This window comes from Chanos chanos, chromosome 15, assembly GCF_902362185.1.
Source record: "Chanos chanos chromosome 15, fChaCha1.1, whole genome shotgun sequence".
Taxonomy (NCBI): Eukaryota; Metazoa; Chordata; class Actinopteri; order Gonorynchiformes; family Chanidae; genus Chanos; species Chanos chanos.
The window spans coordinates 10,815,261-10,887,349 of NC_044509.1; the positions used below are offsets into that span (position 1 = coordinate 10,815,261).

A 72,089-nucleotide genomic window follows, 5' to 3' on the forward strand; every position below is an offset into this window, starting at 1 on the left:
TCCTCTAGAGCACGTTTCTGGTTGCGCGTATTTATTGTAAAAAGCGTGCCCAGATCAGCAGTTCATACAAGTCATGAACATACAGATGTCTGTCTTTACCTTAATCATAGGATGTCTGTCTATGTCTTAATGCTCACGAGGCGGAAGTCAAAAGACCACAGTTCAAGAACATAGAAACTAACAGTATACATAGAGTAACATATGTCTGTTCCACGGTGTAAAATAATAGTATAATTTATCAAAATCCCTGGCCTCTTCAAATAAGTCTCTCTCTCTCATACACACGCGCACACACACATGCGCTCACTCAATCGGTCTCTCATTCTCTGTGTTTTCTCTCTCTCTCTCTCTCTCTCTCTCTCTCTCTTTCAAATTGTGTCGCTTCAGATGGGTGCACAACTTTTACTTGTGCTGAGTGTGGCTCTACACTGATGAGTCACAGGACTCCTGCTGCGCTCTGAAGATGACTGAAGTCCTGTTTTTCTAAACGCATCACTCATTCTGTAAGAGCCCATTTGTGGAAATGATGTCTGTGAGCAATCTGCACCAAGATAGTCATTAACTAAACTGATGTATAGTTCACACACTGTAGACATGGAAAATAAAAAGATATTCTGATGCAGATTTGATACGGTTCCACAACTAGTATTCAGCAGCAGAAGTTTTTTTCAGGTTCCTGCAAGAGCTCTTTTTTTGAATAATTATTTCTTCTTTTTCTTTCTAAATGAATGGAAATATATATCAGAAGTTTGGATGTGTTTTACAATTTTCCTTGAAACCGATATCCTGAGGCAAACAGATCCTTCTGTTCTCCGGGTTCAAAGTCAGAAAGTTTGCAGTGACTAATCTTCAGCATGCAGACTTGTCTCTGTCAGACTTCAGATAAGTTTGAAGAAAGCTCGAGATTTCAGAGCAGTGGGAGTCAAACTTCTTGAGAAATACAACTTAGATAAATGAAGAGAATGTTAACCAAATCACATAGATATTTTTCTCATTTCTGTGTTATTTGCTGTCTCTCATCTCAGGGCCCGTCCACACGACAGCAGTGAAAACAGAGTTTTTGTGAAAATGGAAAAGTTTTGTTGCATTTTGGCCTTTCGCCCATACAACAGCAGTGTTTTCGGGGCCTGAAAACACAAACATTTGAAATCGGGTTCCAGAGTGGAATCTTTTAAAAACACAACCCTTACGTGAGTCCCACAAGGGTCGCCATGTAGACAGACGGACACGGAACCTTTTGAAAACCATGACAACACGGTCCCACCTCTTCTCACAAAATGTTGTTTCAAATGTTGTCAATTGGATGGGGCCTCAGTATGGATATGGGACACAGAGAGAGAGAGGCAACTCCTTTAGGTCATTACTGGGGTCAGTTTTTCCCAGTTCAACTCACTAAACCAATTCACGCATTTTATTTGCATATCTGGTGGAGTTCGGGGAGCTATTTCTTTTACTCTGTTATTGTAATGAAGGCCAATTACCTGCTTTAGTCCCAGCGAAGAACTGATAGTTAAACTGATAAGATATTCGAAGTCCTCCTCCATCCAAGGCTGAAGTCTGAGGAGACGCTCACACAGTCATATTTCCATAAGTTAATACTTCACGTGATATGTTCATTCACCTGTGATTTCAACATTCAGCTCCGAAACACAAACCTTAAACTATGTTATCATTAAAGTCCACTGAACTTTAAATGGCTTGTTCTCCTGGTGGGTTTGATTATTCCAAAAATACATTTCGTGTTCTTCCCTCCATTCGGATTTATAGGAAATAAACTTGTCTGGATCCCGGCAAAACAAGGGGGGGAGTAGAACTGAAAGTACTGGCTTAGTGTTTGCCTGTAACCATAAAAACAGAGTCACACAGACTATAATAATAAACAATAACACAAGTAAATAAATAAGAAACATTTGATTGGCTCCACCTTTCTTTTGGCACAAAACAAATGGAGAATTAGCCTGTCACGTTTCCTATGTGAGTCAGTGGTCTACTGAAATGATGCCTGCTGGATTGTGTTAACCTGTTTAAAAAAGGATGTTGACGCTTCATATGGAAAAAAGAAGCGTTGACATTTATACAGCCATTCAGAAATCACTTGGTTTCCATAACAGATTTTGAACTAAGAGGAACGAAGCCCCCCGCGTTTAATTGGGTGTGTTATGAGAGAAAGCCATACTAGGACACTGTGAAGTCATTCAAACAATAAACGTTAAGTCACTGCGGGTCAAGATTGCCGTTTCGAAGAAAACAAATGAAACAAAACAAAAAAACATAGATACACGCACACATACAAACACTCATATATAAACACACACACACACACACACACACATGCAGAAAGAGAGAGGTGGGAACACTAATAAAAGATAACAGACATATAAATGTATGCGTCACAGCCAGGGAACGAAAGATCATTTGTACAAGTTCCCTGACCTCCTTTCTCATTCTATCACACACTGCATTAATCTATTCCTTATTTTTCTTTTCTCTTTCTATCATCTCGTCATTAAAAGCTTAATGTTAATAGAGAAGACTGCCAGAGGACTATGGGTTTGAGCAATCCATTTGTTTTTTTGGTTTTTTTTTTTTTTTTTTGGGCTGTCCGGGACAGTGAAGTGTGAACAAAATCTTGCCCTGTCATCCATCACACCTGTCTGATATCTTACCTGTCATCCATCACACCTGTCTGATATCTTACCTGTTATCCATCACACCTATCTGATATCTTACCTGTTATCTAACACACCTATCTGATATCTTACCTGTTATCCATCACACCTATCTGATATCTTACCTGTTATCCATCACACCTATCTGATATCTGTTATCTATCACACCTATCTGACATCTTACCTGTTATCTATCACACCTATCTGATATCTTACCTGTTATCTATCACACCTATCTGATATCTTACCTGTTATCCATCACACCTATCTGACATCTTACCTGTTATCCATCACACCTGTCTGATATCTGTTATCCATCGTACCCATCCATCTTACCTGTTACCCATCGCAACTATCTAATGTTTTATCTGTTATCAATTATGCCCAGAGGACATCTGATGTCCCCTGATGGTTTTATATAGTATGCAGAAGGTACCCAAATGCAGGGTCAGCCATCAAGTCACTGGCTGTGAAACGCTTTCTGTTTTCATAGTGACTCATAGATTGTGTGCGTTTACCTGTCCAAACTCGCGTGCGCACACACACACACACGTGAAAGGAAGGGGAGGGGTAGTACGTTGCCTTTTGATGGTTTTCAAAGACACATTTGCTCAGATCTCAGTCCAGAATGACAGGGAGCCGCGTGGTCATACAGTCGCGTGGAGGCTTTTGTTCCAACCAAACACAAACAAACTCAGTTCCAGCTAATCCAACTACTATAGAGTCTCTCTCTATTAGACCCAGTGGTGGTTTACCATGGAAAATTTCTGCTTCTGTTCCCTGTACCAAGTTCAAGTGGCCAGGGGCTCAGGAATCAGTAGATAAGATGAATCAGTGTTGGGCAAGTGTAGGAGTGTTGGACTAGGGTAAAAAAAAAAAAAAGTCTGTGCTGTGTTGTGCGTCCTTAGGACATGATGTAAAGCATGTATAGGGTACATAGTTAATTAGTAAGACATAACTGATGTCCTTTAACTTCCATGAGAGAACTGAGATCTGGCCCACTGCCATTCCCTCAATAGCTTGTATGACTTAGAAGTATCAAGTTTCACATTTTCCTTTTGAACAGAACTCTTTCTCGTAATCTGCTTCGGTGTGCTCGTGTACGCTGCAGAAATGTCCAGCACTGTCATGGAACAGCCTCTGAGTGCTTCTGAGCCAACGTATTAGAGCAGGCAAAATGCTATAAATCAACTGAAAGATGTTTTGCTCCAACCTTCACAACAGAGAGTGAGGTCATCGTGGCAGTAAATATTGCCCAACCAGCCGTAGGATTTTAAGTCAACAAACTCGACTGACAGACCCCAGGTTCTTCAGTCTCGAAGGGAACTCCCTCTTTTATCCTGCCACATTGATTGACATCTCAGAAGGAAAACATGTTCTTGCTATTGGCTGGTATCATCGTAGTAGTAATACAACAGAGGCAATGATTTAAAGCAGACATTTTCAGCACTGGAGCGAGTGGGCATCCTTTCAGAGAAGTTGAGATAGTTGAAATGGCCACACCCAACCTAGCATAACATGCATGTTCATACAGAACACATTATACATGCTAGTTCCTGCCTTTACTAGCCACTGGCTAGCCAGGTTATGTGAGGTTACTTGAAGCTAGCTATGGCTAAGTTCTCATGCAGCTCAATGTTTCTTTCACCAGTCAAACATTATTAAATATTATTAAATATTAAAGATGTGCAAATTAAGAACGATGATCTAACACCATGTTGCAAGTTAGTTTATTTACACACAAAACATCTATAGTATCACTAGATATGCAAGAGGCCTCCTTCAGAAATAACACAAACCAGAAGTGCACCCCCACTTTGAAAATAAAAGGTAACAAACACTTTCATGTTTCTTTTTTTGTTGTTGTTGTTGTTTGTTTGTTTGTTTAATTTTTTTCCTCTCTCTCAAAATGTGCTTAAAAGTAGCCTGAAATAACAGTGGCCTCAGCTGAGTAAATTCTACAGGAAATATTACTCCTCCTTACCTCTCTTAAAATACTGGCACCTGACTGTCTGGCTGGAGTGAATCTACTCTCTGCTTGGCTGCTCAGTGCGCATGTGTCTGAATGATAGGTTTACACAGAAAATTAATTAAGTTGTACAAAATAACATTTTATTACAGAAGATTTATAGCAGTACATGAGTAAACATATTTTTGATGATTAATAGGTTTTCATTATTTTCCTCTGGACTGAACCACCAGTACGACAAAAATAACTTTTACTTAAGAAGTATGTGTGAGAAGTCATGCAGTCAGGTTCTCTGACATTGCCATGACTCTTTTTTTGAGTCCTTTTTTTAGTGTTCTGATACTATTGAATGTGGCAAAGTTATTTTGCAGAGGTATACAGTATGCATTAAAAGTGTGCAACACTGTGTGTTTCATTCTCCACGTTCTGCCTTATATTTTGAAGTCAGCTGAAATATAGAGTATAAAATTTGCTTGGCTGTGTCAGTTCTCAAATGTGTTTTTAGCATTATTTACCTTCGAAGTCACAGCGCAAAATGTTTTGAAATATTTTATTTTACATATTATATTTATATTATATTTTATTTTACTAGCAGTCAGATAAAAGAAAACTGCACTGACAGAGATAATAGAGGTTATATAATATGCAATAAAAACATAAGGTGGGGAATAAAAACATATTTTGTACAGTCTGTATGCTGTAATAGTTGTGTCACATCCCAAATGTCTCGCTGTGAGGAAGAGGACTGTAAAAACTGCCAAATGAAACACATACAGCAGGTGGTGGAAACTTCCATAATGCCAACATTTTATTTTGTGTTATTCTGTAGTATATTCCATACTTGTCCACTGACACTAATCCAAAATATAATGAAACAGCAATAACAGTAATCGTCGACATTATTGACGTTGTCATTGTCTACCTGCTCCACCTCTTCCTCTTCATCATCATCATCATGATGATCATCATCATCATCATCATGATCATCATCATGTGGACTTAATGGTTTGTGAGAACTGTTCAGACAGTTCTTGATCCAGATTTCTCTCTCTCTCTCTCTCTCTCTCTCTCTCCATTCATGTTTCAGAAAATGTATTACCTTGGTGTTAATGTGTGGGAACAAAGTCTTTACTCCCACCAGTCACTCTGGGTGTTGTTTGTTGGTTGTGGCCTAAATAGGTTACTTAATGACATCATAATACATATAATAATGTATATTATATAATAATTTTATAATAATGTATGTCTTTTAACAATTAAACTAACTGAATAGATTATTCGTAACTCATGTCCATGAATGTTATTCTGTTAATAAACCTTTCAGCAAATGCAAACCATAACAGACAACCATAGAACTGCACTGAGATTGTGGATACGTAGGGAGAATAAAATTAAAGAGATTTCACCATTGGAGTAATGTTCTCTAATCTTTTATTCTCCTGACTGACTAAAGCCAAAACAAAGAAAAAAAATAAAAAGCCCAATATCCCAACAATGGGCTGATTTAATTTCTTCCCTGCAGCAATATATTCCCTTAAATGAGGGGAAACTTGTTGATGCGGGTTACCAGAGAGAACATTGTGGTCAAAATGTATGAATTGCACCATCATTTGTTTTTACAACTGCGCTCAATTAGTTGAATACAACTCTTGGATGAATTTGGACTGTTAGTTACAGACTATATTTTATTTAGCACCATTATGAACATAATGATAGATCCAGGTGTTCCATACAGTGGAATGAAGGAGATTAATGGGGTACAGTTCCACACAGCTGGCAGTCCTCTCACATCCAAGGGCAGTTTAAAAGGAATCCTTTCACATTTGACTGGATTAAGAAAGAATCCGGATTTAAGAAAGAGAAAACGCGCCTCCCTGATTGTAAACCGTGCAAGTGCTGCAATGACCGCTCACGTGGTGCCACACCCTGCTCCTCTCGTTTCCCTGTTCCTCTTGTTTTTCCCCTCTGTTGGTCACTTTTGGTTTAACTGTTTACTTCCCGATTCCTTCGTTCAGCTTTGTTTAATCTTGTTAGTTTAATTATCTGTTTCACCTGTTGTCAGCTTGTTATCCTGTGTATGGGTACTCCTTGGTTTTCACTTTGTTAAATCTTGTTAGTTTATTATCTGTTTCACCTGTTGTCAGCTTGTTATCCTATGCATAGGTACTCCTTGGTTTTCACTCTTTCTTTGTCTGTTATTGTTCGGTGTCTACCCCACATTACGATGGTTTTCTTGCCAGTCTGACCCTTCTTTCTGTGAGTTTTGTAAATCTTTTGTTATATTTGCTTCAAATAAAGAAAACGCTGACCTGCACATGTGCCTCTTATACACAACATTACACATGGCCAGTTGGCTAATAATGCTTTTAATAGCCTATATGTTTATTTAAAATAACGCTGTTTGTCTCATCAGACATTAAAAAAAGCCCTTGATTTTATGACATTATATACAACAAATAAACAATTATTAGTGATCATTCCTTTGAAACTTAAGAAAATGTGCCAGACCTTGAACAGAAATTTTTGCAGATGCATTTGAATTTGCTGAAGACAAATAGATTAACATAGAACAGATGACAGTGAATGTCAGACTGCATTCATCATCAGCTTGATTGCGTTTAATTTGGTAAGAAACCACCCCCTCTATACAGATTCCATGTAATCCATATTCAGATCTCGCATTTGGAACATTACGTCTGTGTCTAACTGTTCTCACAAATGTAATAGACCCACTGGTTTTCTTCTTTGCCATTGTAAATGTAAGAAAAACTCTTTGTGAAAACTCATTGACATTCAACAATTTAAAAAAGCCAGTTCATGAGAACAGCTGTTCATTCTATTGAATAGCTGAATTTGGTCCTACAAAAGAAGGCATAATAGATGCATGGGATGTAAATCGGAAGACACTGGACAAACTATTCACACATTCAAATTGGAAGAAAATTACATAAAGAAAAACTCTCCCATCATGTTTTAACCACTCTGAATTGCACTGCCATGTATTTTGTAGACAGTATATCAGTGACACACCTGTTTGTCAAAGAGCACTATTTCCTCAGACCTCCACTATTACAGTACAATCTTTTCCCTTCCAAATAAAAAGAAAAATGATGTAAAATGATGTAAACTAGCTAGATCAAGAATAGCATACTATGTTGGAGAATCTGAGCTTTTGTACTTGGTGTAGGCTGGATTTGTTAGCCTCAGTGTCATATGCATCAAACAGTAAAGATGATACCACAGGGTGTTTCTATATACTGCCATAGGCTTTCATAGGCCTTTCAGCCTGGAGCGCTGGCTGTAAAAATTACCGTTATATTCCATGAAGGTGGGTATCAATTTTCTCTTCTTGTTTGTAAGTGAAGAGTACAGATTGTTCTGTGACTCTAAATACAACCATGAGGTTTTCCTGATCGAATTAAACAACATTTAAAACTCATTACACACTAAAATATTCACTTGATCAGCAAATATCCAAAATTGTCCTTTTGAATCAGTGATAGTTTTTCAGCATGTGCTCATGAGTTGTTCCTTCACCCCACCAGACTAAGTGTCTCCATGTGTTGCTGTGTCTTGACATCTATAAAACCCACGAATTTTGATCTGTCCTCACTGACCAGCTAAAGAGTCATCTGTATCGACTCAATACTGGGATGACATTCCCCAGTGTGCCCTGTGATGGTTTCATTTAATTTCTCATAGTACCACAAAATACATGTTTTTCTTTTTCTTTTTTTGTTCTTTCCCTTGCAATTAAATATATGCGGTGTTGATTCCTAAGCAGGTTTATCTTGGGTTGTTTTTTTGATGAATGGGTGTCATGCAGTCTGTCTGCTTTAAGCTACTTGCTTAACCTTGTTATTACTGCACATGAGCAAAACGCAAAGAGATCTGTGTTTCTCGTTTTGTACTTCAGTGTAAAACCACTGAATCAACCTGATGTTAATTTCTCACATTAATCAAACTAAATTCTTTGCAATGGGTCATAGTCTCCACAAATAATCCTGGATTTCATTCATTTGCACAAAGCGGAAATACTGTCATTATTTTAAGAACCATGTATAAACTAATCAATCTGTGTGTTTTGACTGCATGTACACGCCACATTTCATTAGAAAGCAAATTTAATTTTGGATGGCAGGATTTAAATGGAATTAGTGAGAATGAGGTATACACCTAAATTCTCTCTCTCTCTCTCTCTCTCTCTCTCTCTCTCTCTCTCTCTCTCTCTCACACACACACACACCTGACTCTCTTCTTTTTGAAAATGCCCTCTGTGAAAGCAGAACAAGAGCAGACTGCTTCCATGCAATCCTGCTAAATGTTCCAGTCTGAAGGAATAGAATTCATGCCCTATAGCAAACCATTCATCACTTCCCTCTCACATACATAATAAAAGGATGTCATGGTAACAGACATGACTTACCTCTTCACATAACACAGTCACACCCACATGGTCGTATCAGTCCCCCGCATCTTGTACCAGTTTGAGGTTTTCTCACAGATATAATCTTTAAACCGTTATGGCTCGAGAGATATATTTTGTAATTGTCTTAATTTGAAGCAGGTTGCCAAAAGAAGGTTTCTGAGCTAAATATGTTCCATGACAATGTTTCAAAGGTTAAACATTTACTGTCGTTATATGCTATTGGTCTTTTTGAGGTACACTCACCACGTGAACAAAGACAAGGCTGTAGAACTGAAAGCTTGCCATAGACTTTGATAGAAATGGATTATCAATGCTTGTCGGGAGAGAGCTGACTAAGTGAGGGGTGAGGCTTTGATATCGCTGTATCTAACGTTACGTGCAGCTGTGGGTGAAGCCGATAACCGAAAAATGAAAAGCAGGACAGCGTAGATTATGGCGAAGTCCATTCACACCACATAAATGTTATTTATTTATTTGTCACGAAATCTATATCGTACTGAGTTCGGATGTCTTTTCAGAGAAGAACTCAACATGAAAGTACAATTGACTAGAAAGAACCCTTCGAATTACTTTTCTTTTTATTGTGAGTTGATTTTTTGGGATTTTTTTAGGTAACCTTACTTGCACACGGCATGGCCATAAGCACTCCGATTTCACAAAAGTTACTTACAATCTACTTCATGTGTTTATTTTGCCCCACTACTCAGCACTCAATTAAATTTCCCCCCAGAAGCCAAAAAGTTTCGAGGAGCCCTGGCAGAGTGCCAGGGTATATGTAACATATATTTCAGTAAAAAAAAAATGTCTTCTACAGCGGCTTGCCACCTTATAACAACAGGTGAGTACAATAATTATCACATAGTTATTACATAGGCCATTAACTAGACACATCCGACATCTGAGTTCTGCTTTTTTCTGAGAGACTCAAAGATATTACACAAAGATTAAACTCAAACTAAAGTTTTTCATTTTGATGGATAAATTTGATTACTGTTAGTGCTGTAACCATAAATGCAGCCCAAAACGCCACTGTGGATCAACTGTGCATGATAAGAGACGGCAGGAATTGCTCACTCCGATGGGACAAAATTTTGGACAGAAGCATGTTCGTTTTTTGACGTATGCGTTTCAATGTTTTTCGTGGCTGAACATTCCAGCAGCCTTTTCTAATAAACGACCCTCAAGCAGAACTAATATCAAGACAATAGGTTTTCAGTTATTTCTCCCCACACGCGGGCCATACGATCTCGGCAGTATTTTCCCAGAGTAACGGCATTCATATTTCATGATTAATGACTTACACATGCTCTGTGAGAAAAGGAGTTAGTTCTGAACACAGGCAAAAGTAGCTTCACTTATTACACTAGCCCTAAATCACCGGCTTGCTGTAGTCTTGTTATCCTTACAGTGGCCCCTTTGAACAAAGGGCTCCCCTACTCATCATTGACTCCAGCTTGATAATGGTTCAAGACAAGTCAACACTTCCAAGTAAACACTTCCAAGTGCATGACTAACCCCAATTTCTAATGGAAATCTGGGTCTAAATTTGAATGACGTGATGGATTGGCTTGTCTTGTAGTCTCTGCTTAAGATAAAACTGCAGCCCCTGGATCCAATTATGGAACAACATTCTAATGCTGTCCAGAGGGATTGTACTACATAACACAATGCAATCACGTTTTCTTTTTTCTTTTTCTTTTACTTTTTCTTTTTTTTTGTCTGTCTTTGCTTTCTTGGATAAGCTTCTGGAGAGAAAAAAATATCCTCCAAGTACTCTCTTTGCATAATTTGAGACTTTTTTTTTTAAACATAATGTACAAGGAGAAGCTATTGTAGCTGAATAAATGAATGATGAATTTGAAGTAGAGTAATTGCACAGACATTGGTATCTGGTCTAAACGATTCACCAGGCCTTCGTGAATACAACTCATACCCACTAAACCAACAGCTATCTGAGGCATTAATATCAAATAATCTTTCTCCTTTGCTCATGTTTTAAAGGTCTGATGAAAAATAGAAATGAGCAGGAAGCAATGAGTGTTGTTGAGAAACGGAATCCAAAACAGAGGTTTCTAAGCAGAGGGTAATGTATGTGTTGCCCTGAATCTGATCCATGTAATTTCCTCAGCTGATCTTTGCTCTCTGTCCTGTCATTTTTCATTCCTCTGTTGTTAAAAGCAGTCAGGAGACTCTTTCTGAGAAAAACAAATTCTGGAGCCATTCAGGGGAGTTTAAAAAGCGATGAATAATTAGCCATCAACCATCAACTCAAGGGAGGAAAATTCTCTTTTTTTATCCTCTAATGGACAGAATCAGCTGTTGAAAAAAAGGTGCTATTCATATCTCCACACTCTTCCACATTGATCCTAAATGCACCTGCATGAAAATGCCCCGAAGGGGTGTCTTTAACACAAGGCAAAGACTCTCTCTCTCTCTCTCTCTCTCTCTCTCTCTCTCTCTCTCACAAATCTCACGCCCTTGGTCCACAGATCCTGCCTGTGCATGCCTCCCTGTGTTTTTTTTATTAGACAGTGAGGTCATTTATCTGCCTTGACAGTTGTGAGTTTATGCATTACTTAGGTCTCTTGTGCACAGAAAATGGAACTGTGGTCAAAAAAACCAAAAATACAAAAAACGACAAAAAAGAAAGACAAAGAGTGTAACTGATTAGCAACTTTTCAGCCACTGAGACACCCTGCATAGAAACTGCTTGCAAAACAAACAGGGAAAAGAAAATCCAAATGCATTTTGTAAACTGGAGAAAACCTGACCTGAAACAAATAGTTTAAATGTACTAGAGCTGGGATGTTTTTATTGGCCAGTGACTAGGGGCTAATATAACTTGACACTATACGAATGAGGATGGTCTGTTGACAGAAAGATCTCCTCCAACTACATAAATATTGCTACAATATTCTGTAATAACACTTGATTGCTTTTTTTTTACGTTCAAATGATGAATTTTATTGAACATTTCCAAAAAGAGGTAATAGGTGCACAAAACTTGCTTTCTCTCAGTCACATATTAAGAGAAGGGCTTTGAGTTTGAACTTACCACGGAGAACATAAAGCACTCTTGGTCATGTGCAAACCGTTAAAGAACCAGAAAATGGAGGGGGAAAAAAAGCTAAACTCTGAAAGAGGAACGAACCAGTTAACATACAAACAAACCGACAAAGTCGAATCAAGTAATTTACAGTGAAGCGGAAATACAGAAATAGGGGAATATTCTCGTTTGTAAAAGACATTCATAGGCATGAATGCAAGCACCAATAAAATGACAGCCATGCATAGAGGGGAGATCTCAGATCAACCCAACCAAGCTGTCTCTTTATACACTGATAAGAAATACAAACAGCATTTAAAATAATAAAAACAACTCTCTCTCTCTTTTTCTCTCGACCTCCTAAAACATCTACCACCATATTTAGACCCCCCTCCCAACAAACGATCTTGACTTATATAAGAGATTTTTTAATGCATTCACACTGCAGTGGTTCTTTTGGAATTGTAAACAACCCATGCAGAGTTCTAACATAAACTTGTTAAGGGATCATTATGTTGATCACACTCTCTCTCCTTTAACATTTTAATTCTTTTAAGCGTGAGACGCGGCATGAGTCCATTAGAAGTTTTGGTTACACTCAGTCTTGAATCCTTTGAGCTTCTAGATTGTGCTGGGTCACTGTGCGTTCTTCGGGCGTCTAACCAGTCTTGTTCTTCTCCTTTTGACTAATGAAGTGACCAGAGATGGACAAAGAGAAAGAGAGATGAGTGTAGGCGATCAACAATCAATTACAGGTTGACAAAGTTCACATTTATACATACATTTATACCTAGGCATTTCCTGGTGTTCTGAAACAGAACACCTTTTCACCTGTACTGATGTGAAACGCGGTGCACGATTCAAATACTTCAAATAAGTATTTCAAATGAGATTGAGTGACTGGATTACATCCCAGTAATCTTACATGTCTACTTTACCTTGCGTCCTTTTAAGTTACTGCAGTTTTCATTTAGTGGTTTGTAGGAAAACTAAACAAACATCTCTTAAATGCCCTCCTGGGTAGTGATTATAAACTACTTTCATCTATCCTTTTATCCTGTTTCCAAGGTGACAAGGTAACAGGAGCCATGTAACAGTATTGGGACAGGGCCTGTTAATTCAGTTACTTCATATGTTTTTTTTGATCCAGGGCAGTTGTAGGGGATGCTTTTGTGAAACTCAAAAGTTGTTTACCTGGGGTCCTCTTCACAGGGGCTTTTCTTACAGACCCTCCTTCTGTAAAGACAAGGTAAAAAAATCAACAAATAAATGAAATTCTTAGCAAAGTGATCATTGCTGCAGAATTTTCGGTTTGGAACAGATTGCGAAATCCTTTCTCTTCACCTTGGATTAATTTGGTGATTCTCTCAGACTCTGCATCAATAAGGTCCGGGTTTCCCTGGAAAGACGTGATCCTCGAGAAATCCGGCCCTGAAGGGCAAAAAAAAAAAACCCAAAACAAAAAAAAAAGACAATGAGTGAGTTGTTCTCGATGTTCTCTGTGCATTTTCAGTTCACATTTGGTTCAGATTTATGGAATATACTTTTGATATACTGTTATGCTTCGGATTCTTTTCGTACCTTCAATAATGTGAGGCTCGGACTTGATCACCTTGGTAACAGTGGTGTATCCACCTTAGAAACGTGTGAACAGAATACAAATGTTATTCCTTTGATTAAAATGACAGAAAGCCACTTCCTGGACAGACAGCTAGTACATCAAGTCACAGAAACAGCTTTCTTTCCATCTCAGTGCTGTTACACAAACTCAGTCATGATAATCAAACACCCACCACTTCTGAAAGATTGTTTAATAGTTAGGCAAGTCTTACTCTGTTTTTTTTCTTCTTTTTTTCTTTTAAAGAAAGAAAAATCAGCTTTCTGTTTAATTTGTCTTGTGTGAAGTCCAGCAAGTGAAAGGTGTTTGTTGCTTATAAGAGAACAGAGAGCAAGGGCCTGATGCCATCAGTCACTAACTCAATACAATTGTACATTTGTTGAAAAATTGAGATCCATATTAAAAAGCCAAACAGTTCCCAACAGTGTCTGACAGTCTGAGGTACTTCATTGTCCAGCTGTTGCTGTTCTTGCATATGAACTGGCATATAAACAATACTGGACAGGATGCAATGCTATAAAAAAATGTTATGGATATGAGAGAGTTATATGTGTCATAAGTTGGCAAGATACATTTTGGCAGATGCATTCCTCTCTTACTTAAACACAGCCAAGCGCTTCACAAATTCCAGCCAAAAAAAGAAAAAAAAAACATCTTGCAAGGAATGTTTAGATTTAAACAGGCATCTTTTCAACTGCCTCTATGTCATCAGGAGTGAATCTGCCTTATTATATTGATTATCTCATGCTTATGACATTTCCTCTGAAGTGCAGTTAATATCATCTAATTTTACTCTGATTTAATCATTTCTGGTCTTAAAAACAAGTCAGTGAAATAAAGTGACTTGAAAACAATGCTGTTTTATACAGATGATATTAAATGCACTGGAATCCATTTTGAAGCCTGAGTATTAGCCTAAAATTTAATCCCAAATTGGTGAATATTTGTACATACTGAAAATTTGAAAAGTAATCCCAGAGGCTAGATATTCAGTCTTCAAAGTGTTAAAATTCCTAATAGTGAATTCCAGTAAGTATTTGGTTGGGAGCTAGGTGTGAGGAGAAAGTTGAGTTTTGTTGCTCTAAGGAGCAGTTTCTCTGTACATGCCGCATTTCCGATTGATTTAGGATTGACTCCTCCTGGACTAACCTCCCTCTATGATTTGTTTGATCTCCTCCTCCTGGAGAATGTGAACCTCACTTTCCAGAAACTTCTTACCATTGGTTACCTCTATAACATAATATGGCTTAACATGGCATAAAAGTCAAAGTCACTGGAACCCCCAAAACATTGAAATTTACACAGATTACTAAAACAGATCTATTGCATACAGAACTCTGATTAACAGAATAATTTTGGGGGGAAAAAACAGCCTTTGGAAAAATTGCGTAATCCACTCTCCTTATCTCTTGACTATTCTCAATTTTGTTTCTTAGAGAGGTTTCTCAAAATTGTCCATTAAACTAACTATGTCTTTCTATCCTTGAACTAAATAACATGTTGTTTCACATTCAAGATCTTCATTCCAAAGAACTTAACCTTGCTGGTGTGGAGATGCTATAATTACACCAGTAAAAATGTAATAATACCAAACAACTTGTGTAGAAGCATAACTCTTCACAGACTGTTGCAACAATGTGTTTGCTGCTCTTTGAGGATCACTAACCTTCTCCCAAAATCTTCTTTATTTCTCCATCAGTGTCCAGTTCTCCATCAGATGAACCACTGTGGGCTGAGGGTGGTTCAAATAAACAGATTCATTTTCACATTTGATCTCACCGTTTTAAATGAAAAATGCCATTGAATAGATTTTGGCTATGGTTTTAGTTACAAGTCTAAAAGACTTACTTTCAATAACTCTGGTCACCTTTGTGACAGACGGCTTGCCTTCGATAACCCTGGTAACTTTGGTGACGGAGGGTTTCCCTTCAACCACCACCTTAGTGACACTGGGCTCAGATTCAGTAACTCTGGTGAGCTTAGTAATAGATGTTTGAGGGTCTACAACAGTCTGCTCTCCTTCAATTACCCTGGTGACTTTTGTAATCTTAGGCTCGCCTTCGATGACCATCTTTGTGACCGTGGGTTCACTTTCGGTGACTCTGGTGACCTTTGTAACCGATGGTTCACCCTCAACGACCCCTGTGGTGAAAACAGGCTCACCTTCAATGACCCTGGTGAATTTGGTGATTCTGGGTTCTCCCTCAATAACAGTCCTTGTGATGGTAGGTTCGCCTTCAATGATCCTGGTGATTTTTGTAATTTCTGGGACTTGAGAAAATAAAGATGATTAAAAAACTAAAGGTTAGACACAGGATTTCTGTCAGTGCGAAAAAATTGCTACAAAATCCTATGCCAAAGGTACAAATTATGTTTTTTTGGTGTTGTAGGTGTTGTTTTTGAAACACTCAACATCTTAATAGGGTCCTTCACTAATGTACTGTTCCAAAGAACTGTGGCTTAAGAGTTTCCTTTATCTCATTAGGATTATTATGAATTGCAGATGTGCTTTATTTCTTTTTCTTTAAAATTAATGCTAACATCATTTTTATTCAAAGTAGATGTGACACTGGCTTGAATATTGTGAAATGTGTTCTGAGGCGATCCTTCCCAACTCTACCATATGTAATTAAAAAAAAAAAAAAAAGAAGTGAAAAACCAACTTGAAAGATGAGAATTGGCAGTGAAAGAACTATTGGTTGCTCAAGTCACTGGCTAAGTGAAATGAACTGGTAATGAATTCCAGGCAGTTGTTTCTTGGCCAGCATACCAGCTGAGATCATGCATAATGTCTTTTCCTAAAACAGTAAAGAGCTGATTTCAGGGCAAACTGCCAAGCCAATGAGGATCTCACAGGCCATTGCAAAGGTGCTGTGGCACGAGGAGGGGGGGGGGGGGGGGTGTAGGGGATGTGGGGGGTGGGGGTAACTTTTGGAATACCAATCCACCGAGCTCTGCTTCAGTGGACTGCTACCCTGTCATGGGTTGGATTTGTATCAGAGCTGAAAAGTTGGCGTGGTTTATAGGACAGCGGTGCAGCTTCAGGCCAAAAATAATTGTAATGCTATGTGTAAATTTAAAACAGAATACCAACTATTCCAAATAGTTCAAAGGGCTGCATATTTCTTGAAACATTTGAATTTCCAAAGCTATGTGACTTAAAAGATTTTTCTAAGTCATCTCAAGGAACAAATGGCATTTGAATGTCCGTCATGACGAGATTTTTTTTTTCTTGGAAAAATCAGCTTAACATTTGTAAAATTGTTTGTCCAAGCTTACAATGTTACACGCGACTTTGTTTTTGTTCTTGACAGGGGTTTCAAGATCTGAAACACTGCTTAATGGCCAGTACATCCAATTAGAAGATTTAAATATTAGAGATACACCAGGCATACACCTTCAACTTAACAGATTCAACTCAAACTTTTTTAAAATGTTTTTGAAAGGATATTAAAGAGTCACATCAGGCCTACTTGAATCTGAATATGTTGAATCTCTTCCGCTGCTACTTTAATTAAGTGCTCTTCTACCATAGATAGAACCACAAATATACTCTTGATTTATGGGTATATTTACAAATCACTGGCGTTCTATTTAAACATGTGAAAGTAGACTACTCATCCGCTTATCACTGTATATATTTACACTGAACTGGTACAAAATCAATCCACTTAAGCATATTTTAAATTAATCTCAAACTACTTAAAGTTTACTTTTGAGGACCTCAAAATATCTGTGTATGAAAAAACTATCTGCGACACTAGAAAGTATGTCAAAAGATTACCATATGCAAGCTTAAGCATGTGGTTAACAGCATCCCTGCAGTCTTAGCATTCCTGCAGTTTCCTCAAGAACACATCAGCAAAGAGAGGTTAAGCTCAGATATGAAAATGACTGCCCTCCAGTCAGTGGGCTGCTTCCTTTACCGCAGTGCGAACCAGTAACCACGATTACATGACGCACGGAAACCAACGGCAAATGACCGGAGTTTTACGTAAACTGTTCTCGAAGTTTAATTAATGAAGGAAATCAAAGGTCAAACAACTGTTTAAGTAAACCTTTGTCCAAATTTACTTCATGCAAGGAAATCAAAGGAAAACAGTTCTTTTTTTTAAAGTAAACTATTCCTTGTCTTTACAACTACAACTACAAAGCTTGTTCCTAAGTGTATTTCTCACAGGCATATGAGAAGTAAATATAAAGTATACAAATAATTGTTAATAATCTGAGGCACATTTCCTAACTAAATCTAAGCTAATATAATTTTTCAATAAGTATAATCACATGAAGGTGGATAAGATGCCAAAGGAGCTGTTTAGTCATTAACTGAACAAAGAAAGGTGAGTAAGCTCAGTGGCATTCAGATTAGGTCTTGGAATTCGGATCAAAAGGGTGGATTTGCACAAATATTTAGTGATCAGTGAATAAAACGTCTGTAAAACATGTCTGGATATTTTCTACAGACCAGACGAATTTCTCTTGAGTAATATAAAGGATGTCTTACTAATTTACCTTTCCACCGTACTTCTGCCAAGTTTTATATATTGCTGAAAAAATAAGCATTGGCATTGGTACTATATCTGGAACCTGAAACATTTATCACACATAGCTTTGTAGTGGTATAAATTCTGCTATAAATTCTCACCAGGTGGGCCTAATGCCTTAATCAGGGGCATGGTTTCTCTTTTTCCCCATTATTTTTCTACTTACATATTGTGGCAGTGCAGAGATTTATCTGCCCAGTGCAAACTGTGCCAAACGCATGGGCCGACACTGTCCAAAGAAATCGGGAATTTCGCCAGCTAATGGAGGAACCTCTGTTAAGTCGGGGGGGTTTTTTGTTTGTTTGTTTGTTTGTTTTTTACCTCGGAGTTTTATGTCATGGTAATGATCCATCATCAGAAATACAGAGCCAAATTCTAAGTGTTCTCAGGATTGAAAGTGTTAAGGAGTGGAAGAAGAAATCACTGTACAAATAAACCCATAAGCATAAGATTAAGATCTCCGTGATCGCACGCACACACACACACACACTGTGAGCAGTGAATTTGACCTCTGCGTTTAACCCATCTTTACACACCAGTGGTGAGCACACACAACAACTAGGCGCAGGAGCAGTGGCCAGCAAACTTGCACCCGGGGAGCATGTTGGTGGTTAAGTGCCTTGACCAAGCCTGCTTGTCTTAAGGCAAACCTCTTGTTCCAACCTGGCACACTGGACCTAATTTAAAAGGTGTTTAAATGCATACATTTGCATTTGAACCTAAGCAAAGGTTTTAAGAAAAATTCATGCCGGATTTGCAACAATTTCTGTAGAGCTCGAATCTCATTCTACCAACTGTATTATGTTGATGAATCACAGTTACTCCTAAATGGGGCGTATGCTTGCAATTTCCAGATAATTTTTGTCAGATTTCATCAGATCTCATATTCCCAGAGTTCCAGGATTTAACATCTCTAAATGTCAGAGGATGATGGTGTTTTTGTCAAATGCCAAAGAGCAAAAAAGGCGATGAAAAAAAAAGGATCAACAGAAAATTATTTTCCTAAACCAAGTGAAGATCACATGAACAGAGGTACAGCTTAAAAGAAAAAATTCAGTGGCTTGAGCACCAGCGGTCACCTGTGTACTGTCTTATGGGCTCTTTGCAAAATGCCATTCATTAAGTTTCATGATTAAAATCATTTTCTGATGGATAACTATATTTACACAATTAATCAAGATTTCACATGCATGACTTAGCCTAAGATTTGTAGTTGACAGACAGATAATTTGCTCCTTAGGTTACTTCTGCAATAGGTGCTATTACCATAGTACAAGTTGGATGTCATAAGTCAAGTTAAGTTTACGTGACCAAAGGTTGACCTCTACTGACTCGATGGCTAGCAGCACTTTCTAGATGTCTGACAAACTGATGAGATGTAGATTCATCTCCCTGTACTACAGGCTAATACTGTTCAAATTTACCAGATAAACTCCGTTTGAAAAACGATATAGAATTGGCTAGGTTTCTCAAAAAAAAAAAATGCATGTTATACCAAGCCTTGAACAAATAACATTGAAAACTGAACTGAAATAAACTTAGGACTTGAGTTAATCCTCACAATCATGTATTTACTGTGTATTGAACATGTAACCTATTTTATTTATACTTGAATTGCCTTCAATAAATGATAAAAATGTAATCTGACCTGTCAATATTTACAAACAGGTGAATGCCTCTGAATACCCTTATTTAAGACATAAATTGAATATGCTTTGCGGAAATGATAAACATGGCCAAATATCTTTTGTCTTTGAGCAATTAGCTTGTGTCTTGGGCTGAGAGGACTCCAGAAACTGAGCTTAATGAGGCAGTGTAAAACTTGTTTTGAGTAAATACTTGTTGGACAAAAAGCTCAGTATTTCTTTCTTTGCATCGTGTAGACTATTTGGAAACACAGTTAATGGGACAAACCTGAAGCCTCAGAATAAGAGCCAAGGTAAATTATTTATAACTGAGGACTTGCTCGATCCACCTCAACATTATACACAATTATACCCCCTGAGAATATAACAAAATTAATAATGAAACTGTGCACTGTATTCTTACCCGTTTCAACAATATGAGTGGTTGTAGTAATAGTCCTCTCTGGAAATGCAAAACATAAGCAATTAATACAGATATTGTACGAAATGGCAAAATGCCTTTATGATAAATTGAACATTTTGGGTTTTCCCTTAACACATTTGACATGTTTATTAATATCTTGGTGGTATTAAACTTATCAGTAACTTACTGATAAAGGTAAGGGGTATCTCATGGTAGGTGAATCCAGACACAAACTAGAGAGTGAAAAAAAAAGACAAAATAAAAGTGGGAAGTACATTTGGTATTAGTGGATGATGTTGCCTGGACTGTCATGCGTCACTAGGATGCAGCCGTACCTTAATCTGAATGTACCTGATGAGTTTCCTCAACAGAATCAGCAGGTCCTCCTGTCCTACGGGCAGGTCTGTGAATCAGAGGAACAAAAAAAAAAATTAACAACAACCCTGAGCCAGGCCCTCAGACTTTCAGGCTTAAAGGCTTGTTTTCTTTCTCTTTATAAAATGCTATGGATTAATACAATACCTGTAGACAGATAAATGAAGATGCTGCAGTTATTATAGAAGAGGCTGATCATTCAGAATGAAATTTTTCGTTATTACATAATTATTCAAATATTATTCACCTGCAGGGTATAGCAGCGTCTTAACTACGTGGACCACACCATTGGAAGCCATAAGGTCACTGTCTGGAACGTCAACTGAATTGACGAGGATAGAGTTGTTTGCCTGGGGAGAGAAATAGGTGAAGATCACTGTGATTATATTTACAGTTGACATGACTGTCATCATGAGGTAACTGTAACCACAATAATGGTGATGTTACCCTAAAGAACCATCAAGAAAATAAGGCAGAGCCTTAAAAGAGAACCGGTGCCCCAAGTTCTTTGAAGTTCTCTGAAGTTTTTTATTTGAAGTTTAAACCAATAAAAACAGAGGAAGCAGTAAACACTTAATTGACAGTTAGTACACTTTTCTTAACTGCAGTCCCTCAAGACCATACATACATTTAATTATGAGAGGGATTATTGTCTTTAAAAAAATGAACTTTTGGTCATTATGACAATTCATTTTTTTCTACATTTTTTTAAATTTAATGGTGGAATAAAAGGGGGGAAGAAGTATAATGCTGATTAAAAAAATGCAAAAGATTAAAATTTAGGAAAAAACTGAGAGGAAAAATTAGAAAAAAATTACCATTTCTTAAATAAGGAATGTCAAGGAAGCCTAATAAAGATGCAGTTTTCAGACAAGATTAGGCTGGCTAATTCTTAGCAAACAAGACCCAAAAATTTCCATATTCTGAACAGTACTATAATGTGTTGTCTTTTTATTCATGGTGTGGATAAACATATTCAGTGAGTTCCAAATTCTGAAATTTTAGACTTCTTTATCTCTCTGTACAATCAGCCTTGCTTTCCAGGAACAACCAAGAAAGTTCCAGAAAGTTGCCAAAAAAAACAAAGGCCATTGTTCAGTGACCTTGTCGAGAAACAAAGAAGGGAGGTGGAGCAGATCTGAACAGCTGAAATGTGGGAGGTTGGAGTGATGACAGTTAATTGAGAAAACAGATTTCTATCATTCTGGCCTCACTCAGCAGACGCTGCCTTGTGGATAATAACATTAAGCAAGAGAAATTATGCAGTGATCTAAATAGGAAAGTGGCGAATGATAAGGCACTTAACCCAGAAAGGAAGAACCCAAAATCTCATCAGGCAGTAGGTCATGGAAAGGAACAGCAACAAAGTTGAGATATCTGCTCTTCAGCACAACAGGTTGATAATGGCCATACTGTCAGCACTATCTAATCTACCCTAATTCCCTCTTGTTATTGGGAAGGAAGACGAATTTCATCCAACAATTCTCAAGACGGACCCCTGTAGGAAACTTGAACATACTCTGAATGCATTGTCAGAGCCTCCTTAGCCCTTACAAATTCAACAGGATATTGTTTTTGGCTCAGGTTATAAAGTCAGTCTTTCTTTAACGCAAACTTAACCAAATAGACAAGTGAATTATTCCTCATCCTTTACGATGCGAATCGTTCTGAACATTAACGTTGTAGTTGGAGGGGATAATTACTCAAAGCGCTTTTTAAATGTAATTGCTCTTACAAAGTGGTGCCACATCAAAGGCCGTAGCCATGTTTACAGATAGGCCCTCCAATTTAATGTCTCTGTGGCCCTTGGAAACCAGAGTACTTCAAACGCAGCGGACAATTACCTATACCCATGTTTAGGCTTATCTTTTCCGGTCTCCCAATGCATACCCAGCCACGCTTAGGCTTACAGATCGGTGTGTACTCATACTCACAGACAGCACTTGGAGATTGTTGCCTTGAATGGACTTGAGAAGGTTGGTGACTCCGCCCTCCAGACCACCATTGATGAAGACACCGCTGCTGAAGTGGTACAGCAGGATGGTTCTGAGAACATTTATGTTGCCTAGACAACAAAAAAGCGATTAAGCACTTACACACTTACAACCTGTTGCACATGTTGTACTTATTATTTACCTATTTATCTATCTATGTGTCTATATACACACACACACACACACACACACACACACAAACACAGACTAGGAAAACCCTCCTGTGGTCCTTAGACATGTTATTGGTTTAGTTTACGCTGGGTCTTATTCTAGATGTTGGTGAAGTTGACTGTGAATAACAATACTTTATATTTGTGAACGTTTGAAAAAAGAAAAACAGAGGAATGTTTATTGGTGGGGAAAAAAGGTAAGACAGAGTCTCACTAGTAAGAAGGGAAATGTCCTGCTCTGTTAAGCCTTCAAACGCATCATCAGTCGGTGCAAACAGGGTATAAGATCCCTCCTGTTTGAGCAGCTCTGTCAAACCAGCCGTCTCCATTAGGGACAGGAAGATTCTGGAACAATTCAGCTAGTCAATACATAACCTGGAAGCCTACAGTAAATCATTTGTAACTTCAAAGTTAAACATTTTCGAAGCATAGATTAAAAAATGATAGAATAGTGCACTATTAAATATGTATTTGGTTTTCTGAGGAGAAACAAAGGCTTACCAAAAGGGCATTATAAAGTACACATACACATCCACACACCCACACACACACACACACACACACACACACACACACATAGGAAAGAAGGCCCATGACAGGAGGACCCATGAAAATTAGAGGCATGATTAATGATTTACATAGTCAATGCATGTGGCCAGTTATTGGATATGTGTCATTTACTCCATCACTTTAATTAATCATTTAAAACGGGCTAATTATTCACTACATACTTGAAGCGTCCGTCTTCGACCAGAAGCTGGTAAATGGAAGCTTCCGTTGGTTTTATCAGAGATCTCATCAGATGAAGGGCACCATTACTTCCCTCTTTGCTTCCTCTGACCATACAGGCGTTTTCAATACACACAGCCTACAATACACAGACCCATCGGTGAGATTCAGTTCATCAAGACTGTATCTCTGCACTGTAACTGAAGCCAAGAGACGTGGGTGTAATGCTATGCCAAGGGGGGAAAAAAGAAATCAATATTTTGAGCCAATACGGAGAGGACCCAAGGGGGGTTATGGAGCAATCAAGAAAGGCAAAGATTTTTTTTGAAATAATGAATTTTGTTTATGCAAGTGAGCAGAGGAGAACGATTAAAGCAATAAAGTAATTATCCATAACTGCCAAGCACTGAGCCATTTAAATGCAGCTGTTTGCACATACGAAATCAGCAATTATTATCGTTCACACTTCATAAGCTCGTTTTCAGAGCTCGACTGCAAAGCGCTCTGTCTCTCTCTCTGTCTCTCTCTCTCTCTCTCCTCAATTCCGTTCAGCACACTTTATTTGCATGACTATAATATTGCCAAAACAGATCATTTTTATGATAATACATGTTAATAGCAAACTAACAGCGACCCCCCCCCCGCCCCCCCCGTTCCATCTGTCTGCCTCTCTCTCTTTCTCTCTGCCACCCTTTGCCTCTGTATCTCCTTTAACCTTCTTTTTGCAGACACATACAAAAGCACATGAGGCTCACCACTCACAGTGCGATAGATGAATACTCTAAGAAGTTTCCCCCCGAGGGTTTCCAAGAGCTGTCCATTATAGAGCTCACTGAGGGTGACTTTCAGTTTCAGAATGTGGTTTTCCAGAATGATCTTCAGGAGACGCTGGTCCATCGACATAACTTCAGCTGTAGAGATAACGAAAAATTGAGTCGACACAGACTCAAGAAATTTAGCCAAGCTTATATTTTTTTTAACAGCTGGACTCCCACAGGTACCCACGGTATTACCCTTCTGAAGGTCATTTTGTGGTTTAGATTTCCACAATTCTCAGAAGGATTAGCAAAAAACCCAACATAAGAAGCTCATAAAGTGAGTGATGTTCTATAGTTGGTTCTGTTTTGGCACTCTAACAAGCAACCCCGTAAAAAAATGGGGGATAAATGGTTAGAAAAAAAAATGGTAACACTGATCAAAGTCACTTTTTTTGTTCATTCTTTTTGTTATGTAAAAGGTCATTAAGCTTAACGGGGAATTTGGGAACTGTGCACACTGTTTGGTGTATACCTACCGAAATCCAGCTCGGGTTGTAATGGAAACACATTATTTTAATCAAGGCTGGTTGTTAAACTCACAAGTGAAAGCTCCGTTGAGAGGAGCCAGGATTGTGTACTCCGTCTCTGGCTTCATGGCAGCAGACAAGCCTAACTCAGAAACCATGTCGCTGAAGGTGCTCTGAGATTCTCCAACAAGCTCTGTCACCAGCTTAGCTTCACGAGAATTAACCAAACACAGGGGAAAAGCCTCAAAATTCATGAAACATTCAGTGTAAGTGGAATTCAGATGACATATTTCCCATTGCAGAGAAAGCTTGAAAGTCATGTTGCTGGAACTATGGGCGGAGCAGCCAATCAGAACTCACCGGAATCCGGCATGAGCACCTGGTCAATGAGGTGAATGACACCATTGGTCGTCACAATGTCTTTCTTCAGCACCATCTTGATTCCGTTCACCGTCAGGCTCTCGCCGTCACAACCAATCTCGATGTTGCTTCCCTCCAGCGTCTCATACACTGAGCCAGCCATGATGGCCTCAGAGCACTGAGTTGAGCTGAGGAGGTGGTACTTTAGCAGAGCTGGTTTACAGAGAGCAGAGAAAGACAAACAGTGAGGAATCAGCAAATATAGGACAAGAAGGTTGAAAGAAATAGTAGATGACTCATTCCGCAAAAAAAAACACACACACACACACACACACAATATATATACTTTTACTTTAGACAAACAAATCCAGTCCAGGCCGGGGTGAGTCCACACACTGACACTGGGAATATTGACCGTGAGAGAGGCTAAAGTAATTGGGCACTGATGCAATTCTGCGGAGGAGCTGCCCTGTCTTTCCTGTGCTGACTGGATCTGGAGGGGATGTGAACTGTCTCTGATTGCTAAAGCACTTGTTATCTTTTTCCCAGAAACACTGTGGGAAACACCTGCAAACTGTCAGCTGCTGTGGTTTTGGTGTGTCTGTATGTGTGTGCGTGTGTGCGTGCGTGTGTGTGTGTGTGTGTGTGTTTGTGTGTGTTTGTGTGTGTGGGAGGGAGGGGGGGCAGTAATTCCATATATTTCTCCTTACTCAGAAACCTCTGTGAATCCTTAGGATGCTTGTATACAGCAGAAGTGATGATAAATCAATGGGTGGTCATATGAGGCAGGACCACACTAGAGTTACACTAATCAGACAACCTGTCTGGTCTTGAATCCGTGAGGAAGACTTAGCCACTGACCCAGGGTACTGCTGCCTTAAGGGCTGTAGAACATGCTGGTTTTGGAAAGGTTCTTAGTGTCTGAGCCATTTGATCTCTTTCTTTTTCAACAATTAAATCAGCCGCATTGCCTCTTTACTGCGGTTCTTAGTTGGCTAAGGGTCCATAGCTTGTAAATTGGATAGGAGTGTTTTCTGTTAAAGCTTAATCCCACTCTAAGTACACGGTTCCATTTTGATTGGGTCTCCAAAGTGATCAAAACCAAAACAATGATCAAGATATCAAACTTTGTAACATGTTTTATTATTGGTGACACGTTCTAATGACTTAACAATTCAAGGTCACATTAGCCATCTTGATTCTATAAAACCGGTGGATAGATGTTTCAGGTTTTAAACATGTGATCGCAGGGTTTACATATGATCACAGTCATTAGAAGAGCTGGAAGTCAAGATTGATTTTGTAGACGAGATGAATTGTGTTGCATTACTTATAATGTTCAGACTCACAGAATTAATCAAGTGATCTGCCAAGATCTGATGTAGCATTATTCAACATCTAAGCATTTCCTTCCAGAAACAGTGAGTGGGTTGAGCCAGTCTTGACTTTGGAACTATATGTGAGTGTGGTTAGAGTTTGATATTTGCCTACTGTCTGAGAATCCAACGCAGGCAGTTCACCTCACACCAGCAATGCCACAGATCTAAGCTGACTGGACTGACGGAGAATTAGCCGTCTGGTTTCAAACCACTCTCCCTTTTGTGCCTTTTTTTTTCTTGAGTTTCAGTGTTTGTTTTTCACATACTTCAGTGATGATCTTGAAACTTGTAGTCTAGTTTTGTACCGTGGATTGACTTCACTGATTACCTTATTTAGATCTCAGAGTTCGCTAAGTATGCAGACCCATCTGTGTGATGGAGTGTAGGGAGGGTTTCGTGTTGTACTGATTTAAAGGATGTTAGATTACCTTGGAGGACGGTCTTATCGCTCATGATTCGCTCTAGGACAACCCTGTCCAGTTTCTCGAAGGCCTCGTTGGTCGGAGCAAAAAGCGTGTAGTGCCCTGGCTCGCCTAGTTTATCCAGTAACCCTGATGCCACTGCGGCTGCCTGTGTGAATCCATGAAACCAAGCTGTGTCATTTGTATAAATGACCAATCAATGTTCAAACACATCTTCACTTTAACATTTTACTAGTTTTCATTACTTTATATTTCACTAGTTTAGTACCTCTAATGATAATAGCAATGACATGTTACGTACACTCAGTGAGGTGAGGTCTCCATTAGTCTCAATCACATCCTTGATGCTGCTCTTTACAGGAGAGATGACCCGATCGATGACATGAACAACTCCGTTAGTGGCCAACTGGTTAGCGTGAATAATCCTGGCACAATTCACAGTAACCACCTACAAATCACAACATCAGTATTCAGAGAACAAAAAAAAACAACAATTCATTAATTAACGAGTTTGTTTGTTCACTTTTTAATCTGGCTAAAAGTGGTGTGTGTACATGTCTTAGTGTAAAACATGCAGAATACATACTCCGTTTGAATAATGGTTGATGTATAAGCCCAGTTTATTTTGCATGGATTCCAACGTCATGTCGTTCTTCAGGTCCTTGGTCAAGAACCGTTTCTTGGTCATGTGATAGTGGAGAGCATCGTACAGCTCAGTGCTTGCACTGTTCTCTAACACACGCCGCATTCCCTGTATCGGACACAAGACCATCAGAACTAATTCTGAGAAATTACAATGTGCTACATATAACATCCAGTCTGTTAGAAGTATACATACATGTTGCAGAATATTACGTGTAATTTGTAGTGTTCTGACATTTACAAATGACTGTATGATTTTCAGTCATTTGCTAAAATGTGTTATGAAATGATGGTTTAAACGGTCATTTCACATGAGGTCGAGATTTTCTGTATCACGCACAGGGTCGACAAGGTTCCACGCGTCATCGGACGGTGCGAACATCGTGTAGGAGCCAGAGCCTTCAAGCGCCTCGCGGATCTTGGAAATGTCAGAGTAATCCTGTGTAGTTTTGGCATTCACTATACCCAGAGTGCCATACACGGTGTCGATGGGGGCCACTAGGGATCAAATGAGATGACACCCAAAAAGTCACGCAAAAACACTGACTAGTGACAAATACTGCTTCTTTTCATTCATATGCACGTTCATATGGTGCAGAGTTCTCAATTTTTTTTTCCCGCCAGAATTATTTCCAAATTATTTTCCTTAATTGCCAACTTTAGATTTTAACCAAATGAACATAATTTGACACTGGCATTTCCATCACAGTCTCACAACCCCACTGCAGTCTGGCCACAAACCCCTGGTTGAAAACTTCTGAAACAGAGCACTAGTTGAGGGTTTGATAATTGGCTGATGAGCTGAGTCAGGTGTCATAGAGCAGGGAGAGATTGTGAAGATGTATGAGTCCCCAGGAGTAGAAGTGGGAAACCCCTGATATAGATATAGACCCCTGATATAGGGCTGAATATCACCAGATACTGAACCCTAGTTGAGGGTTTGATAATTGCCTGTGTAGTGCATCACAGTGAAAATCACCTTTTCTCTGTCTACAGTTGAGCATCCAGACATTCACTACACTCCAGTTAAGATAAATGTCAGCATAATTCTCTGATATTGACTGCTGGATGTCTCCAGGCTCTAGTTTCCCATTTCTATGTAAGAGTATATTTTAGTAAGGCTTTGGGTTTTAGGTGTAAGAGAAAATAACAAATGGCTTTGGTTTGACATCAGGTCAGTATGGATACAGTGGATTCAAATAGCTCTCTCCTTTTGACATAAAAAATTAAAGTGCGAACGATAGCGGGAGGACAGGAGAGGGGTCGGTGTAGACCTCTCGTTTCGCCCTCTACAACCAATTACCCACTGACCCTACACTTTACCTAACGGGCCAATCAGATCACTTGCCTAAATACCAGTGTTAATAACATAATAAGGGTCTCAAACATTATTAAATTTGTATAATATTACAAATAAAGGAGGCAGAAGTTCCAAGTGATATACCCACTGTCCACATACAGTGTTAAGATTTTTTTATGGAGATCTCTCCATTCTGTATGCTGTTTATAAAGGTAACAAGTAATGTTGGTAATACCAATGACAAAAACTCTATGTAAACATGACCAGAGAATGAACCCAGACCCTGTTTTCATTAAGTCTACCTCATAAAGAGCCCAGTAATGAGAGCTTAAGGCTTTGCTCCCAGCGCAACTAACAAGAAACACATGAAAAATAAAACCCATTTGAAGACTTCTACAGTAGTATTAAAAAGGTAAAATCAGGCAGGCCACAGTAATTTTCCATTCATTTATATCTGATATGCTGTAAAAGGTCAGTTCTTAGCTCTTTTGTTTTCAAAATCCAGGCCCAGGGACCCACTAGGCAGGAACTTTTCGCTCTGACGGATCACCAGCACACCTGAAACTACTTTTGTTTATTAACATGGCCTTAATTAATTAAAAGATCCTCAGCACAGGGTTTCGTGGAACATGTTCGGTCTGGTCATGCCTTGTGACTTTTGCAAACACTGTACTGTTAGGATAGACACCACCAAATGACATTATGACTCAGATTTGTCTGTCGTTGATATTATGTTTGTCAAAGCTCATTATCCAACACTTACCTGCAGGGCAACCGCGCATCCCATCCAGCTTCATATAACCTGGACAGCACTCATATAAAACAACCCTGAAAGAACAAAGCGTGTTAATAATTACACACATAAAAGAGAAACAAATTAGATGTTCAAGTTCAAAGATGCATCTGATTAAGTCCTTATGACATATTAGTTTGAGTCGAAGGAGGAAAAAAAATGATTGAAGAGCAACAGAAATGTGGGATGATGTAAAAGTCACATTTGAAATTAATTTCGTTTTTTCAGAACTCTGATCATCTTGAAATAGTTACTGGGCTCGTTATTCAAATCGCGCCTCCATGTTTGAAAAAGTCAACACAGATGTACCCTGAGGGATATGAATAGTTGTACTTATCTCAGCTGAGCTGTGTTTGTAAACCATCAAGCGTATTTATAAATCTAAAAAGGCTACACTGGATGTTGAGAAATGAACCAAAGAGCTGCATAAATATTTTAGAGTGTCGATTAATTTTTTGTTACACTGTCTGCTTAAGTATGTTTCAACAGTATTAAAACATTTTTTTTTACCTAAATAATTATCCCACCTTTTGCAAACTATTTCTAAAAAATTGTTTTGTCTCTTTTGGGTGTTAGACTTCATAAGTCAAAATGCTAAGAGAAAGACATTTTAAAGGGTAAATTCACAGTGCTCAGTTCTCTAAAAATGTTTAGAGATTGTGTGAATGACTCAACATCAGCAATATCAGAAATATCATTTTAAATAAATAATTGCATAAATACACAATTTCCATCAAATATGATGAAATAATGTTCGGTGCATCAACATAGTGAACATGGGGGGGGGGGGGGGGGGGGGGGGGGGGTGAACTTAAATAGAGGTAAAAAGTAAGTTTAACCCTCACTTCTCTAACAAACAAAGAGAACAATGGAAAGACACATCACAAAGTCCCTTATCTTCACCCTTGCTCTTACTGCAAACCCAGGAAACAGTGCATCTGAGTGAATGCTCCAGCACAGACAGGGCATGGAAGCACAGAGTAATTCTACATTTCTGCAGTGTTTAACCTTGTCTGTCTCTCGTCCAAGAGAAGCAAACACTGAAGAGGTTTCTGTGAGCGGGCAAGCCTCATCGGACTGTCTGTCTCCCCAACATTTCTCAGAGAGCCTTCAAATACTGAACAAAAAAAAATCTTGGGGAGGCTGGTAAAGGGGGTGACAGCGCTGAATTTTAAGACTTTTTTTTTTTTTTCAAACCGAGAACGCGCCGTTCCACCAGGCATGCGATCACAGGCCCCCTGGGCTCTTCCGACAACATAATGAAGGACGTTTAACATCAACTGGCGATTCGTCGTTTTTTTGGCTCCACTTGAGTGAGAATGTTCTCCAGACAGGCACATATGTTGGCAATATGCCTCGTATATATAAACAATATCACACATGCACACGTTCACGCATGGACAGAAACCCGTACATATATTTTCAGATGCCCGCACTCAACGGACGGTCCAAAGGCATGTGGACGCGGTCTCGTGTACATGTATATGCAAACGAGGTTTTGTTGTTTCCCACCAGTTCATTGATTCATAAAAGCAGTTTTTGGTTTGACAGTAATTTCAACCAGTTGCCCAGTGTTTTAAATGACATCTGACTGAATGATTAAGACAAATGCAATGTGATACTCTGGGGGAGGTATTTCACAAAGCAGGATTTTTCAGTGAACCGAGAAACTCAAGCCAAAAGGCAAAACCACCATCTAATAGGAGAGAAGCTAAGGGCCACTCCTATTAGATCACAACAAGAATAACTTTCAATGGCCTTGTCCTGTCACAAAACATGCTTTTATGCTTTGTCTTGACTGTACATGCACATGAGTACAATTTCACCACACAAATTCACACAGGTTCTCAAAATCCTTATAACAACATAGAACTTGTCACAAAACTAAGACAAGTCCTCTAAAAAGAGATTTTGTGTAGCAGCTTGATCTTGACTGACAGGACTTGGGCAAAGGGGTTTTCACTAACGTTTCATAAGGTGATGTGAGGCGGTACGATACTTCACACTTGAATTAAGATGAGGAAGAGTGACACCATCGCAAACTACATTTCCAGTCTTTAGAATGAACAAAACAGAGGTCTTTCCCAAAACCCTGCCAGTGAAGTATTTCATGCGGAAATATGGAATATTATAGTACTTGACAGCTGTCCACAGATGCTGTGCTCCTAATCCCACCTTGACTAATGCTTTTATCTGAGGCAAGACTTAGTAAACGTTCCTCAGTCACTGACAATTTAGTTCTGCAAATTGTCAAATTACATCAACAGGCACCTGGGGTGAAGAAAAAAAAGCCCTCCTACCACTTTTCCACCTCACTTACACAGCTCATCTCTCTCTCTCTCTCTCTCTCTTTCTCTCTTTCTCTGCCCCATCCCTCTCACTCTCCCTCTCTCTCTTTCTCTGTTCTGCTCTCTCTCTCTCACCGTTTCTCTCTCTTCACAACAGAAGCCAGACAGCAGACATCACAGCTGTGCAGATTTCCTCCAGCCCCCTTCTCTGAACAATGTCTCAGTGTCACAGAGGAGAGGAAAGTTAGCCAGCACGACCCCTGAGAACTGCCGCTCTGACTCAACCTTTCCTTTCCTGCCCACTGGAGACAAAAGGCCTGGAGATCTCCAGCACGAGCCAGAGACCACAGGCCACGCTGGTGGTGAGAAGCAGCAGGGGACCGACCCAGCCGTGGAACTGGACAAGCATTCGAGCGCAATCTATGCCATCCATGTTTGGTTTTTACCCTCACGAAGGCCAAAAATCTCCTTATGCTCATACATACATTCACCCAAATGGTCCCGCATGTTTGGACAATGTAAAAGGGGGTGGGGGGGTGAGGGGTGAGGCAGACACATGGATGGCATACTTCCATGGCTTTTGGAAGAGAGTCAACTCTGCCTATTTACACTGGGAAGGGGCATGGGACTGGGTTGGGGGGATGGGGGTTGGAGGGTAAGTGTTTCAGGCCCAGGTTCTTTAAACAAGTCCCAATGTAGGGCTGGCCAGTGTAAAGGTAGGGGTGGGTAAGTCTTCAGGGCTATGACTGAATGCCTCTCAGTCCATTAACTCTAAGACACACAACGAATGTGTGGGCTGTGGGTATGAGGTAACCGTAGAAACCTCAGCAAATGTCCAGATAGCGTCTGACGGGCTTAAACGTTTCCCAGCCTTCCTCCCCACACACAGCCTGACACATCCTGACAGAGAGATAGCCAGAGAACTCAAGGTGTTTTTGTAGTTGCATAATGTTCAGAGACTTCACGAGCACTGCCGTCGGCACAGTAGTACAGTACAGTATGACTGTAATGCTGAAAGCTAAGGAAACCGGATCTATATATAGGCTCAGGCGTTTGTATTCGAACATACTGTGGATAGATGCCTACAGCCGTGTTATTCCAGACTTTCTTCGACCTGCTGAACGAAAAGACGGGCAGTCTAAGATTACAAATGTGTATTGTTGGAGTTGGATAGTGGAGCCTGTCTTTGAACATGCTCCTACACGACACAGCATGTACATGCAACAGGAGAGAGAGAGAGAGAGAGAGAGAGAGAGAGAGAGCGAAAAGAAGAATGGTACTAAAGAGCTGCCCCAGAAAAAAAAAAAAAAAAAGTGATAAAAACTTTAAGCTGTGATAAGTTTGGACAGGGGGAGGGTCCCTTGTTTGAGCAGCAGCCAATGTGAACCAAGCAGGAGCCATGAAAAGCATCTGAATTCGGAGGAAACAATTCCTCCCTCACCTTCTTCACCGCACGGCCCCTGCGGATGGGTTGGAAATGGTTGCGAAATTGATTCCAGTCTTAATCTTTCTAATTGTCGGTCACAGAGCAGCACAAAATTCACTGCTGTTCATTGACAATATCCACACATTCAGTAAAAGCAGCTGAGTTTGACAAAGTTTTATGAGTGATCACTGTGAAATAAAGACATAAAAAGGGAATAAGGAAAAGGAGAACTGAACAACTGGTCAAGAAAGAAAGAGAGAAAGAAAGAAAGATAAAGGAAAATGCCATTTGAGGGGCATTTCTTCTAGTCCTTATTGTTGAGCCTACTTCTTTTTATGGTGAAGGGAGGTTACTGGAGCCCCTACCAGTCCCAACTCATCCAGTCTCCTAATAACCAGCTATGACACACCCCCTCCCAACCCACCCAAATCTACGACTTGTCAAAAACCTTCTGGCATATCACAGGCTAGTACCCAACAGCATGACATTATCGTCACCATGTAAGTTGGCACATGAAATAAATCAACGCAGCATTGAAGAGAATTCCACAGATGGAGCCAGACTAGAGGGCAATAAACATGTCAAACCGTAGTCGTTTCCAAAAGAGCGGTAATTTAGTGCGCTAAAAAAAAACAAGCACAGCGGTGATATTGCGTGCTGACGTATGTCATCGCTCAGCGCCGGGAGCTGGTCGATCACCCTAAGGGTCTCGCATAACCGTGCAAACCTGGCTTGTTTCTGTTCACCCCGTCGAACTCGCTCGGGGTCGAGACACCTCGACAGGGCTGAGCAAGACTTGGGACGAACCTGCGAGACGCACGAAAGTCGTTTCATTGTTTCTCCATGTCCGTCATCAGTTAAGGCCTAACCTCTGACCTGCAGCCTCTGCTTGCACGCAATGGTAAAACAGTTGTTCTTCAGCTCCACACCAAACGCAAGCGAGCGTCGCAGAGACGACTGAGGGGAAGAAAAAAAAAAAAAAAACAGGACTTACGCTTTCTTCCCACAGATGGAGCCCTTATACCAGTTCCTGCATGTGCTGAAGTACTTCTTCTTGGTCCCCATAACCTGCTGAAGTGCACACACATTGGGCCTGTGCCAAAGGGAGGGGTCAGGGGAAGAAAAAAAAAAGAGAGAGAGAGAGAGAGAGAAAGAGAGAGAGAGAGAGAGAGAGAGAAATTAGTTCTGCAGGGAATGGTAGAATTTCACTGATTGCTTACATTGTGGTTAAATGACAGCAGCATCATTCAGTAAGAGGAGTAATTATCAGGATGAATCTCAGACAAGTTTGGTTCAAATATGCATCTGAACTTCTATAGCTAAACTGCTTTTCCTCCGCATACACGACTCCCTTTATGTGTCTGAGTCCTGGCTGAAAAAAAGTACAAATTGTGAGTGAACTTACAGTACCAAAATTTGACTCATGGCACTTTTACTTAGCCAGTCCATTGAAATTTCATGTCAAAGGCACAGACACAAGGCAAGACTGTTAAAGACTGCTGAGAAAGGGATGTTTCAGTGGTATGTTTCAGTCGTTTAATCATGTGTTTGACTTCTTTTTTTTTTAATTGTTTCACCAACTAATACAGTGAAACATGGCTCAATATGTTTCTTCTTTTTTTATCCATTTTCACAAATTACTTTTCTAACTACATTCACATTAGTGAGAAATTTTACTGAAACAATTATGACAGATTTGGGTTTTTTTTTTTTTAAATGATTCATAAATGAATGGAATAAATGAAAACGTTATTAATAGAAGTGAGGTCTTATCTCTTAAAGTGATACAGGGGTGTGACCCTTTATTAATTTCTCAATTTCATGATCTTCTCATGCATCAATTAGAAAATATTCAGTGTGGGTTACATGCAATGAATGCAAAATAATAATGATAATAATAATAATACGTCAGAACATGCTCTCTCACTTTCTAAAGAGGTCTAATTATCTACATCATTTGAATTAATTGCATTTTGTGCCTTTAAGACATTATGATTGATCCAGTTTTGTGTGTGTGTGTGTGTGTGAGAGAAAGAGAGACAGAACTTTGCCAGGATGTTCCCTTACCCCTCTTTCTTTGCCCTGATGCGACTGTGGGTCACAATCTTGTCATAAGCTGAGGAATCAGCGAGGTCCAGGGAGGAGAGAGTGACCAAGGTCAAACTGATCACAAACAGGAGCTTCATCTTGACTTGCCCTGTTGATGAAAAACCCCACACAAAAAAACACAGGAGAGAGACTGGGAGAGCCCTCCAGTGCTGGGAGCTTTTATACCGCCCCCTCCCCTCTCACTTTCTCTCCCTGATACACATACACACTCTCAAACACAAACATAGATGGATCAGGATCAGTACTATAGACAGAGAGAGAGAGAGAGAGAGAGAGAGAAAGGGAGAGAGAGGGAGAGAGAGAGAGAGAGAGGGAGAGAGAGAGAGGGAGGGGAAGGGGGTGAGGGAAAACGAACCTGCTTTTTTTTATGTCACCACCCCTTCCTTGAGGACCCTGAACTCCTTGTCCGATTATCAGCCCAGCAGGAAGAGCCAAACTGCTCCTCAGGATCCACAGATATGATTTTAAGGACACTGACATACTTTTTTTTTTTTTTTTTTTCTTTTTTGGTGACAGACAACACAGTTGTTGAAAACGTCTTGAAACAATTTGTTATACCGTATGTTTTTTGTCTTTGTTGTGGAGAAATTTTGGATCTTTATGACACTGTCATCATTGCGGTTTCATACTTTACCTCACGGTTCTGGTTCTCATTGGGTTTCATAATCCAGAACATAGCTGACGACAAAAAAGGATATTCCCGACCAGTGACTGACAAATTTATTGGGTACTTTAAGGTAAGACCATTATAACTCACCTCAGCCAGTCCACCCTGTGACTGAAGGGTCCAGGGGGTATCCTCTTGAGGCGGTTACATTTCTATCAAAGTCAAAGAGAGCGACTTTAATGAGCTGATTAGGGACGTGGATTTACGGCCTGATAGCGCTCTAAGTGCCACCCACGCCCCCCCCCCCCCCTTCCCCCCCAAAACCTTAAGGCCATTTTCTGATCTCTGGGCTTCCGTCCAAAATGAGTGCAGCCACTGTAGTGACATTTCAGAAGTTGTTATGGATTAGGCCTCAGGCTTCCACTTGGATGTGTCAAAACTCCAGATGGAAGCATTGCAGAGAACAGCTCTGCCAAAACCAGTCTTCCCTTATCTCATATTCTCTGGCCGTCAGCAAGGGGAAAAGGGACTTGACGATAGGGAGAGGACTCAGAGGGGATATGTGAGTGTGTGTGTGTGTGAGAGAGAGAGAGAGCGAGCGAGAGAGAGGTAATAGTGAGGCAAGTGTAGGTCCCAGGTTGACACTAATGCAAAAATTGTGGGTGGAACTACCTCTAGTGGTGAAGGGATGGCACTACTCTGTTGAGCAAAAACTCTAAAAGCACAACATTCATCTCTCTTGATTAAAATAGCTTCGCAGCATGAAGCTGCTTGAAAACTGACAACATTAGAAAATGTTTTACAAAAAAAAAAAAAAACCTGCGTCTCCTCGGAAACAAAAACAGAAGGTCAAATTTGAAAGATTTTCTGAACTGTCATACAATTTAATTACTTTATACTTATCACTTTTACAACGTTTTTCCAATAAGACCGCCCAAAACCTTTACTTAATAATACGTTTTTGATTAGGAGTCACCTCATAAAACAACATTTGTGCTTTCAACAGCTGGAAAAGAAATAAACAAGTTTTTTTCCAAATGCTGTCTCTAATTACCTTTTCTATGAACTCATTGAAACCAAATGACAAATGCTCTGTACCCCAGTTTTCAATTATATATTTCACCAAGTGACTCTAAAGCATTCAGCTATACCGCATAATGCATTTAAGTGAGTGCGTCACCGCAATATTTGTCATGGGAACTGTGTGTACTGTTTACGGTAATGTGTTATTCAGAACACCCAACTTATACCACCATGCTAAACAACGATACCATGGCAACATACGGTACCTGCACTGTGACGGCTCATGTCTCAAATGACCAGAGATCAGTGTGTGTTTTAATGTTTATGTTTACATCTACATTTGCAAATGATTTGCACTGATATCATGTGTCTCTGGCAGTTAACCAGTAAACTAAATTACAAAGAAACGAACATAAACTGACTAACATACTGTACTTCCACTGACATGTTCAGTGGAAAAAAAAAAATTTTAAGAACTGCTGAATCAAATTTCAAAGACAGTCATAACTTTTGACAATTGTAACTTTTTTTTTTTTTTGGTAGTCTTTTAAAGCAAACTCCATAGTAGATCAAGGACATGACGTTAATAATTAGAATTCAGAACAGATTCGGATATGGCCAGAGCTCAAGAGAGCGTGTTAATAAAATTAATTTAAAAACCAATGAATGGAACAATGTAAAGGCTTATCTGAATCCCATGGCAGGACAACTCCACTGCCTTGAAATCATGTTGAAGGACCTAGCCTCACTGCATGTTACAACAGGTAATGAAAATGGCTTTAAATGACAAATGTGATACAATGGCTTTTAATGGCTTTAAATGACAACTGAAATACATTGTTACAAACGCCCAGCTCAAGGCATTGCGACATCAAAGGGGAGGCCACATGCGGATTAAGTTAATGAAGGTTATTTATTAAAAAACAAACAAACAACAAAAAATGAAAAAAAAGAATGAAGATTTGAACAAAAATGGAGAAACATCAGTTTAAGAGTTTAAGGGTTCAAATTAAAGTGTGTTGAAATCGGCACATGTAGTGCAATGCTAAACAAAACCAAATTCAGAAGGTCCTAGAAATTGGGAGAGGCCCCACGTAATGGGAATGAGAGCCCCCCCGCGGACCATCACCAGGGAGTAATTAAAGTAACCACCAGCAGCTGTCAACTGGCTCCACCCTGTGGGCGGGAGAGAGAGAGAGAGAGAGAGAGAGAGAGAGAGAGAAGGAACAAATGGCGGAGCCAGGCAGGGCTGTGACAATACAAAAATTCATTATAGAATCTTAAAAAAAAAACAAAAAAAAAAAAAAACAGTTGGAAGAATGTTTGATGAGACAAAGCGCCTTTACAAGACAAATGAGAGACGGATTAGCAAAGCACACGCCAGATAGAGTTAAATGGACTGTAAAGATATGACGAGCTATGTGCTTTATACCTTTGAAACTGACTTAAAAAGCATCCACGGGAGAACCAGCATTTCAACCAGCATTTCACTTACTTTTTAAATTAAGGCCTGGAAGCGATGACTGTGTAACTGGATAGAGAAAAAAAAAAACCCAGTGGATGAGCGCTGTGTTTCTACACTGACGGGTTCTCACTGTAACAGTCCTGTTACACAACAGTAATTATCATGAAACCATTGCCCCCATCTCACACGGCCTGCGCCAGAGGAATCCACCCCCAAAGAGACAGGGAGAGGGATGAGGTCTAGTGGCTTTCACAAACACAAAGCATTGTTATTTTTTAGGGTATGGAGGACTAATTTGTTCCATATAAATCTGAATAATATAAAATACTCACATATGCACGCACACACGCGTGCATGCACACACACACACACACACACATGCTCTCACACACACATACGCCACTGCAAGGGGCAAGGAAAGACTACCGCCTAGCAACAGCAACAACGGCGACAAAGCATGTAACTAATTTCGCATTGATATTAACTGTTCAACTGAGTGACCTTGCTGGAAGAAAAAAAAATCTGTATTTTGTTTGTAATGGCCTGTAGATCTCTTAAAATCAAATTGAATATGTAAATGTTTGCTGCTTACGGTGCTTGATTATCCTGCATCATTCCTACTGAGAAACGTGAAACGCCCGGAATGTTTGGATATTTCAATTCATGGTGCACTCATGGTTGAACGGAACTAGGGAACTCACTGGGTCAGACAATAATTTTATATATATAATTATTTTTATTGTTTTATTCCACTGGCCTTCTGAACAGACAGTTCAAACTATGAGTTTTTTTCACAGAAGGATATGATATGAATAGGATTAATATTAAATGCATCTAATGATGATGATGAATATGTAGACATTTCAAGGTAGGCTATAATAACTGTATCTGGAGCAGTTATGCGGTGGTTACTGATATGATAATATGACATAAGCAAAACAAGGGATATGACAGAGTATGCATCAAATGAATTATTGGTCTAGTACTAGAGTTAATACAAAGCTAACATGATTTCAGTGCATGAGTTACAATAGTACTGATATTAAGACAATCACTAATGAGTAAGACAAGCCAGTTTAGTTTCCCTGCATCAATATGTGCAAATTCAATAATCATAACCCACTTAAATTTATTTTACTATTTGTATTGTACGTGTCCTAAACACACACCAAAAAACTTCCGTAATAAAGAAGAGTCGATTACTAGAGATTATGGATTGATTATTTGTTGTACTGCACAGAGAAATGTAATAAAAGCCTTCTGGATAGTCTTTTATATGTAAGTCACAGTTAGATGGGACAAGGAGGGATGACACCACCTGTGTGAGATGTAAGGACCAAACCCCAGTTCTTATTCGACAAATATGAGTGAAATTAGTCAATGTTTATCATCCCCTGGAGGTACTGATAAATTTATCAACAGAAATTTGTGTCATGCAAATGAGAGCGCAATGAATTGTTGCATAGAAATGACTATTATTCAGATAGTAAATTCCTTGGTGATTGTATCTTCCTCTCTCTCTCCCTCTCTCTCTCTCTCTCCCTCTCCCTCTCTCTCCCTCTCTCTCTCTCTCTCTCTCTCTCTCTCCCTCAGTCTTTATTTAAATACATCTGTAAATAAGTTTAAGCTGCCCTACAGAAACAGCTGAACTGAATAAGGCTGACTTAAAAGACCTGTGATTAACAGTGAAGCTATTGCTCTTCCATCAGTAAGTTCAGTCAAGGCAAGGGGTTTGAGGCAAAAAAACAAAAAACAAAAACAGGGGGATTGCAACACTGAATATTCTCATTGCTGATAGTATCAGCTACTGCAAAGACCAAACTTGTATCTGGAAAAAAAAAACTTCCAAAATTACAAGCAATCCCTGAGTCTCATTTGTAGGTATCCAGCGAGTCCAGGCCTAGGGCGTGGACTGAAACTCCTCAGCAGAAGGAGCTGGGAGTACACCGAAGATCCCACGAACACAATCGTCTTTCTTTACCTGCGTACCCATAAATCCTTATGAACCTGCTACTTCCAAACAGAACGGAGGTAAAGCCCCTGTGAGGTTCTTTCTGCCTGTGATTGTCATTCCTCTTGGCTTTTAAACTCTGGTGTGACTTAGTCTTCTATGACTGTTTGTTCTTCTCCTCCCCCTTCTCCTTGCTGTCAGGACACGTGGTGTGCAAAATATTCTCCCTCTCTCCTTCGGCTTCTGCCACCTCCGTCTCCTCCTCTATCGCAACGCTAAGCGTATGCGAGTGCTTGGACGTATTCTGGGCTGAGTTTCCCGCCGGTGTGTTATCCTTTCCATCTTGAGTCTGGTCCTCTGAGTCAGATTCCCCAACTTCCTCTGATACTGAGTATATCCTGCTAGGGTGGTTTGGCCCGCGGTGACGTAACTGGTGGTACAGTCCAGCAATGTCTTTGGGGAAATCCCTTTCGGCATTGATCTTCTCCGATGGTAGGGCAATGGAGCCGTTTGCCATGTCGCTGTAGGTCTCAGGGCTTTTGGGGGAATCTCTAGCGCCGCCCTGCTGGAGGAGAGTGGTAGTGACATCGAACAGGTTCAGCATGGGCTTCATTTGTCCTCCGGGAGCTGCTTGAGGTCCTTTAAGAGGGCGGTCTGGATATGCCGTGCTGGTGGCTCCAGCGTTCATTTTGGTTCCTTGTAGACAAGCCTTGCCCCCTTTCATCATTCCAAGGACCTCATAGCGGAAGCTGGAGATATCCTGTTTCAGCTCCTGGAGAACAATTTCATCCAGAAGATTAAGATGATACATACATACCATAAATCCTGTCTTCTGCAATGATGCAACACAAAGCCAAATCCTAATGGACAAAGAACTTAGCTCCTGGAAAAATGAGCCAATCATGATCTGTACCTTAAAGTTTTCTTCTGTGAGCCCTTCCTCCGTCTTGGCATCTCGAATCATCGCTGCAACGTAGCGTTTCACTAAATTTCGAAGAACTTCCTGAAAGATAACGAACAACAACAACAAAAAAAAAAGAGACATATAGACGATGAAACCTTAAAGAATGACAACCCAAAACGACCGTTCGAACGGATATTTGATATAGTGCAGACAAGAGCAATGGGGCAGCCTGCACTGACAGTGTCATTATTACCTGATACTGGTGATTTAGTTTAACATTCTCCGCTGCACGTCTCTGGAAGAGATGGAAAGGATTCAGTAGCACTGACTTCACATAGTGGGGACAACACATGTTAATCACAAAGCAGTAACAGATGAGCCTAACAGCATCACTGCATTTAAAGATACAAAAAAGCAGCATTTGTCTCTGTCTGAGAGACCAAACTGCTCTGTATCCATCTCAATTAACGCACAATTAAACTGGCTGCATGTTCACTGCTCACGTAATAATTCTTATCGCATAAAAATATTTACATAGCCATTCGTATCATAAATCTAGCGTTTGGAATGATAAGTACACGGAGTAGAATGAATATTTTTTAAGAAGAAGACAGCTAAGTCCTAACCCCCAGTGATCCAAAGGTTTCTGGTCTTCTCGACACTTTCTTGCACATGTTTTTTTTTATCCAGCATATGAGATACCACACTGACTTGGGACTGGGGATGATATTGAATGGAACAGGCAGAGTGCCACCCTCTTCAAAATAACTGATCCACAGCTTGGTCCTGGCAAACTTCCATTCAATGTCCGCGTGATCCTGACAAAAAAAAAAAAAAAAAAGACAACAGAAATTATGATGAAGGTAAATGAGATAACGGAACAATAAATCCTTGTAGAACACAATCGTGTTGATTTTTTAATGTGGATGGCTATGGGCAAGTAATGATGGCAGAGAGAAAAAAGATATTCAACATCAATGAAAACAAAATATATGCAAAGGAATGAGAAAGAATGTACTACAAGATGACGAGACAGAATTCTTGAAGAATCTCAGTGGGGAGAGAAAAAAAAGGATTTGATCTACTTCAAAAGACTGTTTAATGAACCGAGAGGCAAAAAAAAAAAAAGTATAATACGTTTAAAAAAATCCCTTTGCTTGCTTACAGCTATGTGTTGATAAGAGTTGTTCATCATAGCAATGAGCATGTTGAGAAGGACCACTAATGAGATGATGTTGTACGTTCCAAACATCGTAGCCCCAACGAACTCTGTGAACTGGTGGTCTGCAGGGACGTTGGTGACATGCAAGGCGATAAGTCCGAATATAGACCAAAACAATGACTGCAGTGTCTCAAAGAGCCTGAAAACATGACAAGAAACCATGTACTCAGAACCAAATACTTCATGTAGGAAAAAAACAAACAAACGAACAAAACAAAACTCATAAATCCGGTTTTTGGTTTTTGCTCAGTCTAAAGAGGATTTGGGCCACTCACGTGGAGAAGGCGTTATTCTGTACCGAGCAGCGGATGCCCTTGCAATTCTCCTCTTTGCCCTCCTTGACCTTGATGCCATCCGTCTCATAGTAAAAATATAGCTGGTTGAGGCCGTTGGCAAAGGCCAGCAGCACCAGGCAGTAGATGAAGAGGAATTTGAGGATGTCCAGAAGCATCCGACCCAGGGAGATCTGCAGTGGTCCCAAGTGAGAATTAGCTGTGAAGAGCGAGATGAGACGCAGAGAGCTGAAGATGTTGGCGATGGCAAACACAGCCTCTGCAACAAGTGTTGGGTGAGACATCTCCCAGTCGCTCCTATCCTTGCAACCGCTATACTGAAGAGACGGACAAAAGACGACAGGATCAAAGACACAGTCTCAGTTTGCGCATTTTCATCATATTTTATCTCGTAGTATTTAAGAAGTGTTAAAAACATATATTCGTTGAAAAAAAAAAAGGGAACAGATCTATCATGGTGTGCAAGAGCAGGGACCAAATTATGCAGCCTAAATTAGCCGGTCTGATTTGACATTTAAGAATACCATTTCGCATTTGAGTGCTGAATTAATGATCTGCACAGGCGGATGGATTACGTTACCTTCATGTACGCCACAATTTTAAGGGATATAGTGGTGAGATACAGAGAGTTCATGACAAAATCCATTAGGTTCCACCAGTCATGGATGTAGTCCTGAAATCCTCCATCCCACATCTGTTTGATCTCGGCCCAGATAAAGCCTGGAGAGAGATTAAAAAAAATAAATAAATAAGCCTCTTGAATACATTTTTGGTTCCTATATTATACCTAGACTTACACTTAAGCACATTATGCAGTTAAGTAACATTATCTGTGTCCTCCTTCTTGCCAGCATTTAAAAGTTGTCTCAAGAACCTTCGCAGTTCATTAAGTACTTCTGAACACTTTTTGAATGGCTGACATTCACTTCTGGTGCACTGGGCCATCGAGTATTACCTAAGACCCAGGGCAGGATCATCCACTCCACACCGGTGGGGGCAGGCCCTTGCTTGTCACAACCAGGCTTCTCAGTGGCGAAGATGTGCTGGGAGGCCAACAGCAGTAGGAGGAGGAAGCTCAGGTAAGACGCCGTGTGACAGATGAACTTGATGAACGGTTTGCGGATGAAGAGCCCGTAACGGCTCTTGGGGGCAACGAGATAAAAGATGGAGAAGAGGGGGAAGAGGATGCCGATAAAGATACAGGTGACCAGTTTCCCCGCCCAGTGACGTCTCCTCCAACCAGGGAATTCGCCGTACCAGCGGGAAGCCAAGAGCTGCTGGCAGTTAGGCTGAGCTACAAACTGCCCAGTCATAAACAAGAAACAGAGATGGGTGGTATTGAATTTAATCAGACATTGGAACGAGACGAAGAAGGGTTTTGCTACTATAAGTTTTTATCAGTTGTATGATAAAAAATATATTGGAGATAGAATCAAAGCAGGGAAAATCAGTGAGGAGAATCAAGTGCTACTTCAGCAGACAAAACTGGAAAGTCAAATAAGCCTTGGTGCACTGTTCCATTTTCCCCCCTCTTTGCTAAGTCTGGATCATATCAAATAGTCATCCCTTCAAAAACTGGACAAGACTTTTCTACATCTTGCCCACAGCCATCTGTGCAGCACATGGCAAGAAAAGAGGAAGTTAAGAATCTCAGGGCACTGTAACACATACACACACACAAACACACACACACACACACATACACACACACACACACACATACACACACACACACACACATATATATATATACACGATTCATAAGGACATTGCTACATACATTCATAATCATATATGTATATATGCAGAAAGAAATGTTATTTCATGGCCACTAAACTTGGTAGTGTAGTTATATCTTTTATGGCATAGATATGTGTAATGTAATATGACATATGTGTATTGAATGGGCATTGTTATTACATTGGACATATACGAGGTGTGGCTATTAAATAATGAAACTAATGCTGTAATCCAATTGTAATGATTGTTTAATGACTGTTTAATAACAGTCTCTTTGTCGATGGAGACCATTTCTGCAATCATTCTCATGCTGAGTCGTGGATCATTTTGAATGATTTTTTGAACATTCTCGCCGGTTCTTGACGTGCATAGGCGTCCACAATGCTCATCATTTTCAACATCCTCTCGACCTTCACAAAATCTCTTGTGCCTCTCGAACACACATGCACGTGACATGCATTCTTCCCCATCAACTTCAGTTAGCATATGAAGAGATTCAGTAACCATTTTGTTCAATTTCACCAAAAATTTTAAATTGATGCGTTGCTCGACTTTTGAACTGACACGTCAGAAAAACACGTCTACTTCAAGCGATGCGTAACAGCGAACCGAAGATGCACTCGGATTGAAACTTTCAGGGGTTGTTTATGTTTATTCAGGGGTCACTGTACGCCACGTGGTTCGCACATGCGCGCTGTGGTTCGACTTACATAAGCCAAGTCTCATTATTTAATAGCCACACCTCATATGTGTATTAGAGGGACAATGCAATTATATGACCATTGGTAAGGCAGTGCTATCCTTTGTGTGACAGCACAACCATTCACATGACTACTCAAATCCCACCTCCTGACTGCTGTTCTCACAAACACATCTGGTTTCATTCCTAAACTGAGGCCATTACTCAGTAAGAGGGGAGAAGAGCCCACAGAATCAGTGTGAAGAGAATTCAGCATCCCTTGCCAGTTACTGACAATACATAGTGATGTTTTGGAGAGATTTACGGACATGTGTTTCCAATCACTGTCGACTATCTGGTGGACGATTACCCATACGGGTACAGGAGTGCAAGTGAATAAAAAAAATGTACTCACAAAGATGAAACAAAGTCTGAAAGAACTGTGTAGAATTTTGGAAGGTATTGTGTCCTTATTATCTGCAAGAACTGTAAGAACCCCTGAATAGTACTCTGTGTCCTGGCTCGTACTGGTGAGAGACTTGATACTGTGGCCTGTGACAGTCACAGTGATTGGGACATCACATTGTCATGACTGCCTCAAATGAAATGAATGAGGGGGATTACCAGATCTTTCCAGCAAATTGCCAAAACCACCAAAATACTTTTTAAATATTCTTTACGACGTCATAAAATATAGCCAATTTTTACAGGCTCACGAAATCACTCAACGTGATATGATGCTTGTTTGTTTTGGAATAATTTTAAAATCTTGTCTAAACAGAGAGTATTTACTTTTTTTATTTCCATGGTCACAGAAATGGCTCAGGATATGGTTTCACGGGGTATGGAAAGCAGAAACAGATTCAAAAGCAAAACGTTGCCTTGTGTACAAGTCTCCTCTGACATCATCCTGGGATTCTATTGGACGTGAACAGATTCAGGAATATCTTACGGAGCGTGTTAAATGTTCCGCATTACTTTCCCCCCCCCCCACATGTATTCTGGTTTGTTCACAGAAATCTGATTAGGAGGTAAACAAAAACAACATGACGTGACAACAGGCAAGACAGAAGAACAAATCTGCAACAGATAGTTCGGCGTTACCCGTCGCCGACTTTAAAGAATCAAAGAAATAAATAAACAAACAAACAAACAAATAAATAAATAATAAAAACAAAGAGTGATGTAATGCCTTGGGTATGACTTTGAAGCATTTGGCAGGGAACGGAGAACATCCTCTAAGAAAGCGACTGGTAGGGCTGGGTAAACTCACAGAAATCTGCCATTAATATTCATCATACTTCAGCAATCTTGTCTTTTTCTGGGTTTCCCCAGACACTGCGTGAGAATACAATTCCCAGTATCCAGTAAAAACACGATGTGGCTGAATGGAGGAAATACATCGTTACCGAAAATAAATACAGCCACAGGAAAAGATATTTGCATCAAAAAGGATGGAATGTAATTGCCTTTTCACTTGTATTGATGGTTATCATTCTCCTTTTGTGACTGTAAGTGATGTGACCTCATCCTCCATAAATTCTTAGTATTAGTACACCACCGACAATATAATAACTTACACATACGCAATTTCATTCACTTTTACTCTCTGTAGCTTTGAGATACCACATTAACTCCACTGCAGAGCATACACATGTGTTTAGTGACTGAGAGAAAAACTGCAGCTGTTCCCAAGTCAGCCTACATCAGATCCTCTGTTACTATGGGAACAACGAGGTCTGAAGTTCCCTATCAAAGTAAGACCCCCGGACCAGAACCGTTCATATTTGCACGTGGTGCTGGGTCTCAGAGCTTTCTCTCCGTCTGGTGGCATGTCGGCGTAATCCAGGGATGATTATCTTTTTTATTTGCTTTGGATTGGATGAGTCATCTCCCTACTCATGCTCCATTGGCATTCATATTAAAAAAAAAAAAATCATGCCACAAATAAGATGTGTGATGAGTAGAATGTACAGGGTGTTTTCCTGCACACATATGCAACATGCAGACACAGACAGAGACAGACAGACAGACAGACAGACAGACACACACACACACAGACACATTCCTATGTGTATTGCTTCTGTTCCCTTGAACATTTCTTAACCCCCCCCCCCCCACACACACACACACACACACACAGAGACACAGAGACAGACAGACAGACACACACACACACACACACACACACACAGACACACACACACACAGACACACACTCCTATGTGTATTGCTTCTGTTCCCTTGAACAGCCCCCCCCCCCCCCCCCCCCCCCACACACACACACACACGCAGACCCTTCCTCTGCCAAAAAAAAAAAAAGCAATATTAAAGTTATCTTCAGCCACCGCCTTCAGAGTGGGCTACACTTCAAAAGAAGAGGTGATATATTTGGCCGACACACAAACACACACACACACACACACACACATACACGCTTTCATTATATTTAGTTACAATATAAAAGTGTCCAGCAGAGGCACTTGAGTATCTGTTCACTAAACCTAATTAGATTAAGATTTGAATCATTTATTTGATTCTCCACACACCTCAATCGTTGCCTTTAATCTTCATTCTGGAGCACTTTTAAAATGCAATGCCTTTGATATACAGTAGGGGGCGAACTAGATCTGCACAACATCAACACATTTCAAGCCAAAGGACAGGTCAGTCTCTAATCTCATATGTCAAGTATATACAAGTAAATCTGTCACAGTGGTATTGTTACTCATATGTCAAATTAATGGCATCAGCCAATGAGGGCCTCTTACAACATGCAGGTAGGGCTGTTATGTCATAGGGTTTTACATGGAATCAAGTGCAACAGAGAAAGAAAGCCCTCACCTCCTTCTGCCGGTACTTGATGGCCAGTTTAAGCCGAGCAAGGTCGTTGTTCCCTTCGTCCTCGAAGAAGCTGAGGTCATCCCTGTAGTTCAGAATAATCTCCAGTTCCCGCGAGCTACGTGTCTGATCCAACAAGTCCTTGGCAAACTGCTTGCACTGATGGGACAGCTCCTCGTATTCTGACTTAAACTCGTTCTCCACCTTGCTGAGTTCTTGTAACTCCCAGCTGAGGCGAAAGGCGGTGAGGAAAGGGTCCTCGCTGGACAGAGCGATGAGGGAGGGGCTGGACAGGGCGCGGTAGATGTTGAGACGGGAACGAGAGTGTCTCAGGCTGTCCACGTCGGAGCTGGACACACACTCCACGCAGTTACAACGCACCTCATGGGGCTGGGGAATCGAAACACCTTTCTGCACCAGCATCTTGATGATCTCGTAATTGTTGGTGTGCGCGGCCAGGATGATGGGCGTTATGTCCGGGGTGAAGTCCGAGAACCTCTTGTCCAGCAGGATAGGCGGGACCTTGCGAAAAGAGAGGAGAAAAGCGTAGAATAGCGAAGAACGTGGACGATAGCTCACGGGAGTCATGAGAGGACAGAGGTAGACTATAAAAAGACTTGGATGTAATTGGATGTTCCATTCGCTGTAATGTGCATTTCAGGCTCTGCCTGCCTGTGTCTCGCCCTCCTCATGAGGCTCTCATAAAAAGATCTGGAGAATCTATGCAGAATTATACACTGATTACTTATAGTCATTTACTTACATTCATTCACTTCCCAAAGCTACCTATGTCACAAAGTCATCTTTTGTCTGACTTACAAAACTATAGCTCGTCAAGCAAGATCATTCAGAAAGTACTCTTAAATATATATCTAAATAAATAAATCATCAGCTATCTGTATAAGACTCGTAAAGAAGAAATGGAAAGATAAAAGATCTAGGAATATGGTAATTGGAAACTTTGTGTTACATATGCATTATGCGTTGCCAGGCACGGAAAGCTCTTTAGCTTTGATTACTGTCGTCTGAATTGTGGTGATTACAAGTATTTTTCAGTTCAAAATGAATAACTATGGGCGCTTTGGTGATGTGCTCTCCAGTGAAGACGTATGCCGTTTATGCAATTTTGCCACAAATGGACTGATAGTAAATTATATTCAGATACTTGCTTCAAGTAAACACTGGTGAAAAGACGAATATTCAGTGGCAATGACTGAATTGCTAAACTATCCTGCGTCACTCCTTCTACCACAACTAACTCATGTTATATTGAAAAACTGATTGTAGTATGAATGGTTGAGAGCTGCTTGAGAATTAAATTTGTCTCTGATTTTAACTGTAGACAGGAGATCTTGTCTGCTAATACTATGTATCTGCTGTTCTCCTAAGACACCCATGGTGATTTAGACAAAGTAAATACACTAGCTCTCTCTCAAAAAAAAAAAAAAAAAAAAAAGGATACTTCCATTCCTTGCTGACACGCCGCAAAATTGTTTGTCAATACACATTCTGACTTGGCCCATCAACAGGGGAAAAAAGCTAAATATGTAATCTGAGTCAACTAAACGGACTCTCACAGAGATTAATATGTCTCCCTTCCAGGCATGGGAAAATGGATTAGACACATTTTCCTCTGGCAGGCATTTAATATGACAAATGCACCTTATTTTGCTGTGGGATTCACTGCCACTTTGATCAATTCACACAACTTTCTGAGTCCAGTGAGGCACCATTCACGTAATGGACCATTAAACTAAAGGAATAAGAGACCAAATAGTACATATCAGTTTACGGTAATGACCTAAAACAAAGCAAAACAAAACAAAAAAAAATGGTCATAGCCTTTCCTCAAATCCTCCAAATGTTATTGCATGTTAACGCTAACTTCAAGCCCAAGCTAGTAGACGCGTCCATTTTCATTACATGGAAAAGAGCATCTGCCAGTCTCCTGAACTGACCGTGTAGTCTTTTTACAGAAAACATTTCTTGCCTACTTTAACATGCTTCCGATACTGTCCAGTCCCAAGTCACCTGTCACAAAACAGGTGCTGTTTACACTTTAAGGCAAAAAAAAAAAGCAAAAAACAAGCAGTAGTTACAGCAGTTTTATCCACTTTGAGGCTCATTCCTGAAAGCCAGTCTGCAGAACTCTGATTATACTGCAAAGAAAGGAGGGATTCATTTAGAACTCAAGATGGAACACTATGTTTCTGTGGGGAAAGGCTAGTGCCTCACTAAGTAGGTGAGATGAAGGAGCCTTTCCTAAAGGAGTCAAAAAACAAAAGGCCCAGAGGGGTGTGAGATGCGCTTCCTGTGTTGTGTCTGAGTCTACGAGAACCATTCTGTGCATGTTTGATCTTTCTCAGCACTGTTTTCAGACTTCTTACAGCGGGAGTTCCATGGCATATCCTACCTGCATGCCCCCACTGGGTTTCTTATGGTTGAGGAGCAGCTCCACGGCTCCCACCACCTCCTTCCGTATGGCGTGGAGCAGGGCATCCCCCACATGAACGTTGTAGCTGAGGAGGAGCTCGATGATCTCCAGGTTCTCGTTCTCGATGGCGATGAGCAAGGCGGTGCGCCCCAGCGGGTCGATGCAATTGATGTTGATTTTGAAGTAGATCTCGGCCTCCTCCAGCGCTTGCTTGACGCTGGCGTAGTCACCTTTCTCCACGGCACACAGATAAGCCTTCTCCATGGGCGACAGCTCCGATTCGGCCCTCACGATTCGCAGCGGGATTCGATCCCTGTGAAGCGAGTTGTCCGCTCTGCGGTAGTACAGCTGCGACATCGCTGCCAGGCAAATCCTACACCGAGACTCTGATTAGTCTAAGGAGCAACGTAGAAACAGTCAGAGACACACACACACACGCGCCCCAGATGGAGAGAATGGTTAAAGACAGACAAGTATGGATAGGGAATGAGTGTATGCTGGTTAATGAGGGCAGAGAAAGAAATAACATGGCTGTAATAAGATTCATTATGGTCTGTGTTCACATGACTGTCGCCACACCCTGTATCCCATTAGCAGTACTCTTGAGAATCTGTGGACTGGAGTCAGATTTTCTTTGCAATTAGATTTGGGCTCTTTTGTGCGCAGTGGAGATGAAAGCTTAGTATTGACACAGCAAGAGCATCAAGTGTGTTTCATCATGTTTTTGAGCACTGTACTGCATCCATGTATTTAAACTGTGTAAGTGAATCATAAAATATGTCAACAGTCATGTCCCACCCTAACACCACAACTGTAAACACTCGTTTTTAACTGTTCCCCTCGAGTTCTGGGCAGCTGCCATGTAGTATAATGATTAACTGATGAATGTTGGCAGAGAAAATACAACGTTACAGAATTCCAACAGCTTCTCCAACAGCTGTAATGTATAATCCTGATAGCAACTGCAGATATGTATCTGAGATGCTGTTGAAAAGATAGGGTTGTAGGTCAGCTCAGGACAGGTGGGTAACTCTAACGAGGCAAAATCAGTTAGTTCTGAACTACACAGAATGTTATATAACTCTATAACTGTACCCTTGCTTTGTAGACATTGCTATTCCAACCCACGGAGAAGTCTTTCCGAAAGCAAGAATTGGTTACTACTGTGACTGGCAACCGTACTGTGAAAAGGGTTCTTATTAAGCCCCTGCTGTATCTGTCAAAAACTTCAGAATTATACTTATAAATGGCATTATAAGAGTACAATACGAATTAGACACCATTCTTGTCCGTTTAAACTTGAGAATGAGTCGCCTCCACTAAGCGTCGAATTCCTGACGGAGCATTTTTGTGTGTGTGTGTGTGTTTTATTGCGAATTGCTTCTAGCACGAGTCAGTTAGAGCCTTAGCGGCAGGGTTCCTCATATATGGTGCTGACAGAGTTCTGCAGGTTTTTGTCCTCACCTTGTAATCACATAGTGATTTTTGCATGGAACAGGTATGTGGTCTTTCAAGCCAATCAGAGACCACGGTGTTTGATCGATATGGACAAACAATACCAACAACTGATTAGAATATACATTTATTATCAGAGTACAGTTATCCCGATTGTGCGGGGTGAAAATAAAAATTAATCATGCTTTTTTTTTATTGAATTTGTGTTCGCAATGATCGCACATGCAGAATATGGTACCACAGTTTAGAATTACCAGCAGTTTAGAATTGTCCTGTGCATCAATGAGTATCGTATTTTTTAAATTCACATTCCCATTGCCTGTTCTATGTTATGTCCCCTGGCGACGTTTTACCTCTTTAGTCAAAAGCAGCCTGTTACGCAGTGTGCGTTTGTCCAAAAAAAGCTATTTTAAATTGACAATTTTAAAGAGTAATATTTTTGCAGCGAAGAGATTAGAAGACATTGGAAGCAGGGCTGAAACAGGTCAGTCAGTAATAATTTACTGAAGTATAGTGTCAAACTGTAATTGTCAAACTGAAAATATTCGGAAATGTACTGTACGCAGGTCATTGCAAACTACAGTTGCGCCGATTTTATGCAGTAAAACGTACAGGACATGTACTCACGAATGTTACATTTACGTTACCTTTTGCCACATCTGTTGAGAGCTTGTATCAGGTGCTTACCTTTTTGGTTTTGGATGATATGCGAATTCCTGTCTCTCTCGTGACTTCCGTGCGGCTTCTATTAATAGAAACCACAACAGGTGCCCAAAAGTGCGATGAAAAAAGCAACCAATTCAGACTAAGGGCTGCGGAGCTCAAAACGTTTCCTTAAGCGCCATTGCGGAGAATAATCCGTTATACCCAACAGCAGACAAAGTACGATGCAAAGGCTTCACTTTTCGACTGGCGAAGAGGTGACACTTTCGGGACATACACCTGTCTTCTTTTTGGTGATATTCCTTCTTCGCTGTATGTTTGACCAAAACCATGGTAATTTTAAGTTGTTTTTTTATTTTCATCCGTATGCTTCTGTCTTGTCATATAAAACAATGCAATTAGGCATGTCCGTCCACTCTCTCACTGCTACATCGCAAAGAAAGTCTTTTTGGACGTTTTCTCTGATTTCACCGTTCACTAGATTTCACCGTCTCACAGTTTGGTTCTTACCGTCCATCCTCAGTTGTAGGGCTGTGGGGATGCGGATCTCCCCAGACCCCCCCCCCCCCTCTCTCTCTCTCCCTCTCTCTCTCTCCCTCTCTTTCTCCCTCTCTCTCTCTCCCTCTCTCTCTCTCTCTCTCTCCCACACATTCGCTACATAACAGCTGGGAAGCTGAAGGCTGGTTTTAGTTTATGTCTGGTTAGTTGACTCCACGTAGATTCATCAGTTTGATTCTTTTGAACTATAGAAAGTAAAAAGATCTCTTTTTTAAATGGCATGTTAAAATGGGTCCAAGAATTTGATTCGATATATGTACCTGTCAGAAGGTGCGGACAGGCAGGTTTTACAGTTCTCTTCTCTTATTAAAAGATTTTGGTAATGGAAAGTTTATGGACTTTCGTAACGAAAGTCATTGTGCAAGCCTCCAATATGCGCTAGTGTCTGAATTTCCACTTAATTCAAGGGTTGTTTTTGTATATGTGTGTGGGCAGGTGTTTACAGCAAGCGCAGACTGTCTCTCTCAGCTCTACTGCATGCAATGGTCTTCTCTTCCAAACATGTGCTAACATGTGATTTACTGTTATGGGAAGTTGTGGTCTTTTTAAGCTGAAAACCATGTTTCCCAGCCCACAGGAGTGTTCCTTAAGTGCTCAGTGTTCTCCCTCTTATTCCGAATTCCCTTTGATCCGGAGCACGATTTCTTAATGGCGCTCACTTCACCATGGATGCTGCGTCAGTGAAGCCGTTTTTGTTCCAGCTGCAGTTTGGTCCTGTGCTACCAAATTCCTAATAATAATTTTCTCTTATTTTCTTTTGCATTTCTCCTGATCAATTCAAAGCAACCAAAGCCAACGTCGAACCACTCAGGAGCATACAATTAATTTTGTTAGCCAGCTCCTTGAGAGGATTTAGTGCATCATCTGTAAAAGCCGAAATGTTCCTCAGCTCTGACGTTAACAGTTTCTTTAGAAGTGCTAGGATCTGTATGGTCCCTTTGTACCTGGACTGCAGACACCTGAAGGTAGTTACATAATCCACATTAAATTGCCTGTAATATAATTAGAAAAGCACTCATTTAGATGCTGTTCCTCCGCTGCCTGCTTATTAAAACCATTTGCCAGCATCCTGTCAATGTTTCAGCCTGTCTAAAAAACCCAAAGGTTTCAAATCCCTGTCCATCAGAGATCATTACATATATAGTCACAATTTAATCACTAATATTGTCTTCTCTTATACCTACCTTATCATACAAAGCAAACATGGATACAAAGTATTAGTAGATTGCAGAATGCAAAATAAGTATAAACTAGTAAACCAACACACACACACACACACACACACACACACACACACTAGTGGAGTTGGATAAAATAATTTTCATAAGCAGTTCATAAACTACATAAATGCTTTCATTTTGGGAACCTCAAAAGGATTTCCTTAATGTTCCCTTAGGAGGAAATGCAGAGGAGAAAAACAGATGATGTGTCATGAATAGATATTGATGTATGGGCAGAAGACTTCATCTAAAGACCTCATCTAATGCATGGAAATTATAAAAAGACAATAGAAAGAATGATAGAAAGAAATGATGACAGAGTTGCAGACATATTTCTGGCAGACATAGACACACACACACACACACACACACACATACAGAGAGAGAGAGAGAGAGAGAGAGTCAGAGAGGGAAGTGAGCTCACCAAAGATCAGTAATAAAAACCTTGCTGCTTTCTTTGCTAAGGGCCAGAGGCAGCAGCAGAGGGTCTCCCTGTGTAATGACACTTTTAATCGGTATTTAAAAAGTGACAGTCTTACAGAATGTCATTACTCATACCTGTAATATCCGAGGGAAAGCAAAACAATGAAAGGAATTCATTAACTCCTGGGAGTGACAACTGAGGAAATCTGTGTTAGCACGACCTGAAAGGTGCAGATCCGGAGTGGGGGTGGTGTGTTAGTGTGTGTGTGTGTGTGTGTGTGCGCCAGTCCATGGCCGCTGTTAAAATCACCATTGCAATCTGCCTCAGAGGACCACTGGTAATTAGCATCGATTGGCCGTTATCTCTAGGAGGTGAAAGACAGCCCATCACCTGCTTTAGAGTCTGCATAGACCCCTAGAACATTTCTAAAACAAACGTTTGCACAAAAAGATGAAAAACGGGGCAAGAACGATTCAAACCTCATTGTGGGATGCATTCTGCAGACGTCTCCGTGACACGGCCTGAATTTATTGAAGTGCTGCTCGCAGTTAATTTTTTATTATGCCATCAGATTCTTATTACATCATGAATTGCATGAATTACATGAATTGATATTGCCAATGTAAAATGGGATATTCAATCCGTTTTACGCTGTCTCCGAGCGAAAATTGAAAGGGAACCTGCCGGACCAGTCATCCCTTTAAAACCCCATTAAACCGGAAATGTGGTAAAATATCACGCGGTTGTTTGCTGGACCACATTCCGAAAAAAAAACTGAGAGACATACATTTTCAAACTTTAGATAGTGAGTTGGAAAAATGGAAAAAAATGAAGAGAGATGTTGGTGTACACGAAGGTGCACAGTTTTGTGTACTTCTGTTTACTATAGGCCCAAACTACCGCAGTAAACTTCCTCTTCCATGTGACTCATACACACAAAATGAAACAGCTGGTTCCAGCTGACATCCTGAGAGCCTAGTATCACAGGGGGTATGAGCATGCAGGAGGTGACTGTGACTGAAATGGAGATTAGATGGAATAATGTGATTGTGTTAGATTTAGCTCATGCAAGCATCCTGCCTTTATCTGAGCCCCCCCCTCCTTTTTTTTTTCTTTTTCTTTCTTTCTTTCTTTCTTTCTTTCTTTCTTTGTTTTTTTGGTTTGCTCCACACTTCATTTACAAAGTCCTGCAGCAGCGTAATTGTTTCCAGTCACTGCTTAATCCCATTAGCCATTAGGTCTCAAGTTGCCACATTGCTAACAGTTACTGTCAGTTTCATGTTACTGTCAGTGCCACTTGGACGAACGGGAAGGACAAGACGTCAAAAGCATCATGAAATGAACGGTCTTACCCTATCAAGAAAATTCTTTTATCATCAGAGTCAGAGCTATGTTTGATGTGTTATTGATGATGCGTCTATAAATGGTTATCAAACTGGAGCTGCTGGAGATATACAGTGATCCTTCTACTTTAAAAAAAAAGAAAAAGAAAAAAAACCCCCCAAAAAACGAGTCTTTTCAGTCTCTCCTAATCTGAGCGGCTATGAACCAGTTTCTCCTTTCGGAAAACTTCACACTGTCATGCTCCGTTTGTGAAAAAGAAACCACTGCTGTGACAATCTCTTTCTAACAGCACCGGAGTCGGAGCTTGGGGCAACGTCTCCCCGGTTATTCCTTGGATAAGGTAACGGGAAAGGTGCTCGACAGGCTGTCACTTTAGCTATGAGGGTTGGAATCCAGGACTAGCAGAACAGAATAAACGAAGGAACATCTTAGGAAAGGAAGAAAGAGAGAGAGAGAGAGAGAGAGAGAGAGATAGAGGGAAAGAGAGAGAGAAAGACACTATACACTATACATATATATATATATGTGTGTGTGTGTGTATATGTATGTGTGTATATGTGTGTATATATATGCACACACACACTATATATATATAAATTGTGACATCTAGCAGCACCTCTTGTTGCCTAGGTTACAGGTCCCTGGAGACGAAATGTCGAGAACCCATCATTTTACAGTCCTTTGAATAAATGTGTGAATCATTGGCCTGAGGGGTGTGGCCAGCAGTCTAAGTGTCAGAGAGAAGTGACCCTGCTGTCAAAGCTGCGGCCTGAAGTATCTGTGTTTGAAGAAACATGATCCCATTTGAATTACTATCACTCTTGGTTGTCTGGGGAGATACTGTATCAGAGATGCAAAATAAATAAATAAATAAATAAAAATATGTCAAACAAAACAAAACCAAAAAAAAAAAAACAGAGATGAAAGAGGATGGATTTTTGTTGGAGTCTGAGGTGTACGTTGGGTGTGTTAAGGACCATATGCATGTTAGACATTTGGAAAGCCCACAGGGTGGAATTGGGTCAAGATATTCAAGATTATCTCCATATGAACTCTTTGGTCTTTGATCGTATTTTGGAACGCTCGCTGTGACAGAGGCAAGTTCTAGAGACCACCTCCTGAAATCGTGCAGCAGGGTGACGGCGTGGGATGGTGATTTCGTGGAACGCTGTGGAGCCTGTTCCTAGTGAGAAACAAACGGAGGTTTAAAAACCAGTCCAGATTGCCCCCCTCTCCAATCTCTCGCAACCCTTCAAACCGCCAAAAACGACAGTTACACACTTCACACGCTTAATGTCACTGCTCTCTCTCTCTCTCTCTCCCCCTCTCTCTCCCTCTCTCTCTCTGGTGCTTGACTAGAGAGTCCTTTTCTTATTGGCTAACCTCTGAATTCTGACTGAAGTACTGTTCTGTGTGTGACGGGTGGAAATGACATGACGGTAAGTGAATTAGCTTGCGGTTGTTGGATCAGGCCCCGGGCATTACAGCCGACAGCTGATGTGTCTCTGAGCTGGTTACCTAGCCCCAGAGGGCATCTGAAAGGTGACTGACCTCTGACATAGACAGCGGTGTTTGTAAGGTGAACTGGATGAGGGCATCAGCTACATGAGCCAAACTATAATTCAATTTTTATGCTGTCTGATTGGATGGATATGCTGTCATTCTGACAAGATGTAAGAGAAGAATCCTCTTCCTGTTAAGTACCAACAGCTTTAACTGAGTTCTACATTTTTTGTTTGTTTGTTTGTTTTTTTAAAATGGGATGGAAAAATTTGGGGTTCTTCAAGGCTTCCTTAATTTGTAACCACACCTATGAGCTTCAAAAAGACTTAATTATAACAAACCACACAGGTAAATAGAAGTTTAATCGAAACTAAGCTCCATTCAGGTCAACATATCTCCAGAACTACAACTTCTCTGGGGATTTGTCATGATTAGAGATATTGATCTATGAAAACGGTAACAAAGATCTTAAAGACAATTACCACTTTTCCTCTATCGTTTTTCAGTTTGTCCACAGTAAAACACCTTGAGCCAATTATTACTTTAGACAGTATTGATTGTTTTTTCTTGTTCTACAGGCTTCTTGAGAAGCTGAAGGAGTCAGTCGGAAAAGCCCGGAATATTCCCGGAGAAAGTCATTTCCTCTCACACAGCTTCTTGATGAGAAACATTCATTTAAACTCAACAGTCAAGTGACTGATTATTGAGTGGTTTGATGAAATAAATTATGACATGGTACATTAAAGATAGTTTATTGTTAATATTGGGTTGGGAGGTGAGGATGTGAATACCTGTGCAGTGTTAGGTCTCTGTCAAGCACCAGAGACTTTAAAAAACAAGATGCTTCACTGATCTCAACGATCAAATTTGTTTGTCGGGGCACACAGGGAGGGAAATAACACACTGATCTAAAATCAGATACGCCGTGTTATACAATGCATTTCAGATCCATGTCTCTTGGCTGTCATAAGCATTATTTGACAGGTTAGCATTCCGGTTGTGGATGTGTTTTCCCTCCTCACATAATCTACATAGACTGAGTGGGCGGGTACAGGAGATACGACAGATTTCCAACTGTCTGGAGCCCTGTCTGAAACCTGAGCGAACTGCAAATAAAATCTACTCAAAGAAAGAGAGAGAGAGAGGCACAGAGAGAGAGAGAGAGAGAGAGAGAGAGAGAGAGAGAGAAAAGTCACAGGAGAGAAGAATCATAAAAACGGTTCAACAGCTTTATTAGAGTTTATTATAGACGTCTATTGCCAGGATTACACTGTCCCAGACACACACACACACAACTACACAGATGTCAGGGCATCCATGCTCCCTTGTCAAAAATGTTGTTCGTTTTTCGAATGCATTTTCATATTTTGCCAAAAAGCTCATATACTCAGTAAATTCACATGAGAACTTTACTCATTGTTTTAGTTTTTTTTAGATAGGAAGTTGCATAGTTCATACTGTTACTGTGCTCTGAAGGTAGCTCTGAAAACTCTGGACAACCTAACATTGTTCAGCAACTATAGTGAACATGTGTCATCTTCAGTTTGTACTGCATTTAATAATCTCTCTGCTTTATCAGGAAAGGCACTCTTAACATGTTTGGTTCATCCTTTCGGGGGGGGGGGGATTTTTAGGACGACAGTTTAAACAGGTTGGAGAACCTTCAGGTCTCAAGACTCATATCACAGAAATTCATCTTTATTTTTAAGTGAGCTCTTTGATTGTTAATATGGGGCAAAATTGTGGTTGGGTTTGCAAATTCTGGTTGTCAATCATTTGACGGAGTCACATGGCTTCATTACGTGGAATGTCAGTGAAAAGTAAACAGTCTGATCGCAGTCATAACTCACACTAGTAGATGGTGCAGTTTCTTGATGTATAGTGTGGAAGTGATCATCTCAAGCACCTTGCGTGTGACTGAAATATGATGCTGTGTTTTGAAGGCCAAGAGACAATCTCCCCTCCCCAGGTTTTCAAATGATTTGTCCCCCTTGACAAGCAGAAAACGCGAGCTAAATCAAGAAAACAGATGGATTTGTTCCATTCCACAGACCAAGGTAATTACTCTTAGCTTTGGAGAGGAGTAGCATTTGAACAAGGTGAAATCAAGTGCGACTTTATTGTGTTTTCAGAGGAGATACCGTTCAAAATGAGATGCACGCTGCATCAGGAATACCTAGTGATGTTCCGTGCAGCGTGATTCATGAGCTGGTTTCGGCAAAAGTGAATTTGTAGCATCCATTTCCTCTCGAAGCAGCCCGAAATGACCACGGCTTCTGTGCCTCATTTTAAACAGCTGTTTGTCACGTTCACCTGTGACAAATAAACATTTATATTAGATTGGGCTCCACCAAACAGTCAGGAAATATTTAACTTGGTAACCTGCGGCTTCATTGGAAGAGACCCACTCGTAGTAGATCAAACCCACCCTTGATTTATTCGCAATCTGACGAGGCACACAAAGAAGATGGCAGTACCATCCTCGGCCCTATTTTCTTTTCTGACATTTCTGTAAGGTTAATAGCTATGGGCCTGGTTGTGGTTGACATAAGAAAAGGCAGCTCTTGAATGTATTGTGTTTGTGAGAGCAGAGAGAACAGTTAATGGAGCCCAGGGGGCATATAGGGTTTTTTTTTCCCCCCTCCTCTACTGACAGTGAAGTAATCACTGTGGTCCTTTTTCCACCTTTCTCTAGTCAGCTCAGGCCGAAGAGCTACAGAGCTCAGTAAACAGCGAAAGCCACAGAAAGACCTGAAGTCATAAGGTGATATCAGATGATTCAATAAAACAAGTAGTACAGAGATACAGAGCATCACTGAGTGGCATTCAAAGTAATTGCATAGAAAAATACAAGGAGCTGGATTCTCATCCATAACACTTTAGAGTTAAAAAGAGACTATTTTATTTTTTTTTTTTTACCATAAATTGAAATACATACGGCGTAGGGTGAGAAAGGAGCTTGCGGGCGGTTCTGAAATTAGACGTGGCCAATGAGTGTGCAGCAGGTTCTCAGCTGTGAAACAGACATGCCCAATGGGATAACAGGTGCTGGCCCGCGACATTCATCTTGTTCTCAGCAGTTTTGTTCTCGTCAACAAACAAATGTTTACAACGAGAAAACAGACATGATTACGTAACACGCTGCGTCCCGGATTCTGCGGATACACATTCAAGCGTTTTTTTTAAGTGTGTACACACACACACGCTTACGGTTTATTCCTTCAATTCAATCTAATGCAGGTTAACCTCACTTTATATGTCTGACAAAATGCGATGTGTTTACTGCAGATGGTAAAAAAGATTTCCAAGTATTGTTGGTTTGTTTACGTAGATATTTATGCATGAATGTATGTGAATATTTTAAAGAAATGTCAAAAATGTTTCTGCATCCTTGTCGCAAATCTTCATGCCCAGAGTCTGGACAGACAGAACCACAGCTGGCACTGTATTGCACTGACCCCAAATCAGATGTTTCCCCGAAACCCCAACAACTGTGTTAAGTGCAACTGACCATGGACTTAATGTGACACCAGCTGCCAACAAAGATTGACACAAACAAAAGTCATTCCAACCCGGTGTTCTTTGGGACAAACATATCTGCTATACTAACACACCTACCACTGTCAACAGCGCTGATTGCATTTACTGTTTGTGATATGTATATTCAGAATATTCTCATTTACTGATTTGCAAGGTAAGCAGCCCATTTGTATTACACATGATCGATACCTTTTTTTAATTAACGTGTAATAGGGCAGGGATTCAAATTATACCGAGACATTAATAGATGCTAAATCGTTTTTTTTTTTTATTGGTTTATCAAGTATTGACAACAGGCCGTGCATAAAACAAGAATTATTTCTTTTCGGTAACTGAAGGAGGGTGATGTGACGGATGACACTGCTATTGATTACACTCCAATCTTCTATTATTTCAGTCTTCAGCTCACCCCTGCTCACTCAGTTATCTTGTCTTGTCATGCTATGCCCCACTCTGTGAAAAGGAAGTCAGCAAGACATACAATTTCTCTTTTCTTACAAAGGTGGGTCAGTTATAAAAATGTGTTACATATGACACTTCTCGAAAGACCTTCTCATGATTTGATTCCGACTCAAAGCCAATGCAAGACAATATTTAAAAGCTCTGTTATGGCTGTTATATGTTAGCCAATAGAAAGGTAAAGAGAAATGATATGATTGGTTTGTTGTTGACACACCAACGCAACACAGTAACCTGAAAAAAAAAAAAAAAAACAGATCTGTAAAACAAGGTTGAAAAATTATTTCTGTATGTGTATCGTGAACTCCTAAATGCGATTATGGATATGACATTGTGGTGTAAGATGAGTCATTTTTCACTTGCTCTAACTCTTTTATTGCGTCAGCCATATTTTTCATGGCCACCAGTTAATACTTGAAAATGCCACGGCTCTTTGGTGCTCAGGCTCCACAGAAGTCTGTCTTTAGCACATTACACCAAATGAATGGCCAGTTACTGCTTTGTGTGTCCATAAGCGGTGCATTGACACATTGTGAAATGAAGAATGACTCGGACTCCTGATTCTGTTGGTATAAAATACTTGGAGAGTTAATTGTCTTGCGCTTCAAAATATTGTCTCTAGAAGCCACCTACTTACATTCTGAAAGATCTCCAAAACTTGTGAGGAGAGAGTTTATAGAGTATCCATTCATTTAAATTTGCTTTCTGTTTAAATGCACTCCATGCATTTCAGTGTAGGCCAAATGCTCGTTCACATGTTATAAATCACACCTTTTTGAATCTTTTTTTCTGTATTATCCCACAGCGCTACATTTGAAGTGCCGCTGATGTGTAATGATGTAGCAAAAGATTTTCAGCAACTTTTTTAATTGCCATGCAGTTTGACTCCCTCGCAGTCGACTGAATTAACCTTCCGTTCCCCCGATGCCTCAGCTTCTCTCTCTAAATCTTCAGGAGAGGTTGACCCCCCCCTTGTCTGTTTTCCTTTTATAGCGTCATGGCAACCTCAAATCAGCCCTGTAATATCAGAAGAAAAAAAAAACACATTTCACTGCTCCCTCTCCATTATAAAAGAACCGGTCTTTAGCTTTGGGCTGTACTTAACTCATGCACATATGTCTACTCAGATGCATCCTGTGCTTTCCTTAGGCACAAATACAAATAATAACACAACAGAATCCAAGCACAGATTACTATGATGATGAATCATGATAGGAAAAAAAAACCAACTCAATCTCACAGCATGTATGTAACCTCTAGATATGTTTTCTTTTTTTCCTTTTTTTTTTAGAACCCAGGTACGTCCTCTTAGGTAGACTACAGTTTGACGCGGTCTCTAAGCCAAATGTCCACTGGGGGCACTGCAAAGTGACCAGTGGGTTTACTACCGTGGGAAAGCATTAATTAACTGAATTATTTGCTTATATAAACAAACAAAAAAAAACTAATAAATGAATCATTTATAAAATCCTATAGCTTAAGTCAACAGTTTTGAAGGAAAAGTGAGCCAAAATCAGTTGGACATTTTAATCACGCCCTTTCTGCTCACAACTGAGAAAAGAGTCTGCCCCCCGGGCAATGTAAACTGGCCTGTGATAAGTTCATTACTTCATTGTTTTCATTAGATTTGCCTTGCGTTTTCTCTGTCAGTCAAGCTAAGAGGTTGCTAAGGTTGATGGCACTGAGGATACAGCTGCCGATATATCTGCCTGTTTGGCCATTAGCTGTTTGTGTGATTCTTGCAGATGAGGTAAAAAAAAACAAAAAAAAACACGCTTTGTCAGCTTTATTCATTTATCTGCAAACTAACTACTACACTAAAGACTGATGCTAACAGTTTATTTTTAATCAGAGTACGCTGTCATTGTTTTGTTTTTTTTGTTGGAAAACCTTGAATAAATGTTTTAGTGAGTGAACGTAAATAGAATTGTCTTTGTCCTGGTTATATGTGTGATAGCTCTTTCATGGACTAGAGCTTTTCAAACTTAAATCAGTTTTCAAGATCATCATCTGTCATTTTATCAGATGTGCTGTGTTATAAATTACATAGCAAAAGGGAAATGAGATTTTTTTTTTTTTAAGTCATTTTTACATCCAGAAATATTCAGGCCGTTTTTCACAAAGCTACGGTCATTCTAAAAATCCACACTCCAAAATTGCAAAAATGGCAATCACTGTCAGTATGTTCCCCGTCCATGTTCTTCCAAATTACAAAATGAGCTTTCTTGCTAAAAAAAAAAAAAGGGACATTTCAGCCTAACATACAATGTTTTTTAAAAAGATATATTCATGAAAGAGACAAAATGTCCCCGTGGAAGAGAGCAAAGGCTGGGGATGGATGTGTGGAAAAGCCCTTGAAAGGAACACATGAACATGGTCTGGTCCTCAAAGCCTAAGGAGACTCTAATGCAAGCAGGGTTTTTTTTTTTTTTTTTATCAGAGACTCTGAAATCACTGGTCTCAAACTGCTCTCTTCGCCAAGCCACTAAGAGCGGAAGCGGCTCTCTCAGATGAAGAAGAAAAGGAAATAGTCCCTGTCAATGCAATTAATTCCCTTTTTGCCTTTTATTTATTTATTTATTTATTTATTTATTTATTTATTTATTTTTTTGTCAGTGCGACTTATTAGTGCCTGAACATTATTAGTGCCTGAACGTTTTTGTTCTTTTTTTTTTCCCTTCATTTTGTGGCCAGAAAGAGAGTGACTGGACACATGTGATTTTCTCTCCCAAGTCATTATGAGGCTATTAAAGTAATATGCATGCAGAACATTTTAGAGGACTTAGCCAATGCAAGCCTCAGAGAAACCATTGCATCTCTACTTGTGGTCATTCCATGCAAAAGCCTTAATAACCCCAGTTGCATTTCCTCTGATTTGTTTAGCGCTAATGGGTGGGCCCTCTCTCTCGAATGTGGTTCACCATTCAATAAATCAACGCAGAAAAAGCTCAACCATTAAAACCCACAAAAGTATCCATTTAGATATCCATTTTCTGTAGCGTGGGATTTTTTTTTTTTTTTTTTGTCAGGGAGAGAGAATACTAACCGTATTTTTTCGGTTGTTGTTGTTGTTGAGGAAAAAAAAATATATAAACATTGAATCTCAGTGAATCTCAAGCTTCAGAATGACTGTTACTTTGTTATACATTTTAAAAAGAAGACTCGAATCATTCTTATTCATTTGTATTTATGGTGCTGTTAACTGTTGTAGGTGTTGATGCAGAACTTGTGGAACAGACCACTAGATCTCTATGACAGCAGATCAATAGTTTGAGCGTGACTAATTATACTCAGAACATATGTCCTTCTGGGGCCCGAGATTTCCTTTTGTTGTTCTTGTCTCTCTGCTCTATGCTGTTGGCTTATGGGCGAGGTTCCATTCTTTTATGCCAACATACACATTCAGGATTCAATCAGCTGGAATTTTTGGATGGATTCATTTCGATTTATAGCTTAATCATATCTGGATGAGACTATTTCTCAGCCTTGACATGTTTCACTTTAATTGGTTAATTGTTGACCTGTAAAAGCTAACCTCTGTCAAGCTGAACAGCAGCTGCTCATTGTGGGTGTATTAATGCAGTACGTTGCGAGAAATATGCTCAACAAAAATAAGTGTCTCATAAAAAATGAATAATGAGAGGACAGCATTTTACTGATATGCCCACATACACACGCACACTCTAATACTCAACCTAAATAAATCTGTACCTGTGAGACTGAAAATGAAGTATAATGAATGGCTATATGTTTGTAATTTGTCATAAAAATGAATTTTATATTTGTATTATTTTACAGTTTAGCAGGAATGTACTTCTCCAATCAGTCAGTAATGAAAATGGAAACTGGTTGCTATGAAACCTAAATCACTGAACAATAGCAGTGAACTCATGGCTATTTGACTTCTTTTCCCATTTGAAGTTAGTTCTCACCCACCATGAAAATCACCAATGTTTTCTTTTATGCATGGAGTAATTGCAAACTTTCAAATAGAGGTCTAGTGACTTGGTCTGATTGCTATGTTGTGATATACATTGTTATTTGTGTGTGGTGCACAAGTATTTTTGCATTTGTGGTTGAGTTACACTTCATTGACTCCTGAATAGAAATTTGTCGTCTGTAATGTCACCCATTTTAACTAGCATAGAGCAGTGGGCAGAGACTGCCCAGCACCCTGAGAGCAGCTCCAGTTCTGAGCCAGTGTTGTGGTCAGGGGCAAAGGCAGGAGCATATGACCATCCCTAATATACATCTCTTTACCTGAGCCTTTATATGGTCCATTTGTCCTTAATGGAATATAAATATCTGACAAATGCTGGCACCTATCAAAGAACATCACAGTTTAATTAAAAGGATATTGCTGTTATTGTCAAAAAGTATAAAGATGCTTTCTTGGTTATGGTCAGGGTTGGGCTTATGGTTAAGGTGATGTTATTAATTTTTAATGACAATAAAATGGGAATCAGTTGGAAGTCCATACTCTGAGAGTGTATGTGTGTGTGCCTGTGAGAATGTGTGTACGAGTGTGTGTCTGTGTGTTCACGCACATTTGCATGCACGGCTGTGTGTGTGAGTGTGTTTGTGTGTACATGGGCATGCATGCTTTTTTTGTGCGTGTGTGTGTGTGAGTGTGTGTGTGTGTGTGTGTGTGTCCGTAAACAGCCTTCTTTATGAGACCATGGCGTTCTCAGGAGCCGCGTTACTGGATGACTCACCTGGTGCTTTAGTAATTGGAGATTTATGGCGTCTCTCAACATGCTTGCTCTATTTCTAGACTCTCTCTATTTTCCCTTTCGCCTTTCCTGGGGTTTCTCTAAATGAAGTGCTTGTCACTTTTACCACCTTCCTTCTCATCCCTTGGTGCTATCCTTTTGTGTGGGAGACAGGTTCCACAGGTTGTGAGTCAGATAGAGACAGGCGTTCTCAAAGCCAGACAGAGGCAATATCAGTGTCCTTTTTTTTCCCCCTGGTTCTAAAAGATCATTTACCTCCAGATATGCTCAGCTAAATCTCTGCTTTTTCTAGACTCTCTCAGTGGAGCCTAGCCATTTAGACTGTATAATGAACTTGCACCGCTGAGGCGGTGAGCACATGAACTTCTGAATAAGTAAAAAAGAAGCTGGCTTGTTTCAGAATGCCGAGGACACTTTTAACCTTATTTTCTCTCTCTCTCTCTCTCTCTCCCTCCCTCCCTCCCTCTCCCTCTCTCTCTCTGTCTGCATCTATCTCCCTGCTTTTTTGTCTTGGTCTTGCTTTAACATATAACTCAACAGGAGGTCAGGGTTTTAGGAGCCCTAATAACAAGAGAATGAGGCTGAAATAGAAGCCCTGAAGATATAGCACCATTGTCTCTCTCGAAAGTTTTTCATTTTTCTGTTGGAAAGCGATACAAACTGAGTCTGAAAGCGATGCAGTCCACTGCATAAATTCTCAGGATATTCCCACAGACTATGTGCAAATTTAGAGAAAAAAAGGGATGGAATTAAGATATGTATTTTTTTTTTTGCAAAACACTAATTTCTAAATTGAACTGAAACACGGCAATATTAATAAGAAAACATGAGCTGTTGACTTTAACAGTGTTATAATTTGCCACTGCCTTTGGCAAAGGGTCAGACGTAATTTGAGGCCTTGAACTCCCTGTGTTTCAGTGTCTAGCCTAGTTCAATAAATCTCTTACAGAGACATTTAAAACAGTTTGAGACATTGTTTTTCTAATGATTTTAACAATATTCTGCAGTAAACACTCCGTATAATTTGTTACATCATCCTTACGTTCGTTTAAACTTCAGTTTTGATTTAAGTCAGCAAACAGGTGTGAATCTGCATAAGCTTTGACATCTGCAAAGGGCAACTCTGTTATGGAGAAGCAATTCCTTTTATGCATACTTGAACATCAAGGGGTCACCATTAATGGTGTTAAAGGCTTGACAGTCAGCTGACCATTGCAACCAGGCGCTCTGATGGTACCGGAATAAGTCCTTGTTTAAGCAGAGATCCTCGTTGATCATCATAAGCTGTTAAAGGAAGAATTGTGCTGTGGGTGCAGCTTTGTTTCTGGAATTGGCTTCGGGCTCCCACTGCTTTGGCTTAAACACTTTGCTCATCAGATGCGGGGAGATGGGGCGGATCATTGCATTTTCGACAAGGGAACACGATAGATCAGCGATGGTGGTCACCCAGTGTGTTGAGACAACGCAGCGTAATATTTGCGATGTTGGAGATCCATCCATTTCTCCTATCTCTGCACTGGTCTATCATATCTGTTGGCTCTGAGTAACTGCGCTCACAGAGATTAAAGTATTGATTTGGAGTTTCTAATCAGCTTACTTGACCTTTTTTGAACACACAGTGCATCCATCAAGAATATTTAGTAAGATGAAAGAGGGAAAGGGTTTCTTAACGTCGAGCTCCACACTTAGACACCACAAAAGGAGGAGAGGGTTTAATGAACCGCACAGTGCAATGGCATTGTAAAAGAGCTGGCCCAGGATCACGTACTGTATCTAGCAGATTATAAACTTCACACAATCAAAGCCCTGAAGAGTTACGATTTTTAGATTGTGAGAGAAACTTTTTAATTAACGCGTGAGTCATACTTTTATTCACTAGATATAATGTTAACTAAACATCAGAGTGTATCCGTGAATACACAGAACTGGCAAGCTTTAAGCGTCCTCTTTGGACGCGAACATGTCAGAATAGAAACTGCCCCTGGAGGCAACTAACACCCTCCCAATAGAAACACTATCTGTTTCAAGTAATGAAATGCACAGTGGGCTATGGATGTTCACATGTATAGCTAGAGATTCATTTCTGAAAGTCTTTGAGATTATGGAATTAATGACATGGTGGGGGAATATCCATATGGTTAGCATAGTAAACCTGATTTACACAGTTTAATATGGTGTCATACCATCTGCGTTTACACTGTCACTGAATCATATTACTTTAAAAATGTTTAAACTCATTCATAAACCTACATGCAACCGTGTTTTGAAACACGCGAAATCTAAGTCAGCGTGCCAGTTGTGAATGCTGAGTAACCCTGGGAAACCTGATTTACATCAAACGATGTCACACTGGTATGTGTCCAAGACAGTCTTTTTCTGCATGATATGCTTCGTGTTAAAAGGCATATCTGTACCGTTTAGCACTTCGCAGGCAAAACTAAGAATAAAACCAGAAGGGGAACGAGGATTAACCCGTGGAAAGGTCATCATTTGAAGATCCGGCATCTGAAGCGTTGAACATGCTTCATAGAAGCCGGGTTTCATTATTGCACATCACCAAGCACAAGCGACGAACGGGAGCGAGAGCACAAGAGGTGGGAAGAGAGGAACATGGTGTTAATTACAGCAGGATTCTTTCGCAGCAGTGAAAAAAAGGGCCGGGGGGTGACACAAGATCGCTATCTTTTTGGTTTAACTGCATACGGACCTGCTGCTGCAGCGAGATGAGAAATGGTAAACATGAATTTGCATATGAATTCAGTTGTCTCACAGATATGGTTTTGCCAAAATAACGCCACAAAACAAGTACAGATAGTTGAGGTCTTGTTCATACGCCTTTAAATTTAAATGAAGGCAACGCCGAAGCCGAAGGAGCTATAGAGACTGTTGATTAAAACACATTGGAGTACATGATCATTTGTGAGCACAAACTGAAAATGGACAATGTGAATACTCTTTTTCTCTTTGTTTTTCTGGCAGCTGCACCTTTTTCTGAGCGTTTTATTTCTGGGCATGTCTCAGCTGCCTACACAGTAAACGAGCCCTAAGGTGCTAATTAGCAAATCTGTGATTGCAGTTCAGTTGTGTGTGTCTCCTTTTCATTACAACTAGACTCTAAACACTAAATATAGTGTTAGTGAAAAAAGAGAGACGTACTGCTAGTTTCGCACAGGGTGGTGAAATAGAGGCAAACGCAGCAGATTATAGGATTCACATGATCAAAGCACTGAAGAGTTTGGAATTTTAGATAACGAGATAAACTTTTAATTAAAGTAGGTATCAATAAAAACCTGTGGAAAATAGGCGTTAGGCTTTACGCATCCTCCATATGCAAGAGTGTCCAAACAGAGTGCACCTCCGGGAACGATGCCTTACCAATAGGGAGAGTAGCCGTTTCAAAGCAGGCTCACTCGAGGTTGACGGAATGTGAGAGCATGCGGTTTCATTAATATGTTAGCCACAGCGGGGACGAAGAGAAAAGTCCACGGAACAACCTCACTTAAGCCTGGGCCATTCGCTCAAGTCACACACATTATCAAACACACTCGCTCAGTTGGCCATCCGTTACCTTGGACACGGGATCGAGTGGGCTTCGTCAATGCTAATCTGCTTAGGTACTGGCCGTCATTTGTTCGTACGACGGCAATATTTTTCCCTCCAGAATAATGCATCCTTGAAATCACTGGAGCGCATTTTAATTATCACAGCTCATTGAATGCGGACTCCCGGAGTAGACAGGTGTCCAGCCATTCATCAGGTCCACGATGGGGATCAATCAGGCCAAACCGAAATAAATGATTGCGTCTCAGGCTTTGATTATGCCATTTGTAAATGCTAAAGAGAAAACAATTCAATGAGCACTGAGCAAGCAACGTAAAGAAAATGTGTCTGCAGCAACAAAACTAAAAGAGAGAACAGATAGATAGAGGGAGAGAAAGAGAGAGTATTATCGATTGTAATGCCCACGGGGGCATGTATGTGTGCCCATATGTATACATATTTAGTATTTATTTCAGATCAGTCAGGACCGCATCGCATATTTATATTTATAAATGGTTGGTCACCATATCTCCTAGGTTCTTCTGAGCTATTGCCGGAGCCATGTGACTTACTAATTGACAGTCCAGTGATACTGTGAGACACGGACCCCTTACCGACTCCAGTAGGCTATAACCAAAATCAATGCCGCATATGGTCGCTGCGGTGTTTCTCAGTAAATTAGGCCTATTACTGAAAGAGCAACAGTTATATTACAAGAGCAAAACACAAGCCCATGTCTGCATGACAAAAAATGACTATTTCCGAATGGTTTGTCCTTAAATGCCTTTCCTCCCCCCCCTTTTCCTCTATTTGCTGTAGATCTGAAATTCTTTGATTATAGAGATTGATTACACTTTTATGTTACTGTAACACTGATTTCATGATTTGTTTTGTTTTTTGTTTGTTGATGAGGTCAATATTTTTAGTCAAAATTTCTGTGTTGATATTTTACCATGTATTGCATTTTGTTTCAGCATTACAGCCCTGTAATAAAGATGTTGAAAGAGTGAGTTAACCACCAGAGGAAAACATGGACTGGCCTGTATGTGGTTATTGAGGTGCGTGGGTTTTCATGAGTGTTAGTTTCCAAAGCAGTTACTGGAAATTAGCTTCCAACTGTATTTGGACTTATTAGACTTAGTTACTGCTGCACACTGTAGTCTGCCCACAAACAACACCACCAACTGAAAGTCAACATGTCTACGCAATATGGGACTGATAACATTTCACATTTACAGGTCTGCATTGAGAAAAATGTACCAAGGTTGCATACTGTTAGCACTTATATGTTTCCAAAACTTCAAACATTCAGCACCTACCTCAAATAAGCAGACAGCCAGGTTATGTATGCTTCCTGAGTGCACAACCTGTACAACATATATTTACATATGAATCAAAGGGTGTGAATGTGTAAAGCAGCAGCAAATACATGCAATCAAAAGGACCTAAGGAGAAAGGTTTCAATTTAGTCAGATCTCCTGGATTAGCCTCATGACTTCGCTCTTACCTTTAACTGCCTGTGAAACGCCGTCACGGTCCACAAGATGTAAACAGTGTCGCACAAATCTCTCTTATTGCTTACTAGAGGAATAAATATTTGCTGAGTGAAAACACATTCATTACAGAGTGAGCACATTGGATTCATCAAACACTTTATCATTCACCAAAACAATTTACCAATTCCATTTTATGCCAGAACACACAAGGACACGTGAAGCATCAGTCCACAAACCGATGAACCCCAAATGAGATAAAACGTCACAGCAGTAATACAGAAAGGAACACATATCAAACAGTTGTTGCTTTTACTGTTTTATTTGTAACTCCTCTCTACACTTAGTCTTAGTCATTTAAAAGTTAGTGTCTTTTTCACCTTGTTTCTCATGAGCGCACAT

The 72,089-nt window shown here is 40.1% G+C and overlaps 2 protein-coding genes across 4 annotated transcripts; both read right to left on the minus strand.

Moving 5' to 3' along the window:
* Window positions 1-12,033: 12,033 nt before the first annotated feature.
* LOC115828600 (periostin) lies at window positions 12,034-35,699 on the minus strand. 3 transcript variants are annotated; one of them, XM_030792644.1, is made up of 25 exons: window positions 35,555-35,699; window positions 34,482-34,580; window positions 29,744-29,808; window positions 28,021-28,178; window positions 27,625-27,789; window positions 27,340-27,486; window positions 27,045-27,186; window positions 25,238-25,450; window positions 24,951-25,085; window positions 24,355-24,503; window positions 23,595-23,731; window positions 23,078-23,208; window positions 22,634-22,764; window positions 20,947-21,049; window positions 20,660-20,727; window positions 20,512-20,557; window positions 20,325-20,363; window positions 15,770-16,002; window positions 15,580-15,598; window positions 15,398-15,463; window positions 14,881-14,961; window positions 13,695-13,748; window positions 13,458-13,544; window positions 13,308-13,349; window positions 12,034-12,799 (listed from the first exon to the last, which is right to left on the minus strand). In XM_030792644.1, the coding sequence occupies exons 1-25, from the start codon at window positions 35,671-35,673 to the stop codon at window positions 12,750-12,752; spliced, it is 2,679 nt and encodes an 892-aa protein (XP_030648504.1). In that variant the 5' UTR covers window positions 35,674-35,699; the 3' UTR covers window positions 12,034-12,749. The 3 variants fall into 3 exon arrangements, with proteins under 3 accessions (XP_030648504.1, XP_030648503.1, XP_030648505.1); XM_030792643.1 differs by lacking the exon at window positions 14,881-14,961 and having other exon boundaries at window positions 15,580-16,002; XM_030792645.1 differs by lacking the exons at window positions 12,034-12,799; window positions 13,308-13,349; window positions 13,458-13,544; ... (2 more) ...; window positions 15,580-15,598; window positions 20,325-20,363 and adding an exon at window positions 15,608-15,670 and having other exon boundaries at window positions 14,876-14,902; window positions 15,761-15,789; window positions 15,895-16,002; window positions 20,497-20,557.
* Window positions 35,700-40,799: 5,100 nt separating this feature from the next.
* trpc4a (transient receptor potential cation channel, subfamily C, member 4a) lies at window positions 40,800-51,115 on the minus strand. Its single transcript, XM_030792213.1, has 10 exons — window positions 50,735-51,115; window positions 48,325-48,843; window positions 44,017-44,362; window positions 43,642-43,781; window positions 43,044-43,378; window positions 42,712-42,907; window positions 42,173-42,364; window positions 41,800-41,841; window positions 41,556-41,645; window positions 40,800-41,414 (listed from the first exon to the last, which is right to left on the minus strand). The coding sequence occupies exons 1-10, from the start codon at window positions 51,110-51,112 to the stop codon at window positions 40,800-40,802; spliced, it is 2,853 nt and encodes a 950-aa protein (XP_030648073.1). The 5' UTR covers window positions 51,113-51,115.
* Window positions 51,116-72,089: the final 20,974 nt, after the last annotated feature.

Excerpts from the sequence above, each read along its gene's own strand:
- LOC115828600 (XM_030792643.1), bottom strand. The coding sequence starts at position 35,673 with ATGAAGCTCCTGTTTGTGATCAGTTTGACCTTGGTCACTCTCTCCTCC. Across the intron at positions 23,732-24,354 it reads GAGTATTCATCTATCGCACT|GCTGTGTGTATTGAAAACGC; the intron begins GTGAGTGGTGAG and ends TGTGTATTGTAG. Across the intron at positions 20,364-20,511 it reads GATACCCCTTACCTTTATCA|AGAGGACTATTACTACAACC; the intron begins GTAAGTTACTGA and ends TTGCATTTCCAG.
- trpc4a (XM_030792213.1), bottom strand. The coding sequence starts at position 51,112 with ATGTCGCAGCTGTACTACCGCAGAGCGGACAACTCGCTTCACAGGGAT. Across the intron at positions 42,365-42,711 it reads ACTCTTATCAACACATAGCT|GATCACGCGGACATTGAATG; the intron begins GTAAGCAAGCAA and ends TTTTTTTGTCAG. Across the intron at positions 41,646-41,799 it reads AACTAAATCACCAGTATCAG|GAAGTTCTTCGAAATTTAGT; the intron begins GTAATAATGACA and ends GTTATCTTTCAG.